This window comes from Miscanthus floridulus, chromosome 19 (genome assembly GCF_019320115.1).
Source record: "Miscanthus floridulus cultivar M001 chromosome 19, ASM1932011v1, whole genome shotgun sequence".
Classification (NCBI taxonomy): Eukaryota; Viridiplantae; Streptophyta; class Magnoliopsida; order Poales; family Poaceae; genus Miscanthus; species Miscanthus floridulus.
The window spans coordinates 4,860,145-4,932,233 of NC_089598.1; the positions used below are offsets into that span (position 1 = coordinate 4,860,145).

Here is a 72,089-nt window from a genome sequence, read left to right on the forward strand (position 1 = left end):
AAGTCTTTGTTCCTGGTCTCTGATCCTCAGAACTCTATCCTTGATCAGTACCTCGCTACCGTGCTCATCCAGCTGGCCAATGCTGATGATGCTTGAGCGCAGCTGCAGGATATAATATACATCCGTTAGCGCGCGGTGCTCCCCGTTCTGGCACCTAAAGATGATGGTGCCGCGCCCTTGGATTGCCACCCTTGAGCCGTCACCAAACTTCACCGTACCGGTAACATCACCGTCGAGCTCGGAGAAGGCTTCCTTGGAGCCCGTAATGTGGTTACTGGCACCAGAGTCTAGATACCACCGCTGCTCCTGGTCGGCGCCCACATGTCCAAGGTGGACTTGGGCGCGTGGTTCGTTGATGTTGACAGCCTTTAGGGCCTTCCCAGACCCTTCCACCGCCATCACCTCCGTGCTCTCCTCAGCCTCGACGTCATGCAGTGCACAGAACGTCGTCATCAGGATAGTGGCCTCATCCTCATCACTGGCTCGCGCCAGATGAGCCTCGGCCTTCTTCTCCTGCTTGCGGTTTAGACACTCCTGTGCCCAATGGCCCATCTTCCTGCAGCGTCAGTAGGCATTGGGGTCGACCTGCTTCTTCTTTTCAGAAGAAGCCCTGTCGTGGCGCTTGCCATCGCCACCACGACTGGAGCAGGCTGCCTTCCCGGAGCTCCTCCGAGCAGCTCACTCCTCCTCCGTCAGTAGGAGTTTCCCGTTGTCCTTCATTGCTGTCGCCTGCTCCAGGTGCTCATCCACCGCCCGTAGATGGCCTGTCATATCCTCAATCATGAGGGTGGACAAGTCTAGCATCGTCTCTATGGAGAGAGCGATCTAGATGTACTTTGCCGGCATGGAGTGGAGGTACTTGGAGACCGCTTCCTCTTCATCGATGGTGATGCCGTGGCTCTTTAGCTTGCTGATGAGCGTCTGCAGGTGGAGGGAGAAGTCCTCCACCGTTTCACCATCCTTGAACTTGAGGTTGGCGTATTCCTGCTTCAGAAGCTGGGCCGTTGCCTTTTTTGCGCGGTCGGAACCGACGCGCATTGCCGCAATGGCCTCCCACACCTCCTTAGCAGAGCTCTTCGCCCCCAATGGCTCCCTGTACTCCGTCGGTACAGCAGCGAGGATAGCCTCCAACGCTGACATATCATCTTCCTCAATGTCGGTGCCCTTGTCAACAGTATTCCAGAGCCGTCGGGCTCTGAGCTTGACCTTCATGGTCACCGACCACTCTCCATAGTTGGTACGAGTCAGCGTCGGCCAACTGGTGCCGCTGACCTCCCGCACCATGCGAACAACGACCTCCGGTCGTGGTTGGGCACCCACTGCAGTGCCACTGCTGTCGCCCATCTCCGAACCGCCCGTCATCACCAGCGGTTAGTCTGGCGACGACTCTTGTACGGCTCCGATACCACTTGTTGGCCCACAGGATCACCGGCCCACGGGAGTTTCTCACTCAACCGATCTTGCCGAGCACCCACTAGTGTTGCCGAGCACCCACTAGCCATGCCGACCATGAACAAGCGTTGTCCGACCACACACACTATAGCTAGAGCTTGAAGAAGAAGGGAGAACAGAGCATACACAGAGACACCAGCGTTGGCCGGAGCCCTGTTCATGAGATGGCAAATCTGAACTCTCTTTACTGAGTTGCCGTGGTAGCCTATTTATACAACTCTATCCTTCTAGTCCCAGTACAGCTGCCCTGCTATAATAGTGACTAGATAACGTACAGGGCTGACTCTGCGCCGGCTACTGCATGTGCCTACAGTGCTGCAGGTGAGCCATGCGGCGCCCGCACCTGCAGCGGCTACAGTATCGCAGCAGGGAGCCATTTTCGGCGCCGCCTTCTCTTGCTGTGTTCACACAAGGTAACAGTGGATTATCTAACAATCAACACACTAAACTTACATTAGTAATATTTTTAGAATCACAACAAAGGGGTATTTAAATTGGCAGCGTATGCTATGGAAACCAAGGAGCTGTGCAAACTATGCAAACTCTAATCTAGACCACTGGACTCTAATCAAGGTGGGTTATTTTAGCACTTAAACCCCCCACTCATCCCATCTAATCCAAGATTTTGCAAATCACCCCAGCCTCAGCCCCAGCGCCTGTACGGTTCCCTTCCATCAACCGCTGGCGTATTGTGAGGAGTTTAAGTGCTAAAATAACCCACCTTTACCTCTAACCATCGGATTAGAGTCCAGTGGTCTAGATTAGAGTTTGCATAGTTTGCACAGCTCCTTGGTTTCCATAGCATACGCTGCTTTGCTTCATATGTAAGTCCTCAAGAGGCATGGCAGAGCTTCTTAGATGGCCTTTTTGCAACATCATTTTTCCTGTCAAACACAAGGAATTCAATACATGTTGATCAGAAGAAAGAAAGCAGAGAGCACTGCGATAAACTGTTAGAAATGTAACAAGATCTTTCTATACACTAAGGAAAACAATGATTTCCTTCCATTTTGTTGAACTACCAGCATAATTGGACGCATATCAACACACTAAACTTAAATTAGTAATATTTTTAGAATCACAACAAAGGGGTATTTAAATTTGCTTCATATGTAAGTCCTCAAGACGAATAGCATGAAGCAACAGAACATAAAAGGTTTTCATAACACACCGAGTGCAGGATTCAGAGCAAGCCCAATCACAATGTAGTGCACAAATTAATCGATCTCCCACTATTCGGTAGATCCCAAAATACCATAACAAACAACTACATAAGCAACCTGCAGTGCCAAAATTAACCCCATATGTCCTATGTGCGATGTATCAGAGGTTTAACATCTGCACTCTATTACTAGACCGAGAGCACAATGGCAGGCTCGACTTTTTTTCTCTGACAGGTTATAATCTTGAGTTTAGTGATGACCATGTCCTAACTAACAGCAGATCACTACTAGTACTCGCGAGACCAGCAAGGATCACTCCAGGTGGTATTTGATCGAGGAGCAGCTACAACTGAAACGCTCTGCACTCCAGGTGGTATTTGAAATACTCTAGAAGGGTGTTCTAGTGCCCTTCTTGCCTTCAGCACCTACATTGTGTTTCTGAACTGAACTGTAAAAGGATACTGAATAATGTTTATTAGAAACTGAACGCCATGATGGATCGAGGATGACCCTTAAAACACCAACTAACAGAGGATCACAGCATCTAACAGGAGGCCATGCATGAGAGTCCATTGCCTCATACACGTGACATGCATGGGTTCTCCATTTGCTCCGATTCGGCTCCATATCCATCCAACCAAAGACAGACAAACAATGCATCGAGGGTTTGGGAAATGGAGGGAGTACGGGCCCGAGATCGGCAGGATCCTGCAGTGCAGGTTCGTCTGTCGATGGGGCCGGCGCTCGACGTGCTCCTCGGCTGCTGTGGCGGTGGCCGGCCATGGGCTCCGTCGCGTGGTCGCGCAAGCCAGTGGCGAGGAGACGAGAGGAGTGGAACACTCGAAGTCTGAATTCTGAAGCGATGCGTCGATCTCGTCGAGGCGAGGGAGGGCCCTTAAAGCCAGTCAATGGTCTCGGCCCAGTTGAAGCGCTAGGCTGGTTGGGTCCATGGGTATGATAGGCCTTAGAACTGGAGCCTATCTGCACGAAATTAAAGTCCCATGTTTTGCTCAAAAAAAATATTAAAGTCCCATGCAGGAAGGTGAATTTGATTTAGGGCCCGTTCGCGAAAATATTCCAAAATGAACAAAATAATATCCAAGTGAGCCAGCCCATCATGAGAGCGAAGAATCTGTACCAAAATCTTTGACGCCCATAAAGAACGAATTCTAGCTATTTATTAAAGCCTTGTTTGGTCCCCTAAAAAAATTAAAGGGGAAAATTCATGAATGGAAAGAGAGTGTAGTAGTAGAACACATGATTGGAAAAACATAGGCCATGTTCGCTTGTCTTATGAGCCGTACTATTTCAGCGAACGAACAGTGTTTTTCTCTCACAACAAATCAACGAACAGTACTTTCAACCATGGCTTTTCAGCAAAACGAACAGGGCCATAGAATAGAAGGAAAGATGTGTTTGGAATGCAGGAATTCATATCACAGGAACCAGAGAAGATATTGCTTTTTAATAGACTGATTAGCATCCATTTTTAACCCCTTTACACATGACGTACTGTTTGTCACTTCCATTATTTAGTATCTTTTTTATTTATATATTTTTTGGTGCATTGTACCCTTATCTCTTCACTATTATCATCAAGTCATCTTCGTCTTCTACCTCTACCTCTCTCAGCATCCTTTATTAGGCTCTTTCTTTCACCTCGGCTAAAGGCTAAATCTATGGAGAGCGACATGATGCTAAGCAAGCTTAAAACTCCAGAGGGCTGCACGTGTGCACTATGAGTTCACGGCAGCCAAATTAGGGTTTCATAGATGAATTGAACCTTCTTTGGCCTTTGGTTACCAGAAGAACGGGATGCATCACCTTATCCCAAGTTGGCTCCATCTAAATTTATTTCAACCTCTACTTCTCTACGCACTACGATCAATTCCTCATGTTTGCCTCTTACTTTTATATTACCTATATTTTATTAATAACTTATAACTAGCAAGCCAACTGTTTTATATGTAAACTGTGTTACCAAATTAATGCTATACTATTTCTCAAACGACAATATTCTAATGACTATTTATATTTGAATCAACTCTGTTTTTCCAACGGCTTCAATAGGAAATGTTGCTATTCACTATATTCCAATAGCTATATTCTAACTGCTCCTGATCTCACCTCTATATATGCTGTTAATACATGTGCCATGATATGCTTCTCCAAATATAATTGATTATACATTTGAAATCATGTTTTTGGCATAATCCTCAGGTTTTTATTATGTATTTCAATATCCTAATCATTTTGTGACAAGGAGCCATAATCATACGTTGTGTCCACAACAATATATTTCTATTATTGAATTGAATATATATGCTTAAATATTCAAAAGCCAAAATATTTGCTTTATACGTACTAATGTTTTGTTATATTTGTTATAATTATATTTCGGCTACATTAACATGTTCATACAATTTAATTTGTATACCATGTATATGCCTAATGTTTTGTTTATTATCATGTGTTAGTCAATTCTGCTCCAAGAGTTTTTTTTTCTTTTGACATGCAGAGCTTTGCCAAAAAATGCCTTTTGGGAATCTAGTGTTTACTGCCCACTGCCATATTGTGTTATGTGAAGGGCACCCTAGACGTCGGGCTTTACCTTTTTGTAGTGGTAGTGTGTCGTCTATCACCGCCTATTCTGACGCTGACTGAGCTGGCTACCCTGACTCTTCGTGTTCCACTTTTGGCTTCAACTTGGCGACAATCTAGTGTCTTTGTCCTCCAAGCGTTAGACTACGATGCCCAGCTCTAGTGCAGAAGTATAATATCGAGCGATTCCATATGAAATTTATGTTTGAAGTTCTCATGGTTTGAACTCTAATTTGATGTGAAATTTACTAATGAAGTGAAATTTCATGTTGAAGCAGATTAGACATCTGACAATATGAGATTGAGAGTTGTCTTGTGCATCAGAACAGTCTAGTCCTATTATTACTAGATCTGGATTAGTTTGGGCCCATATATTATTCAATCATCTATAGAGTTGGGATAAGAAGCGTAGCTATGACTTTTGAAATGTCATAGGTGAACCATATCTCAATTAGATGTCATGCTGGTTTAGGTAGGTTAATTCCATTAGACTTGTTAATCTAGTCCTTAGCCAACATTTGCTTTATTGCTTCCATTAGTATCACCCTAACTACATGAGCATATGAATTTCTTTATGCAGCCCTTACTTCATAGCTCATGAGTTAAAACTTCCAAAATCACACATACCGCGTTGTTGATCCAAGCAACTCTGCTCACCTACTTGTTATATATATTCCAATGCTATAGTTATTATATATATTTCCATACTCATTACACCACTTGTGCCTACTGCATTTGTTCAGATGGTCCGAAGATATGCCATGCTACTTGCCAAATGAGTTGAGAAATTAGAAGATGCTGAACGAATCTATTACCCATAGATGATGCCACGATAATTGAGGTTTTGTGGTGTGCCTCATGGCACAACCACACGCATTGGTGCCGAGGCGCAAGGGTACAATGGTTCGTGATAGCATGAGGCACGATGGGTGATTGCTATGGGTTTCATAGTCTATGGCAGGGTGACATCTTCTTCCTAATTTCTCTTGCTTCTGTTGCCTCCTAGCTTTTATGGTGCCTACGAGAGTGGTTCTATTTGACAAATGCCAACAACATTATGATATCTTGTCCCCACCATGCAACCAACAAGCAACAACATGTGATCAAAGGGCTTGGTTGAGAGATAAGTTAGTAGTAGGGTTGGGGTCTTTCATATGTCATAGGATTGATGTTTCCTGCCAAATATTAAATGTATAACCACCACTAGTTCACCACACAACAGATTCCCTTTACATTCCACTAGTTGACATGCGGCACAAATTTAATGGTAGGTACAATATAATGCTAATAGGTTTGCAATGGTTGAGTCATGTGTTTGTAAGCAAACTTTCCCACATTTAACAAACCAATCCAAAACGATAAAACCAAAAGGGAAAGAAAACAAGGAATTTTAGCATAAGGTTTTCCAAGACTTTCTTCTCGTTGTGCTCAATCAAAACAGAAATCAAACAAGAGGTGCGCTCGACCAAGGAGTCATGGGGCTAGCTCTTTTATCACACATTCTCATATCCTTGATGTGTCTTTGCCTTGGTGGTTGTGGCGTCCTATATCTGGAGGTCTAGTATGTTTGTAGATTTAGTCTTTGACCGGTGCTTTGCTTGTAGATCGCGCAGTTGCCTTTGGTATATTTGTGTCATGAGTTATAGGCCGTTCTTTTGTTGTGAATTGCTGATGTATACCCTTTATTGTTGTTTGATCGCTGCAAAACTCTTCACTCCTTAATGAAAAACTGCTAAGCATGTTCCAACAAAGTTTAGCATGAAACAATGAGAACATACAATGTCATTTAGGGTGATCGTAAAAAATGTTAGCTTCTGTGAAGTTTAGGCTCTCTCTGGCATGTCCATGACTTTTGTTTGTCGTCCACTCTCACTTGGGTCATACATGCAGGGGCGGATATAGCATCTGCGTGTATGGGCTCGAGTTCTTATCGTTGCTTGTAGCATGTATACCCTCCTAAACGAACACATGTAAATTTTTGGTCATGGAAGCTCATAAAAAACAGACTACATTTAGAATACGAGATGAAAAAGCCCTCCTAGCAATGTTGTTCTATATCTGCCCTTTCTATATGTGCGCCTTTGACATTTATGCTTAGATGGTACGGTAGTGCAACATTTAATTCAGTTCTTTCGTGTAATTTTCTCCAATATGTGGGTTATGGGGTCTTCTTTTTCATGTTGAAATTGAAAGCCACCACTATTCCCCATCTTGCTTTGGATGGTGAACGTGGCTGTTGATATGTGGATATAACTACTTATATTTTGTCCTGACTGTAACAGAACCGACCAATTATACGAGATTAAGTAAGAAAATCTTCCACCGAAGCAGACAATTTAGCTAACTTAAGCCCGTATAACCCGGTAGTCCGTGAAACCACGAAGGATTTCAAACCAATTGACATACCAACCAAGATCGTACAAGTTTAGCAAGTACTGTCACACGTTACATAAAGTTCACAACGACAGTGAATACATCAGAGTTTAGAACATAAAGTTATTACAAACCAAGGTTAACTGAAATAGCGGAAGTAAATAGTTTTAAAGCCACACACACTTTTAGTTCAGATACAGTGCCAGTAGGTAGTCGTCTCCAACAAAAGCTTCAGATGAGAAATACGGAGTGACCATTGCCCTTGGTCCTAGTTGTCACCCATCGTCGGGTACAGGCGGTTAATGCAATAGCCGTAGTACATTTGACCATCTGCAACAACAACAATGGGAACAACGCCCTGAGTACGAGAAGGTACTCAGCTAGACTTACCCGTCTTAAACCAAAATAAAGCGACACCAAGGATTATGCAAGGCTTTCTTTAGTGGGCTAGCTGACTCTTTTGCGAAAGCATAAGTTATCATGAATAAACCATTTTAAGTACTTTGCATCATCTTTATTATAACCTATCCATCTAGGTAAGCACATGTACTATAGCAATCACATGATTGACCAATAACATCCAGTTACCAATTTAACTTTAGCATAGCTCACATCATCCAGATAACCATCATTGTTCCATAATAATTACTACGATGCCATAGCTCGAGTCAAGTGCTCACTATCTAGGAGCGATGGTGATTCGAATCGATTCCTAACCAGCTGGTGATTTATTTCTCACACAAACCACACCCACTGATCAAGTGAGCTACAGATCACCAATGACACTTTTCAGGTAGCCGCGGGACAATCTGGGGCCGCAGTACCCAGGGACCGCCCGACTGCCAGGAATCAGGTCACACCTGCCCTTGGGCTCACTCTTCGCGCCCCTATCATACCCCCATCAGCACCAATACGCGCACCCGTGTAGATCCCGGCCCGAATAGTGCCACTAGCTTCGCGGTCGAAAGGTACTTTATTCGGCCAGCTAAATGTGAGGCATGCGTTCAACATGACAAGAGGGACGAGCAACGATCAGTCCTTAATCGACACAGACGGAAACTAACAGCACCCCAGAACCCAGTCTGGTTGCCTCCAACTTTTTCGTCCGGTCTCTAATTTTCCATCACATATGGTTAATTCCAGAATATCATTCTTTCCAGAGCTAATTTCTTCCAGTAACCACCTATAATATAGGTGATCGGGTATCACCGATCGCTACCGGTCTAAGCAAGGCTAAGCAGTTGTTCGATCCTGACCTAACAGGGAAAAGGTAATAAGGTAGGCAAGGATAGTAAGGAATGCATCAACGGTTTCAATCAACTCCTACAACTTAATGCAACAATATATAAACTCCTATATATGTAGAAAGAATTGCTTTTATAAGGTAGGAGACTTATAATGCTCTGGGGCTTGCCTCGTTCGAACGAACTAGGTTGGTGATCCACGCACTCCGGCAAGTCCTCTCCTTGCTCCTCTTCCTCTGGCACCTCCTGTGCCTGGACTTCTTGTGGCTCGGTCCCGGTCTGCTCTTCCTGAACTGCTACTAGCAACTCCTCCTGCGATCCTGTATGATGCAGATGTATAAGTGCTAATGCATAGGTGCATCGAAGAGATGACATGTAATGATCATGATGCATGAAATGTAGATGACCATGTTTAACTTCATTGTACATAGTAGTAGCAAAGCTCTTCTACAAGGTAGTCAACATCATCCAAGAACATGTACTACTATCTACTACGACAACCACTGTACTAACATGCCAAATCACCACAGCAACTAAGATGCTACAAAGATACACCAAAGAGAACATTATTAACTAAACTCGCATTAAAGAAGATCATTTTATTTCATTTTAAGACTAGGGCTACAACAGCAGCATATATTTCTGGTGCTCATAAAAATCTGAGAAAATTACAGTAGCATAGTACTACTCTAAGTAGACTACCATAAAATTTTCATTGTATTTGGATAAGTAAAATAGCCTACACAAAAATGACAAGGCATAAGTGCTTAAAAAGGCATAAATAGAAAACCTTAGTTAAAAGTGTCAAGCAACAGATTTCATATTTTTCCTAACATACTTAAGGTACTGGGATACTCTCCACAAAATTTTATGGTCATAGGATTCCTAGATAATTTACAAAAATTTACACAAGTATCAATCAATGATAAAAGGAAAATCTATAACTCAAAAACCACACATGCAATGACTCTCAAATTTTTACCAGAGCTTCTACTAAGCAAGACTAGCTTACCCACAAAATTTCATAATTTTTGGACCAAAGAAACTCAAGATATAATTCAAACAAGTTTGCATGCATCTAAAAATACATTTCAAGTTCCTATTTAATTCATCCAAAAATTATACTATAAGTGCTGATGTTATATTTTTCTTAAATACTAGACTTCACTCAGATCCTAACAAAATTAGACTCACTCAAATTGGATCTACAAAACTTGAGATACAAATTTCACAAAATAGCATCAAAATCTGAACAAATGCACTAGCTTTTCATTCAATAGACGCTGATAGCTGGGGCCCTCCAGCAAATCGGGCCCGCATGTCATCCACACTAGAACAGAGGAGGCGGCTTTGACGGTGCGAAAGACGGCGTAGCTCGCTGGCGGCGGCTTCACCAGCGACGCGGAGGGTACCTCCGTGCACGCCATGACCTACCATGCCAAAAGACCTACTAATCCTAAGCTCTAGCGGACTCTAGGGACGTCGGCCACGGCCCACGGCGGCTCGGCCATGGCGCACGGTGGTGCTTCGGTGAACCCCGGCGTTTGGTGGCCAGACAAGGCGCGCGTAAGCTTTCAGTGAACAAGACGGACCTTCCTACGCTACGGCTACCGGCTACGGTGAAGCGGTCATGCGGGACCGCGTGAGATCACCGGCGGCGACCATGGCGGCCATGCCGCGGTGGTGCATGGTTCGGCAATGCCGCTCACCTAAAGCTTGGCTGGCTCCGTGAGGGCGCTGACGAGGTCCGTGAGGCGATGGCGGAGCTACGGGTGGGATGGTGGTGGCTATGGCGCCGCGGCGAGCTCGAGCGAGCTCGGCGGAGCTGATGGCGTCGGCGGTGTGCTGCGGCTGTGAATGGGGAAGGCGACGGAGGAGTGAATGAGGGCAGAGCGCGTGCGGAGGGCAGCAGGGCGCGCTCCTCTTCAAGCCAGCCAGCGCGCGGCGTGGTCAGGGCGAGCCGAGCGTGTGGCGGACACGCGGCGGACGCCATCTGACCTCGGTCGGCCATGACCGGTCCGAAGCCGAAACACTGTAGCGCGATTCAGTGAACAAAGAGCTAACTGACAGTGCCAATTGGTGATGCTCTATCTCCTAATCCGTTGATCCTTAGCGAAAACAGTATAAATGAAAGTTATAGCTCTAAGTACCAGCTACAAATCATGTTAAAGGACCAAGACCTAAATCTGACTGGATCACAAGTTATACCAAGCCAAAGTGGAGTACATGAACTGGAATTTGATTTATGACTTAGAAATATTCTAAGTGCTGAGTCAGCACCACAAATCTGACTTGTGGGCCCAAATTGAACATGTTGTGCACATTTTCATGACTTGGTCACAAAATAACTTTTGTTCCTTATATAATTTGCTACAACTTTGTTTTAGGTTGCTCAGACATGCAAACATTCTAAGCTGTACTTTTTGAACAGTCAAACCAAAAAGTCCTAGGGTCAAAACAAGTCAAACCATGACTCAAAAACTTAATTAGGCAAAATGATCAACATGAACATTGTTCCTAATGACCTTCTAAGTATAGCTAAGTTGTTTAACAATATATTTAGCCATACCACACATTGGTCACACAAGAATCAAGCACTGAATGTACTGAAACGATGAAAAACAATTGAAATGATACTTTTGTTTCATAGTCATGTTTCACATGTTTCATGATCTTGTTGCATTACAATAACTAGCTATGTTCCACTAAAGTGAGTTGCACATGTTGCACTTGGGTGTTGCACACTCTTTAATTCACAAAAGCAACACTCATGAAATATACAGTATGTTGCAATGTTTCGATAACATGTTTCATGTGATATAAGCTCATGAATGGATGAATGATGCTCATGTTCATGAAATGCAAGTGCAATTATGCAAGCCTAACACCAGGGGTGTTACAACCTTCCCCCCTTATAAGAATCTCGTCCCGAGATTGAGAGTTACGAACCATTCGTTATAAAAATCTTTATAAGTGTTTTGTAGATACTCTCCTGTTTCCCACGTCGCATCACCATCATCGTGATGACTCCACTATATCTTATATGTTCTTACCACTTTATTCTGAGTGACTCTGTCCTTAGTGTCCAAAACTCGAACCGGTTGCTCATGGTATTCCAAGTCTGATTTGAGCTGAATGCTCTCAGGTTCTATTCTCTCTTTCGGAATACGCAAGCACTTCTTCAACTGTGATACATGGAAGACTGGGAAGATCGAACCCATCGCTTCTGGGAACTGTAACTTATAAGCCACGAGACCCTTTTTCTCTAGGATCTTGTACGGTCCTACAAACCTAGGAGCAAGTTTTCTCTTTACTCCAAACCTTTGCACTTTCTTCATTGGAGTGACCTTCAGATAAACGTAGTCCCCCACTTGAAATTCTAGCGGTCTCCTTCTCTTATCGGCATAGCTCTTCTGGCGTGACTGTGCCGCTTTCATGTTTTGTTGGATAATATGGACCTTTTTCTCAGCCTCGTCAACAAAATCAATTCCGTAAAACCTTCTTTCTCCAGGCTCGACCCAATTCAATGGTGTTCTACATTTCCTGTCATACAATGCTTCAAATGGAGCCATCTTTATACTCTCTTGGTAGCTGTTGTTGTAAGCGAACTCTGCCAAAGGTAACCACGATTCCCATGAACCCTTAGATGACAACACACAAGCTCTAAGCATATCTTCTAGAACAGCATTAACTCGCTCTGTCTGCCCATCTGTCTGTGGGTGGTAAGCTGTACTACGAATCAAGCTAGTACCCAAACCTTTATGAAGATGCTCCCAAAAATGAGCGGTAAATTGTGACCCACGGTCAGACACGATAGTCTTTGGTATACCATGTAAGCGGACTATCTCAGCAATGTACTTCTCAGCATACTGAGGTGGTCAAAATGTTGTTTTGACTGGTAAAAAGTGAGCTGATTTGGTAAGGTGATCTACAATTACCCAAATCGAATCATTCCCCTTTGGTGTGGTGGGAAAACCAGTGATAAAATCCATACTTATATCATCCCATTTCCAAACTGGTATTGACAAGGGTTGCAACATTCCTGCGGGTCTCATGTGAAGAGCTTTCACTCTACAACACATGTTGCAACGAGCAACATAAGCTGCAATCTCCTTCTTCATTTTCGTCCACCAATAACGAGGTCTTAATTCTTGGTACATTTTGTTACTTCTAGGATGGATAGACAATTTAGAGTGATGAGCTTCATCCATCAATTTGTTCTTGAGTTCTCGATCCTTAGGTACAACTAGACGGTCCTTAAACCATAACACTCCGTGTTCATCCACTCTAAAGTGCTTAGTTGGTTCTTTCTTCATTTTCTACTTGATATGGAATATTCCCTTATCTGTTTTCTGACCCTCAATGATCTTGCTCTCCAAGGTACAGCTAACCTAGATATTATGCAACACAGCAGGATGCAACAAATTGAACCCATCCTCAAACAATGGTTGCACAGCAAGAGAATGCGACTTCCTACTTAAGGCATCTGCTACTACATTTGCCTTTCCCGGATGATAGTGCACATTCAGATTATAATCCTTTATCAACTCTAACCATCTTCTTTATCGCATATTCAATTTAGACTGAGTAAATATGTACTTGAGACTCTTATGATCTGTAAAGATATTGCACACATTTCCAAGCAAGTAGTGTCTCCAAATCTTTAGAGCATGTACCACAGCCGCAAGCTCTAAATCGTGCATAGGATAGTTAACCTCATGCTTCCTCAACTGACGTGAGGCATAAGCAATAACTCTCCCATCTTGCATCAGGACACATCCTAAACCATTCTTTGATGCATCGCAAAACACATCAAACGGCTTCTCTATATCCGATTGTGCCAGAATAGGAGCAGTGGTTAGCAATTTCTGCAAGGTGCAGAAAGCTGCCTCACACTCCCCTGTCCAAGCGAACTTATGGTCCTTTTGTAGCAAACTTGTCATCGGCTTGGCAATCTTTGAGAAGTCCGTGATAAAACGGCGATAGTATCCGGCTAATCCGAGAAAACTTCGAACTTCATGAACTGTGCTTGGTGCCTTCCAGTCCATAACTTCTTGTACCTTACTAGGATCCACTGAGATTCCACCCTCCGATAACACATGACCGAGAAAAGGAACTGTCTTCAGCCAGAACTCACATTTACTAAACTTAGCATACAACTGGTGATCTCTGAGTCTAGTCAAGACAATTCTTAAATGCTCTGCATGATCCTGTTCATTCTCTGAGTATACTAGAATGTCATCAATGAACACAATCACGAATTGATCCAACTCCGGCATAAAGACCGAATTCATCAGATACATAAAGTATGCAGGAGCATTTGTCAAACCAAAGGACATGACAAGATACTCGTACAAACCATATCTGGTGGAGAACGCAGTTTTGGGTATATCTTGTGGTCTAATCTTGATCTAATGGTACCCTGATCTCAAATCTATCTTGGAGAACACTTTGGCTTTTGACAATTGATCAAACAAGATATCAATCCGAGGTAGAGGATACTTGTTTTTAATTGTCACCGCATTCAGTGGCCGGTAGTCCACGCACATCCGTAAGGAGTTATCCTTCTTCTTCTTCATGAATAGTGCGGGACATCCCCATTCGGATGAACTTGGCCGAATTAAACCCTTAGTCAACAGATCCTGGAGTTGTTTCTTCAACTCGGCTAATTCATTTGGAGGCATCCGATAAGGCCTTCTTGAGATTGGTGGTGTTCCAGGGATTAACTCAATGGCAAATTCAACATCTCTATCCGGTGGCAGACCAGGTAACTCATCTGGAAACACGTCCGGAAACTCACACACTACCGGAATCTTGGCTAGAAGTGTAGTTTGAACTGCACAAGTTGTACTGGCTAGATCTATTTTTCGAGGTAAGGTTACTCGAAATGTACCTTCTCCAACAGGTTCCTTGAGAGAAATGTTCCTTCCTCCAACATCAATTACTACTCCCATCTTATTCATCCAGTTCATTCCCAGGATTACATCCAGAACTAACCCTGGCATAACTATCAAGTTAAGCTTATACTGCCTATTTGCTATACATAGGGTTACTCCCCGGATTATCTGATTAGTTAACAGATCAGCCCCAGCTGAACTGATCCGATAAGCACATTCCAATTCAACTATCTTTTGCTCATACTTTCTTGCAAATACTTGACTTATGAATGAATGAGATGATCTAGAATCAAACAAAACGACTGCAGGATGATTGTTGATAGAAAACATACTGGCTGTCACGGGCTCTCCTTCCGGGATGTCATCAATGGTGGTGTGGTGCACACGAGCTTGGTACTGATTCTGTGGCTTCTTAGGATATGGGCAAAACTTCGCAAAGTGCCCAGATTGATTGTAGTTGTAACACGGTCCTCTTACTTGAGTAGCAGCTCCAGAAGAACTGCCTTATCCGGTCTTGGCTTGTGGCACCGCCATCTTGAATGGCTTCTGATTCCTCTGAGGTTGCTGGGCATTCTGATTCCTACGTTGGGGTGGCCTGAACCTTGCACTAGGGGCAGGCGAACGATACACAGAACGGTTTGCCATCGGGGCCCTTGGCTGGGACGGACCCAACTCAAAAGCTCTCTTGCGAGTCTTGGAAGTAGCATACACATTGTTGTTCTTCTCTTGCTTTAAGCAGTCACTAACAAAGTCATTGAAACCCGTTCTTGTGTTAGTACCCACATGCTTCATCATCTTGGGATTCAGACCTCTCTTGAAACTAGCAATCTTTTTGGCATCGGTATTCACCATGTCAGAAGCATAGCGACTCAGATTGTTGAATGCATGTAGGTACTGAGTCACAGTCTTGGTACCTTGGGTTAGGGCGAGAAACTCTCCAAACTTCATTTCTGTCAACCCAGGGGGAATGTATGTTCCACGAAAAGCTTCAGTGAATTCCCTCCAAGTAATGTGGGCATTTGGGGGAAAAGTGGTGCGGTGGTGCTTCCACCACATTCCCGTAGGGCCTTGCTGCTGATGAGCTGCATACTCAGTTTTCAATACTTCTGTCATCCTCAGAACACAAAACTTATCTTCCATGGTGTTTATCCATTCTTCTACATCCAATGGCTCTGTAGCTTCCTTGAAAATTGGTGGTCTGGTGTCCATAAAGTCCTTGAAACTGCTATGCTGATTCGCTTCATGTCCACCTAGGTTTAACCCACGGCGGGTGTTGTCGACAATATGGCACAATGCAGCTTCCATATTCTGCTGCATGCCCTCCATGTTGCGTTGACTTCCAAGGAACTGTGCGAAGAACTGTTCCACGGTGTACGGTGGAGGAGGAGGTGGTGGCGGTTCATGGTTCTCATTTCCAGCAGCACTACCACCTGCCTTAGTAGCGTCATACACGGTGCGGCGAGTGTTCGGCATCTGCATATTTCAGCAACAGTAATCATTAGGCGATGTTGTAGAAATTACAGGTGAATGGAAAGAAATTATGCCGTACTGAATTCACTGGAGAGAATAAATTCATACAATAAAACAGGGGCACAATAATTCATTCCCATTAACACAACATCACTAATTAGATTACTTAAGCACACACATCGCGTCCATTACAACCGGGTTGCCAGCATACATACACTGGACTTTTATGCGTTCAGATATCGCAGTACTAGCCAAGTTCCGATCACATGCCAAGTCTCATAAGTTCGAAACAAGATACATTAGGTTACATGTCAACAAAAGAAAGGTCATCGCAACAGGACCTAAACACTAGCGCAAGGCAACTGGCCTACTCCTTGGGGCCCTCGTCGAGGTTGGAGACGTCACCATCGCCCCCAGGTGAAACTACAGGCTCGTCCTCTTCGTCGATGTCCATGCCAGCGGCGTCGGGAGGAGCATATGGGCCAACCCCATTGTAGAGCGCGTGAAACTCCTCATGTAGGTTGACGTTGTACTCCTCTAGCTCATCGACCCTCTATCGCAGAAGGTTCCTTGCATTCCAGGCTTCATTCCTTTCCTGAACCAGCTGTCCAATCATGCGGTCTGCATTGTTGTTGGCCTGAGTCAACGTATGCACCCGCTGCATAGCTCTATTACCTCTCTCTGCTGCCTGGTCCCGCTGTAAGCTCATATCAGCCAACTGCTCCTACAAACTATCTCATAGCACGTGCCTGCTGCTTCTTTTGCTTTCTTGCCTTGAGCTTATCATCGCCACGCAAACCAGTCAAAGTCCAGTAGGTACACTCAAGACCCTGGTACGCTCTGATAGCGGCAAACATAGAACTCATAGCATGGTTGTCGCTAGCCTGTCCCTCAGCTGGACCTCTGACCAAAGCACTTCCCTGAGGCTGAACCCAAATAGCATCACGAGGATCATCCCTAGGAAAGGTGCCAGCTAAAGCTGCTGCAAGCTCACTGGGAAATCTGCTCATGATGTCCCTGATGACATGGAAAGCTGCTCCCTCTGCACCCTCACCAGGAGTGCGACCCTCAAACTCCAAGTGCCAACCATCCCAATCTGGAGCATCACCAAGAGCAGGAATGGTGATCTCTACCACTGCGAGTCCATCCTCTGCTAACTGGCTCTCATTCCAAGAGTACACCGGCTCTTGACCCTCTGGGTACCCCACATCATGGAGCACTCTCCAAAGCAAGGTCGGCATGCCAAACTCGCTCAAGAAGGTGTCCGTGGTGCGGTGCTCCCTCAAGGCCAACGGACGTCGAGGTGCTCTTCCTCCGGTGGACTTACGAGCGGTTTGCTTCGTGTGAGCCATCTATAGCAAATTGTTGTTTTATTACCCACATGAGAACAAGGTTAAGTTGTCATTTTCATCAAAATGAGATAATCAACTTATAAGGGGAGGAACAATGCCATGAATGATAGGTAACAACATGATGCATGCACGTTCCGTACGTTCTCACAAACTTAGGAAAAATAACAATCGCTAGCGGCATAGACGGTGGCATACAACGGTCTCTCATAAACGTAGCTAATACGTATTACACGATAGCGCTGTTATGTACCTACAAAAGATCCACTTCAGCCCAAACCCTGACATTATGAAATTTATGCATGGAAGCAGTAAAGTAATCTACTCGTTTTACACGTATTCCTAGATACGCGTACAACGGTAGCAACTACCCGAAACATCGTCCTATCGACGGCATCGTCCTCAGGACGGAATTTTCCCCACACATTAGATACCTTCATACAAACACGCGTATGGCATGTAAATAATCCGGCATCATATAAGCACTTCCCTAGATCGGCAGTGTGTCCGACCATGCTCTCACAACTCTCACTTACCAAGGCGTAGAGGCAATGGATCCATGCATTACCATTCAAGTGAATGGCACTCATACAATAGCACGCCGTATGAGCGACGAAATAGAAATATGATGCAAAGACCCCCAAGTCAGTACTTAAATAAGCCACCTAGAGTCCTTAACTGGGCATACTGGATATGACCACTGGCACACTCTTAAGTTTTTAAATTAGGGGTTGAAACACCTATAGGCTATAAGTTCGTAATTAGTTTGGTAACACAAAACCCTTTTGTTTTAAATACCCGCATGAACAGTAACCTGCTAAACCTTGCTCTGATACCAGCTGTAACAGAACCGACCAATTATACGAGATTAAGTAAGAAAATCTTCCGCCGAAGCAGACACTTTAGCTAACTTAAGCCCGTATAACCCGGTAGTCCGTGAAACCATGAAGGATTTCAAACCAATTGACATACCAACCAAGATCGTACAAGTTTAGCAAGTACCGTCACACGTTACATAAAGTTCACAACGATAGTGAATACATCAGAGTTTAGAACATAAAGTTATTACAAACCAAGGTCAACTGAAATAGCGGAAGTAAATAGTTTTAAAGCCACACACACACTTTTAGTTCAGATACAGTGCCAGTAGGTAGTCATCTCCAACAAAAGCATCAGATGAGAAATACGGAGTGACCATTGCCTTTGGTCCTAGTTGTCACCCATCGCCGGGTACAGGCAGTTAATGCAATAGCCATAGTACATTTGACCATCTGCAACAACAACAATGGGAACAACGCCCTGAGTACGAGAAGGTACTCAGCTAGACTTACCTGTCTTAAACCAAAATAAAGCGACACCAAGGATTATGCAAGGCTTTCTTTAGTGGGCTAGCTGACTCTTTTGCGAAAGCATAAGTTATCATGAATAAACCATTTTAAGTACTTTGCATCATCTTTATTATAACCTATCCATCTAGGTAAGCACCTGTACTATAGCAATCACATGATTGACCAATAACATCCAGTTACCAATTTAACTTTAGCATAGCTCACATCATCCAGATAACCATCATTGTTCCATAATAATTACTACGATGCCATAGCTCGAGTCAAGTGCTCACTATCTAGGAGCGATGGTGATTCGAATCGATTCCTAACCAGCTGGTGATTTATTTCTCACACAAACCACACCCACTGATCAAGTGAGCTACAGATCACCAATGACACTTTTCAGGTAGCCGCGGGACAATCTGGGGCCGCAGTACCCAGGGACCGCCCGACTGCCAGGAATCAGGTCACACCTGCCCTTGGGCTCACTCTTCGCGCCCCTATCATACCCCCATCAGCACCAATACGCGCACCCGTGTAGATCCCGGCCCGAATAGTGCCACTAGCTTCGCGGTCGAAAGGTACTTTATTCGGCCAGCTAAATGTGAGGCATGCGTTCAACATGACAAGAGGGACGAGCAACGATCAGTCCTTAATCGACACAGACGGAAACTAACAGCACCCCAGAACCCAGTCTGGTTGCCTCCAACTTTTTCGTCCGGTCTCTAATTTTCCATCACATATGGTTAATTCCAGAATATCATTCTTTCCAGAGCTAATTTCTTCCAGTAACCACCTATAATATAGGTGATCGGGTATCACCGATCGCTACCGGTCTAAGCAAGGCTAAGCAGTTGTTCGATCCTGACCTAACAGGGAAAAGGTAATAAGGTAGGCAAGGATAGTAAGGAATGCATCAACGGTTTCAATCAACTCCTACAACTTAATGCAACAATATATAAACTCCTATATATGTAGAAAGAATTGCTTTTATAAGGTAGGAGACTTATAATGCTCTGGGGCTTGCCTCGTTCGAACGAACTAGGTTGGTGATCCACGCACTCCGGCAAGTCCTCTCCTTGCTCCTCTTCCTCTGGCACCTCCTGTGCCTGGACTTCTTGTGGCTCGGTCCCGGTCTGCTCTTCCTGAACTGCTACTAGCAACTCCTCCTGCGATCCTGTATGATGCAGATGTATAAGTGCTAATGCATAGGTGCATCGAAGAGATGACATGTAATGATCATGATGCATGAAATGTAGATGACCATGTTTAACTTCATTGTACATAGTAGTAGCAAAGCTCTTCTACAAGGTAGTCAACATCATCCAAGAACATGTACTACTATCTACTACGACAACCACTGTACTAACATGCCAAATCACCACAGCAACTAAGATGCTACAAAGATACACCAAAGAGAACATTATTAACTAAACTCGCATTAAAGAAGATCATTTTATTTCATTTTAAGACTAGGGCTACAACAGCAGCATATATTTCTGGTGCTCATAAAAATCTGAGAAAATTACAGTAGCATAGTACTACTCTAAGTAGACTACCATAAAATTTTCATTGTATTTGGATAAGTAAAATAGCCTACACAAAAATGACAAGGCATAAGTGCTTAAAAAGGCATAAATAGAAAACCTTAGTTAAAAGTGTCAAGCAACAGATTTCATATTTTTCCTAACATACTTAAGGTACTGGGATACTCTCCACAAAATTTTATGGTCATAGGATTCCTAGATAATTTACAAAAATTTACACAAGTATCAATCAATGATAAAAGGAAAATCTATAACTCAAAAACCACACATGCAATGACTCTCAAATTTTTACCAGAGCTTCTACTAAGCAAGACTAGCTTACCCACAAAATTTCATAATTTTTGGACCACAGAAACTCAAGATATAATTCAAACAAGTTTGCATGCATCTAAAAATACATTTCAAGTTCCTATTTAATTCATCCAAAAATTATACTATAAGTGCTGATGTTATATTTTTCTTAAATACTAGACTTCACTCAGATCCTAACAAAATTAGACTCACTCAAATTGGATCTACAAAACTTGAGATACAAATTTCACAAAATAGCATCAAAATCTGAACAAATGCACTAGCTTTTCATTCAATAGACGCTGACAGCTGGGGCCCTCCAGCAAATCGGGCCCGCATGTCATCCACACTAGAACAGAGGAGGCGGCTTCGACGGCACGAAAGACGGCGTAGCTCGCCGGCGGCGGCTTCACCGGCGATGTGGAGGGTACCTCCGTGCACGCCATGACCTACCACGCCAAAAGACCTACTAATCCTAAGCTCTAGCGGACTCCAGGGACGTCGGCCACGGCCCACGGCGGCTCGGCCATGGTGCACGGTGGTGCTCCGGCGAACCCCGGCGTTTGGTCGCCAGACAAGGCGCGCGTAAGCTTTCAGTGAACAAGACGGACCTTCCTACGCTACGGCTACCGGCTACGGTGAAGCGGTCAGGCGGGACCGCGTGAGATCACCGGCGGTGACCATGGCGGCCATGCCGCGGTGGTGCATGGTTCGGCAATGCCGCTCACCTAAAGCTTGGCTGGCTCCGTGAGGGCGCTGACGAGGTCCGTGAGGCGATGGCGGAGCTACGGGTGGGATGGTGGTGGCTGTGGCGCCGCGGCGAGCTCGAGCGAGCTCGGCGGAGCTGATGGCGTCGGCGGTGTGCTGCGGCTGTGAATGGGGAAGGCGACGGAGGAGTGAATGAGGGCAGAGCGCGTGCGGAGGGCAGCAGGGCGCGCTCCTCTTCAAGCCAGCCAGCGCGCGCGCGTGGTCAGGGCAAGCCGAGCGTGTGGCGGACACGCGGCGGCCGCCATCTGACCTCGGTCGGCCATGACCGGTCCGAAGCCGAAACACTGTAGCGCGATTCAGTGAACAAAGAGCTGACTGACAGTGCCAATTGGTGATGCTCTATCTCCTAATCCGTTGATCCTTAGCGAAAACAGTATAAATGAAAGTTATAGCTCTAAGTACCAGCTACAAATCATGTTAAAGGACCAAGACCTAAATCTGACTGGATCACAAGTTATACCAAGCCAAAGTGGAGTACATGAACTGGAATTTGATTTATGACTTAGAAATATTCTAAGTGCTGAGTCAGCACCACAAATCTGACTTGTGGGCCCAAATTGAACATGTTGTGCACATTTTCATGACTTGGTCACAAAATAACTTTTGTTCCTTATATAATTTGCTACAACTTTGTTTTAGGTTGCTCAGACATGCAAACATTCTAAGCTGTACTTTTTGAACAGTCAAACCAAAAAGTCCTAGGGTCAAAACAAGTCAAACCATGACTCAAAAACTTAATTAGGCAAAATGATCAACATGAACATTGTTCCTAATGACCTTCTAAGTATAGCTAAGTTGTTTAACAATATATTTAGCCATACCACACATTGGTCACACAAGAATCAAGCACTGAATGTACTGAAACGATGAAAAACAATTGAAATGATACTTTTGTTTCATAGTCATGTTTCACATGTTTCATGATCTTGTTGCATTACAATAACTAGCTATGTTCCACTAAAGTGAGTTGCACATGTTGCACTTGGGTGTTGCACACTCTTTAATTCACAAAAGCAACACTCATGAAATATACAGTATGTTGCAATGTTTCGATAACATGTTTCATGTGATATAAGCTCATGAATGGATGAATGATGCTCATGTTCATGAAATGCAAGTGCAATTATGCAAGCCTAACACCAAGGGTGTTACACTGACATTTCAAACTACAGCCAAACTGTCAAATGCAATTGAAGCTGGCCGAAGTCAAATATGAATTCTAATAATATAATAAAAAAGAATCTAAATCCATTTTCAAAGGCCAGATCAAGATTAGGGAAATACGTAATAATAAATTGGGGTCTAAAACTATGGAAACTCCTTCCAAAATGCACCATTCAAAATTGAACCTTTCTGTTGGGCTAGTTGGAAGCCCGACTGGGCAGCCCACTCGAAACAGGGTTGATGGACACCCATAAAGCCAAAACGGGCCCATAGCCACAGAACCAAACGGAGGAAAAGAGAGGAAGGGAAAGGAAGCGAGCTCAGTCGGCGAAGCCAGCTCAAAACCAACCCTGGTGCACACTCTATCAAACATAAAGGAATGTGTACAATTTCAAAGGAAATACATGGAAAATTTAAGGTAGATATTAGCAAACTTTTATTTTACCATGGTGTACGTGCACCAGAGAAAGCCAACGTGGCTTCGCCCCTAACGCCGGCACCAGCCACCGCCCCGGTATCCACGCCTCCGCCAGCGGCGTCGCTTGCAAGGTCAGCACTCTCCCTCTCCCCCCTCCCTCTCTCTCTCACACCCCGCCACCCTGTCACCTAGGCCCTATTTTCCACTCTCTTTTTTTCTGGGTCCCTTTCTTGTGGTTTCTTAACCAATCCGAGAAATCGTGCGGCATATTTGTTCTTGAGGTCCGGGGGGATCTCCCGACTCGAGCTATTGCAGTCTGGTTTCCTTAGGATTTTGGTGTACTTGTGAGGTGTATGGAATGGAAGAACCCTAGAATCAATGCACCTAATTGGTCAGTGACCGAGCAGACGTAAACGGATTTATGCGCCGTAACTGATGTGGCTACAATAAAAGACTCGACTTTGTTGTAAAAAAAAAGACTCGACTTCTATGCTTCACGGTTGTCTCCAACAGAAATTTTGATGTTGTGTGTAACTGTGTATACTTGCCACGGTTCCTCTGCAAACGTGAGCTGGTAGTCCGTCTTGGTTTAATTTGATTGGGGATCTAATACTTTTATTAGATACGAAGAAGTTTTGGTATTTTTTCATGTAAATAAATGTTTTAGCTTCCTGGATGGGTCTTCAACTTTGATTGTTATTCTGTAGTCCACTTTAATAAATGTTGCTCTGCAGTCACAGTGCCATGCCCAACGCTCCACCGTGGAGTACTACCCCAACTTTCACCTATGCATTCAGTGTCCAAATCATCAAGAACATTAGCCTCGCAGGACGTCATGTTCTCTTGAAGAGAACAAAAAGTTTGAAGCAGCCATATGTTCCTGCGTTGTGTATAAAAAAGCTGAAGAGCTTTGGACAAAAGCTGAACACAGTAGCAGGACGTCATGTTCTGCTACTGGTGGTCTAGGTGGAGTATAACTTTATACCAAGACTAACGCTAGGTGCTGCCTGCACTGGTGGTGCCCTGATCTCTTTAGATTCAGAAACAACAACAACAAAAAAAGAAGTCACATAACGTATTCGTTTTGACATATTACACACTGGGCTTTGACTCGCTCGTGCGGCTGATTTCCTGGCCCCTTTGGCTACGAGTGTAATCGACGCGTGTTCCAGGGCGAATCCAAACTGCCGCATCAACTATTGCTGCTCATCTTGGAGGATGCCAACACCTGGATTCAGGCTGCTAGCGCTACTGCTCGCGTCGGCTGTTGTCTAGGCTGCTTAGTGCTTTGTCGCCAATCTTATGCCGTGTAATCACGCGTATGTATGACAGGGGTTTGCAAGGAAAGGAGTGTCTTCGGGATACATCTTGCATTGCTGTGGCACTACTTTGCCTTGGTTGTATGATCTTGCTATCTCCTTTCCTCTTAATGAAAAACTTGCGCTACGGCGCATGTTCACGAAAAATATTACACAATGGGCATTTATGCCATTTGAACAACCTTGCTTGGTATCTTTCACGTGACGATCCGGTAGGATACCAGGAAATTAGGTAGTTCAATTGGGGACTATTAAACAACCTTCTGCGCACACCATCAGAATTCTAATTTGTATCAGTGTATATTGTTGTTGTTTTCAGGATACCTATGGGCATATGGCATAGCTAATATCAAGCAGTGAGTATAGAAACTCTCCCTGGCACCTAATCCCTACATTCTTTTCTTACTCTGTTCATTTTGCACGACTGTAGCACCCGGTTTTAAGAACAAAACCAGATACACACCATATGCGAGGCCAGGAAGTCAAATCTCACATATAGCTATAAATAAGGGTAATATCGAAAGACAATGCTCAATATATAACGTACTTAGTATAAAGGATATAACCTTAGATAGCAAACAGCGGAAAGACAACTCCGATCTTTAGGTGAAGACTCCAATTCCACAGGGACAACTGATTGGTTGATCACAAGCCTAATTCCTTCAAACTCTAGCAATCTGGTACCTATCCGGGATTTTACCAAATAATTAAAAAGTAAAGCAAGCGTAAGTACATGTCGTACTCAACAAATATAACATGGGGTTCATGAGGCTCAAAAGGCTGACATTGGTTTAACTACGAATAGCTTTTAATGAGTCATCTTTTAGCAATTGGGTGGCAACAAGTTTATTCACAAGCTCATATAAACACATGATCAGGTAAACATGAATAATGAATAGCATAAACAGTAATCATTAGTGAGCATCTTCATCATCAGTAGCATTAGTGTTCATCATCTATTCCGTAAATGTTCCAAGGCCGCTCGTGACTGTGAGCACGGTTGATACACCAGTTTTACACTCTGCAGAGGTTGTACACTTTCACTGTGAATCGTGATTTACCGTTTCGACCGAGGTGATCAGCCTCTTGACCCACTACCAAGAAAGGTCGACAGGGTTCACTATGAAGCCTTTTAAAGGGTCGTCTAACAAGTTAGGGCCATTAGATTCACTCGGCAAAAAAGATATAGGAACCCCCTGTCGAATGGCACAATTCCATCACGGCTATACACATAAGAGTAGAGGTTGTCCTATACCCAATTCGGCAAGCCATTCTTACGCCAATAAAGGTAACCTCTAACAAGCTAGAAAAGGTCCTCATACTGTGCTAAAGCCAGAGCCATATAGCCCTCACAGTTGTACTGTAAGTCCCGGATGATCACTTACAGATAAGTCCTTAGAGAGAGGAATCTAGAGCACCATAAAAACAGTCCAATGCTCTAGCCCCCTTGTTCCATATTGCTAAAAAACATCTTTTAGTGTTTATTGCATATGCCATTAGTCAAGTTACAAGATCATGGTTGTAGTTGAGCACTAGCATCATACTCCCCAATGCAATATCCCATAGGTATCAAGGCACAAGGTACAAATTACTAGGAAATCCTTAATGGTAATCAAGGTAGACACATGCAGTATGATAAGTGATTAATGGTGTATAGGACAACAAGGAAAATCTCATGCTATACTTGCCTTAGACTCAGATCCTTCTTCTAGTCCAAACCTTCAAAGGAACTCCTTGATCAACACGTAGAGCTCACCGACTGGACATGATCACAAAGCACCACACAAGCATCCATGCAATCATACACGAAGCAAACAATCGAACTAAATTAGAATAGTACACCAAACATATGAAACAATAAGTAAAAAGATTTTAAAGATGTTCTACATGTCGCTACGAACACACAGACACGAAAAGCACGCTAATCGGAACTACGGTTGTAAAGAAACGACTACAGGGGTTTATATTATAAAAGAAAAGAGAAGACTATAAGCTTGATTTAGGTTAATTAGAAAAAACTATGTGAGTAGCATTAATTTCGATTAAACAAATCATATTTATACTTAAAAACTGAGTTGAAGCTAATCATATTTTATTTATAAATATTTCGATATCATTTATGTCAATTCAACTTTAACTTGCAAATACAAACTGACATGTGAAAACATCTAATCAAATTTGATGTGTGATTAGACTAAACATATTATAATTTAGAAACATATTTATGTTAGCAACTAGTCATGTTAAAACTTATTTGCAAAAGAGCATTGTATATAATTATGGTGCTTTTATTTATAAAAACTAGTTGCATGCATATTAATCAAATTAATATTTAAGCATATATATAAAAGTCACTTGACATGAAAAACGACGACACTAGCATGTAGATCACATCGATATGAATTTAACGCAATTGGAACGACTTGAAACGGACTTAAAACGAATATACGACGATGATATTACGAACAGGTGGTAATTTCGTAATTACCTCGTCTTCATCCTTTGGCCTCCCGTACAGCCACCACACGGCCATGGCAATAGCAGCTGCGCAGGGGTGGGCTCGACTTGATGCACGAAGGAGAGGATGGCCGGGCTGGGCAGCGCGGCGGCGACGGCGACGACGAGAGGAGGAGAAAAATCTAATTTACTATACGAGGGATTTTCCAAACTAGGGGCTCCCCTCACAGTAGTTTTGGTGTGCTTTGCCCAAGAGGTTGATACATATTTATAAGGAGAAAAACTCCCCACATCTACATCAACTAGTAATATGTTACTAATTGATGTTGCACCCTCCACATTTACTAATGGGCCTAAATAATCATTAAAGCCCATTAGTAAATAAATGCATTTGCCTTTAGGATTTATTAGGATTATTGCACATGGGCTTTGAGCGTTGGGAAAAATGAGAGATTTATTATTTTCGGAATTAATTAATTTTGTGGATAAAATAATTCTAGAAAAGTCTAGAATTATTATTTAAGCCGCGAAAAATACTCCGAAAGCTCTGAAAATTCGGAGAAAATTCCCAGAGATATTATAGAACATGAGGAACCCAAATAAAGTAATTAGAGCCCATGATAAGATAATTTGGAGCATCTAAAAAAATAAATTATGCTCATAGACAAGTAGGAACAAGTTCTAGAAAATTTAGAAAAATTCCCGAGAAGTTTGTAGAGATTGATTGACAGACAAGGAACTGAAAGGAGTGATTTGCATTACAAATAAAAGATTTGAGGAAGCTCCCAACGAAAACTTAAGCCGAGAAACAAAGAATTTGATTGTAGAAAAAGATAAAGGCGTGCTGAAGAAGGAAAATCGACCTACTAACGCATTTTAAAGACTTTGCTCACTCTCAACACAAAAAGAAGCAACAAGCAAACATCACATCATCCAAACGCCCGTCAAAATTAGAAAACTTTTGAAAATTCACATTTTTCCTATAACTAAATTTGCGCTAGCTCAAACTAAACTTGGTAAATTTTACCCAAATATTAAAATAATTCATTTTATTTAGTGTTTTCTATGCACAACCCAAAATCGGAAATTTTGGGGTGTGACAACGACCATTCTCTTGTCGACTCAAATCAGGCCAACAAATTGTGTCATGTAGTTGTTTTGTGGGGTTGTCTTTGTCTCTTGGAAGTTATCTGCCTATTTCTCATTTTGTATTCAATTCATGCATCTAATTTATGTATGTATTGAATTTACTTTTGTTGCAGTGAGTCTGCCATCATGCAAAGCCCTATCACAATTCACAATATCTGGCACCTCTGCCTCCACAGAGACATCCCCTGCTACATGTGGGATTCAAGGGTGGGCTGATCTCTCCCTAGAGGCCCGCTCCAGTCTATTGTTGCCCTCCTGGGCTCCTTCAATGACCTCCTTGCCTTCGCAAGCACCTGCCGTTCTTGGCCTGCTGCCTTCTCGTCATACCCATCCAAATCCAGGTTCTATGCCTGGCTCTCACCTCTCCTCGTTAGGCCCCCAATATCCCCGTGCGTGCACCTGACGGTCACGAGCTGCACAGATGGCAGGTCATTGATCAAGCCAATCCAAAAACAGATCTTTGCTGGCAGATTCCTCAAGAAGTATGTAAGGAGGCAATGCATTTCGCCGGCTCCTCTTATGGTCAGCTAATATGCGGCCTTCGCAAAGATTGCCTCATTGTCGATGTGTTCACTGGGGCCGGCCAGAGTTTGGGCACTGCAGCTCAAACTTAAGGATGACACTTTTTTCAACTCTGTCATGCTGACAGCTCCTCTTGCACTACAAAACTCTCACCTCCTTGTCTGTTTAGTATCCAGCCAGCACAGCGTTCCGGCCTCTCCCTTCTTGACTGGTCAGTTGGAAGTGATTCTTGGTCAGAAATGCAGCTCGGTAATTCACTGATCGAGCAGATTGTCGAGTTCAATGGTCAGTTCATCGCGATGGACAGCTACTACAGGCTCTACACTGTCCTTGGCAGGGGCGGAGGCAGCTGTATGGCGAGGTTTCGCGGCCGCCATACCTAAAATGTATACAAAACACTAGTATATATACTGTATATACGTGAAACCGTCCGATCCCCTGTTGATGACACGGCCGTCATCCCCTGCTGATGACCTGATGCACGGATGGATTTTATTTGTGAGCTGGTATCTCATGGGCCTACGTCAAGACTCAAGAGCCCACGGCACTGTAGGTGGTGCCAGGAGTATCCACAATCAAGCAAAGACAGCATATGAAGATTTCAAAAACCAAAGCTCAAGTCTAAAACATAAGGTCACTTCTGCTACAAAAGGAGAATAAAAATATTGTTCAAAGCCATGTCTTTGGTTACAGATGTGAAATCATGCTTGATCAACTTGAGAGCTAACGATTGGGAACCACTATTTGAAGATGTCAAAACCTTTTGCAATGAAAATGATATCCTAGTACCAAATATGGATGAAGCTGTGTCAAGATGGGTCCGATCAAGAAAAAGGGGGAGAAATAACATCACTCAAGATCATTTTTTCAGTGTTGATACATTCTATGCAGCTATAGATGCTATCACCACCGAGCTAGATCATCGCTTTAATGACATGACTTCAGATTTGCTTCTTGGCTTCGCTTGTCTTGACCCAAGAGACTCATTTACCAAATTTGATGTGGACAGAATTGCTAAGCTTACTGATATCTATGATGCAGATTTCTCCTAGGATGATCGTAACTGTATAAAAACTGACCTCCAATTATTCATCAACCACATGAGAAGGCATGACGAATTTAGAGTTTGTTATGATCTTGCAAGCCTAGTTAAAAAGATGTTCGAACTTCAAAGAAATATTATGTTCCCTCGAGTTTATCATATTATTGAGTTGAGGTTGCTACTGCCAGTGGTGACAGCATCGGTTGAGAGGGCCTTCTCAGTTTATGAAGATTATTAAGATCGAGTTATGTAATAAGATGGTTGATGCTTGGCTTAATGACCTGATGGTGTGCTACATTGAGCGAGGCTTATTCAAGGGACTTCATCTTGCTGAAATTAAGAAAGAATTTCAAAAGAAAAAAAAAGAATAATGCCATTGCCAAGGTCTGCACCCAAATAAAGCTTTATTGTGGGTATGTATTTGTTCCAACAACAAGATTTATTTAGTGAGGTATTTTATGTACCAATGCTTTACTTTTGGATTTTTGTTATATTTGCTGATCACATAGTAATATACATATTTAGATAATGTTCTAGTGTGTCCTTGCATAATTGATAGTTATATTATACATGTTCGACCTTTATAAACCCGCCATACCTAGAAAATAATCCTACCTCCGCACCACTGGTCCTTGGCCCCCTAGCTTGGTCGATCTGCAAGAGATGATAACTGTATCTTGGGACAACAATGACATGCATGGATGCCCATTTCGAAGGCCATGGCTGGTGGTATGTAGCGGCATGCTTCTAATTGTTGACTACTACTTGAGCGTAACATCATCTGGAGACCCTGACCTTGAGTTTTGCAGGGGCTGGTACGGCGAGCTTCAGCCATTCTGGGTGTACCCGAGCATGTTCTACTCAGATGGGTAGTGATCCTTGCCTGCCTTATGTTGCTGAAATTTCGCCTTCTGTGTTCTTTGGGTAGCGAAGACTTCTGCATCTGAATAGATGATGCCACTATGTGATATTGTATTTAAAAGAGGTTGTTTAGCACTTTTCTCGTTGATAATTGTGACCCCTGTTTGCTCGAGCCTTCTCCCTAACTGAATGAGGTTTTTAATAACGTGTGTATTTGAGATTTCATTTTTGTCTAATTGCTAAGTAATGTGTGTTTTTGAAGAAAATGTTGATGTAGCTTTTGAAATATATATGAAGAAAAACCACGATGTCTACTCAGAGATCAGCTTTCTGTCTTTTTCCTGTTCTCTTTTGACCGTGCTGTTTAGATTAGGTTTTTCGTTTGGAATTCTGGAATTCAGATTTGTGGAAAGGAACTGGTGTGTGTGAGACCAATGTTTACAAGAATCAATCTATATATACTGTCAAAGAAAAAAAAGAACCAAAATATAATTTGTAACGGTTGCCTCACAGAACAATGTGGAACTGGAATTGACGTGAACAAATTTATATTCTATAGTAAACAATAACTGAAGTCGAATTTCAACATTCAAACGCGAATCACCTTTTTTATTTTGGTATAAGAAAATGTGTATAGTCGCTCAAAATGAATGAGGGCATATATATGCTTCCGAAACTAGAAGAAAAGCTATTAGGCCCTTTGTAAGCTTCATAGTTTTGGCCCAGACTTCCAATACGTGAAATCGCTACGGCCCTGGTCCAATTTTGGCCCATAAAAGAGAGAGTAGAGCAGAGGGAGCGGGACTGGAGAAGCGGCGCTACTGGAACTCTAGAAGTGAGGGAAGAGGAGATTGGGAAAGCGATCTCGCCGCCGTCGCCTTCGCCGGCGAACGTGGAGACACCGACATTATCGACGCCTGCTTCCTAAGCAAGGCCTGTACTCTCACTCTCTCCCTGCCTGATTTCTTTTTATTCTTTTTGCTTGGTTCATCCGCACATCCATGTCTCCTTAGTCCTTTGGTTCATCGGCGCATCCCTGTCTCCTAGTCCTTCAGTTTGTTGAACCAACCAAGCCGATAAATTGCGTCGCGTGTTTGTTGCGGTGAAGTGATCTTGAATCGAGCTATTTAGATTAGGTTTGCATTGGATTATGGTGTGATGGTAAGATGTACGGCAGGGGAAAGCCCTAGCGCCAATAGACATGAATCCACGACCCAGGGACGCCGTCCCAAATCGAGGGTTGGGGTTGAACAGGGTCGATGTCCCTGTTCTTCTTGGGTCGTCGTTCCTCTGTAGTAGGAACATACAATGGATCCATGAGCTATATCAAAAAGCAGTAGAGACGATTGGAAGGGAAAATGATGGATCTTGTTGTTGCTGCGATGTAAGACGCAACTAACGTTGAAGAAGACTACCATAGAATTGGGGTGCAGGAGGCTAGAGCAGGAAACATAAAATTAATCTACCTCCAACAAAACTGAGAACACAAAAGAGAAGAGGAGACAATGGGTGATCGATTTTGCTAGTGTCTGCCTGCCTGGTGTGAGGAGTTGGCTAGAGGTGGTTGATTTCTGGCTGGCACAATAGGTGATCTGAAGGAGAGAGAGAAGGCTAATATCTAACTGCCAGTGGAGACTCTCTCTTGTTGTCGGAAAAAGTCTACGTAACCCTCTCATCTATTGCGACTCGACTACTTCACCCCCTAACCTGTAAAACCCCCTCACCTTTGCAAAACCGTTTTAAATAACCCCTATGGTGGTTTTGCATAGTGGTTTTGCCATGCTAGCGTGCTGAGGTGAAATTTGATGCTGATGTGGAAGAGTGACAAGTGGGCCTGGCTTGTAAGTGGCGCCCCTTCTCTCACTGATAGATGGTACCCACCCGTCATCCCCAACCTCCAGCTCCTTCTACCTTCCATCCGTGGGCGAGGGATCAGCATCCACTCTTCTAGATCTCGCTCGGTTACCCACGGTGATTTCTTGTTGGCTCCTGGCTGGCTTTTTCCATGCTCGTGCAGCTGAGGCGGCGAAGTAGAGAGATGAGCAGCAAGAAGGCGGAGGGTAGCAGCAAGCTAGGGTAGTGGCTGGGCACGCCGGTGCGGGCGCTGTCACGGGCATGCGACTCGTACGTGCACGGGCCGGATACCGATGCCCGCGGGCACGTATGGCGGCCGTGCAGGGTTCGCGCTGGGGACAATGGAGGCCTGGACGTTCAGCTCCAGCTCCCAGCGCTACGGCGGTGACGACGTCAACGAGCATGTCCGCGCCAGGCAGCGGCCGGACGCGGAGGCAATGACGTGGCGGCAGCGAAGTCGAAGGTCCCGGACTCCTAGTGTGCAGCCGGAGCGTTCCGGTGGGGCGGATCGACGAGGACACGCCATGCGAGTTCAGCGCCGACGACGTCATGCGCGTCACCGGCCCTGCTGTGTACAGGGCCCGTAGCATCGTCGTGGGCAGCGCCGGCCTCATCGCCCGCACTGGGTACAAGCTGGGGTGTCGTGCGGGGCTGATCCAGCGTCTGGTCCGTTCGTCGTGTGCATCGTCGGTGCATGCGAGCAACGGCGGCACCAGCATGACGGCAACGTCCTTTCTTACTTGTGCATAGCTAGCTCAATTTCTTTAGAGTTCGTAGCTCTTAGTACTAAAGCCGGTCGGGAACCAACAAGAAATTATAGTGGGTAACCGAGCGATCGAGAAGAGTGGATGGTGATCCCTCGCACGCCATGGATGGAAGGTAGGAGCCAGAGGTAGAGGATGACGGATGGGGACCACCAATAGGTGAGAGAAGGGGCGCCACTAACAAGTGGGGCCTAGTTTTATAAGCTTTTTAATCTATGTTTTTACTGTTTGGTGTACTGTTCTAATAGAAGTCTATTTGTATGCATGTAATGATTGGATTGATGCTTGATTGGTGATTTGGAACACGATTAGAGGGTGAGCAGTTTGAGGTACTGAGGACCAGCAACAGGAAGATCAGCAGTACCAAGATAACTTTGAAGAAGGCAAGTGTACCAAAGGCCCCTTGTACCTCTGAACTATTACCATTCATATTCATGCATGTGTCTAATTTGAAGTACCTTTAAGGACTTTACCTAGATTATTACTTGTACCACATATCCTTGTTACCTAGGGTTTGGGTATGCATTTTGGATAGATGCTGCAGCGCTTAACATAAAATAACTGTTAAACATGACTAAAGGTACTATGCAATGTGATAAAATAGAGCTTTATAGCAACAATTAGGGGGCTAGAGCACGGGGTTGAGTGCTCTAGTGCCTCTCCATAATGACTTAATCCTGAAGCAGCCACCCAGGAGGTTTCGTACAACCCCGAGTGTCATATGGCTCTGACTTTAACCTGTTAACTAGATTGTACTAGCTCGTCTGTAGCTTTCTGTAAGGGCAAGAGGGGGGCACTAGTTGATATGTTTCCTTTCCTGCTAGGATGTGTGTACCGGGCAGCGACCACACGTGCCACTCCTAGAGGAGGGCCACATACGGCTAGATGACTGAAACCTTAGCAGCTATGACTTGTTAGTGCGACTAGCTAAGGGTTACATAGTGAAACCCTGCCACACTTCATAGGTAGAGGTGTAGTGGGCTTTGCAAACCCCGGCATTGGGAATCATGGCTCAGTGGGTAAAGTTGTACAATTTCTGCAGAAATATTTGACCTATTATAACAACCGTGCTCACGGATACGAGCGGTCTGGATCCTTCATGATTAGTGGTTACTGTGGATGGTTGGGAATTGATATAAATTTGATTATATATTATTATCACTTGGGATTTGGGATTGTTCACTAAAGTAGTGATTCAGGATGCTAAAACTTGATCAACTAAAATTGCGAACCGCAGTCAAACCTTGTCAAGCCTTTGAGCCTCATAGATCCCTTTGATATACTTGCTAAGCATGGTGAGGTTACACTTGCTTTACATTAAATGAAAATCCCAGATGGGTAACAGATAATGGGTATGAAGAGTTTCCGGAGGATGTCCTGGACTACTAGGGAGATGTTCACCAGTTGGAGTCCCTGTGGCAGATTGGGTCTAGTTATTTCGCTGTGTGTGTAATAATGTTTCCAATGAGCAAAACTATGTATTAACATTATGATGAGATATGCGATGTAATAAGTACTTTACTTTGATATTATTACAATTTGTGATATATGTGTGTGTTTGGACATCCTGGGCGCACATATATGAGTACTTGGTTTTGCTATGCAAAATTGGGTGCGACAAATTGGTATCAAAGCTATTACTGACTGTAGGACGATCAACCTACTTAGAAATGGACGTTTTTAGGATCACATTATCTTTATTTTACTACCTTTAATTTGCTATAAAGTTTTTGCTTATATTCTGTTCTTTATCTGTTGCAAAAATTATTTTATTCTAATACTCAACCTTTTCATTCTTATAGATGGCCTGCACCAAGCTGACACCCCGCAAGAGGACCATTGTGATACCCACCAAGAGGACAAGGTTCAAATTCGGCAAGCGCGTTCCTTCACATCTGGTGGAGGCTCTGAGGAGCATGGAGGAGGAACCGCCTGTGGAGGTGCCCATGGAGGAACCTCTGGAGGACGTGATGGAAGATGATCCCATGGATGAAGAAACAGAAGAGGGGCCCATGTTTGAGGAGCCCATTGAGATAGAGGAGTCTGAGGAAGAACCCATGTAGGAAAATGGTCAGGGTGGTCAGGAGGGAGCTGGTGATCCGGATGATGGAGATGATTCTGATGGTTCTGATTCTGATGATGGTGGTGATGGAGATGGTGGAGATGGTAATGGAGATGATGGTGGTGACGGTGACGGAGATGGTGGAAACAATGGCGATGATGACCATGATGCATTGCTGGCTAAGGGGTGGACCGCGGAGATCCACTACGATTTGGAGGGCGATGCCTACTACCACCCCAAGCTTCTCGCACTTGTACGTCACTACCACACCAGATGCACTGTTCAGTACAGGACAGAGCATTGGACCCACCCCGACTACACCGGCTTCTGGGAGACAGAAGTGTACATCTGTGAAGGGACTCGGGTGCGCTACATCCACCGCGCCATCACTGCATGGCTCACACGTGCAGCCGCCATCAGAGATGCTGCTCGACAGGCATTGGTGGTCAACCGCGACCGCCACTTCAACGACATCGCCTGGGAGGAGGATCGTTATCTTCCCCGCCGTCGGAGCGGCCAGTCTACTTGCAACATTGCTGCACCACTTGGAGAGGCGAACCTAAGGCTGAGGCCTACCCTGTTGTGCTTGGCTCTAACCAACACTGATTTGTATCAGGCCTTGAATGAGTTAGATGTCATGGGGAAGGCGTACCTGCAGCTTGCCCGTGAGAATGCTACATTGAAGCAACATCAAGGAGGTCCCGGTGTGGAAGCGCCAGGTGTTCCTGCTCAGTCGCCCCCGTGGAATAGAGGAGAATTTGGAGACCCCAACACCAGCACCAACATCGACCCATAGGAGGATGTCTTAAAAAGAAAATGTAATAAACACGCGTAGATGCGCGAGAGAGTGTTAGTTTCTTTCTTTTAATGGTTGAACAAGTGTTACTTGCATGGTTGGATGTTTGTCATAATGAACAATGCTTGATTTGGATCTTTGATATGATTGTGATGACTTGTGGGCATGTCCACAGTCATTTAGTTAAGATTAAGGTTTAAGGATAATATGAATAAATAGTTTGGTTTCTTTTTATCATGTTATCCATTATGTAACATTCCGAGCAGTCCATCTTTATCAGTTCATATCTCATGTTCTAGATGTCCAATGGTCATGAGAATTTTATGGAGATAAGTAGACTTCTATATCTCTCTTTTGGCTCTAGAATCACCTCAATAGCTATTATAAATTGTGAGATACAGCTGTTGTAAGTTGAGGTTTCTGTGCTGTCAGAAATTATGGAGCAGTACTGCTTGTTGTCTGTTTTTGACTAAGTAAACGTCAGAATCTGAGAAGGTGTTCTAAATGAAACTTGTAGAGAATTTCATAAGCTTTCCAGAAAGGTAAAATTCGCAATCAGATGATAAACAGAGAGTGAGATATTCTCGTTTTGCTGCACTGCTTTTTGTCCAACTCGCCGGAAAAGTTCAGAACAATTATCTATTTGTGTACCCTACATATATCTCTTGTCTTAATCTTGTGACACCTACTCTTATTAGACCATTATCTTTTAAATTTTATATGCTTGGACATATGAGACTTATATGATGCATCTATAGATGGTGAACACCAGGAGGAACCACCAGGGAGGCGAGGACCTGCCACCACCACCTCCTGTCACTATGGAGCAGCTGATGATGATGCAGACACAGTTGCTTCAGCAGATGGCCCAGAACATGCAGAACATGGGGCATGGCAATGGGAACTCACCCCCGCAAGTTAGAGATAAGAGGGGAGAGTTTCTGAAAGGACATCCACCTGTCTTCAAGCACTCCACTGACCCACTTCAGGCTGACGACTGGCTACGTGCTATTGAGAGGCAACTAGAGATTGCCTAGTGCGATGACAAAGAGAAGGTTCTGTATGCTTCTGGATAGCTGCAAGGGGCTGCACTGGATTGGTGGGACTCATTCCGCTTTGGTCGTACTAAAGCTAATCCCATCACTTGGCCCAAGTTTCGCAGCGCCTTCCGCTCTCACCACGTGCCTGCTGGATTGATGAAGCTGAAGGAGTTCTTGGCTCTCAAGCAGGGGAGCATGACTATTGCTGAATATCGTGACAAGTTCATACAATTGTCATGGTATGCACCTACTGAGGTGGATGAGGATAAGAAGAGGCAGGAGCTATTCATGGAAGGTTTGAATGATGGTCTCCAGTACCAACTGCTATCTCATACATTTGCTAGTTTCTAGCAGTTGGTGGATAAGGCCTTGGTGATAGAGAACAAGCACCGCCAGATGGAGGACAAGAAGAGGAAGTTCCAAGGACAGCAATCCAGGAGCAACTCTCATTTCCGTACCAATCCTCAACAGACTCAACCACAGCAGTGCTACTAGGGTCAGTCCGGTCTAGTCAACCGCAACCAGCAACCACAGCGTGCACAGCAGCAGCAATAGTATAAGGCACCAGCTCAGCGCCAACAACATGTCAACAATGTTCCTATGAGGAATAACGTCCCCAATGCTCCACAGAAGAATGGCGCACCAAAGGCGCCAAATGCAGTTAATTATAACAGATGCTTCAATTGTGGAGAACCAAGGCATTACTCCAACAGATGCCCCAAGAGGACGGCTAACACACAGCAAAACTATGTCCAGGGAAAAGTCAACCATGTGACTACAGAAACAGCTCAGGAGGCACCGGATGTAGTGATCGGTACATTTCTGGTCAACTCAAACTCAGCTACAGTACTTTTTGATTCTGGTGCTTCGCATTCCTTCATAGCATATACATTCATACAGAAGCATGGTATTCCCATATGTGTTATGAAGAAACCCATGTTAGTAAACTCACCTAGAGGGGAAATGAAAGCAAATTGGATATGCTTAGCTGCTAGACTCATCATAAGGGGGGTAGAATTTCAAGCCAACCTTGTAGTTATAGACTCATCTGGAATTGATGTTATCTTGGGTATGGATTGGTTAAGGTCCCAGAAGGCAGTTATTAATTGTGGAAACAGTTCCATGAATCTTACCACTTCATTCGGAGAGAAAGTTGAGTATGTGGCAACACAGTCAGCCGTGAAAATCTGCTGGGTTAATCAATTGGAGGGCACAACTATAGAGGATATACGGATAGTAAATGAGTATCCAGATATCTTCCCTGAGGAGTTATCAGGTATGCCACCTGAATGAGACATTGAGTTTATAATTGAACTTTTACCTAGAACTACACCCATAGCTAAGAGACCTTATAGAATGGGAGTGAATGAATTAGCGAACTTAAGAAACAATTAAGGAAATTGCTAGATAAGGGTTATATCCAACCTAGTTCTTCACCTTGGGGTGCACCAGTATTGTTTGTAGAGAAGAAAGATGGTACACAAAGAATGTGCATAGATTACGGATCACTTAATGAGGTCACAATTAAGAACAAGTATCCACTGTCTAGAATTGATGACCTGTTTCACCAGTTGAAAGGAGCTTGTGTGTTTTCCAAGATCAACCTCCGATCTGGATACCATCAGTTGAGAAGAAGATGTTCTGACATTCCTAAAACTGCTTTTGTGACCCGATATGGACTATATGAGTTCACAGTCATGTCCTTTGGTCTGACAAATGCACCTGCTTACTTCATATATCTGATGAACAAAGTATTCATGGAGTACCTTGACAAGTTTGTCGTTGTGTTTATTGATGATATATTAGTATACTCTAAGAATGAGGAAGAACATGAGGGACATTTGAGGTTAGTATTGCAGAAGCTTAGAGAACATCAGCTCTATGCTAAGTTTAGCAAATATAAATGTGAGTTCTGGTTAAAAGAAGTATCTTTCCTTGGTCACATAATCTCTAATGGAGGAGTAGCAGTAGATCCCAAGAAGGTTAGGGATGTGTTGAGTTGGAAGCCACCTCAGGATGTTAGTGAGATTCAGAGTTTCCTTGGTATGGCTGGGTACTATAGGAGATTCATCGAGGGATTTTCTAAGTTAGCCAAGCCCATGACTGCTTTGTTAGAGAAGAATGCCAAATTTGTATGGTCTAAGCAATGTCAGGATAGTTTTGAGAAGTTGAAGAAGAGACTGACTTCTGTCCCAGTGCTTATCTTACCTGATCTTACCAAAAGCTTCTCTATCTATTATGATGCCTCACGGCAAGGTCTAGGCTACGTTCTTATGCAAGAGGGTAGACGTGTTGCCTATGCATCCAAACAGTTGAGAAAACATGAGTTAAATTATCCGACTCATGATTTAGAGTTAGCAGCTGTGGTACATGCTCTCAAGATTTGGGGGCATTACCTAATTGGTCATAACTGTGACTTTTATACAGACCATAAGAGTTTGAAGTATATATTCACATAATTAGATCTGAATTTGAGGCAGTGCAGATGGCTAGAGTTAATCAAGGATTATGATTTAGAGATACACTATCACCCGGGAAAGGCTAACGTTGTAGCAGATGCCTTGAGTAGGAGGAGTTATGTGAACATGGCCTATACAACTCAGTTACCTAAAGAGTTGTGTGAGGAGTTTGAATACCTGAATCTGGGTATTGTGGCTAACACCATGGAGTTAGAGGTAGAACCTACTCTAGAACGTGAGATTCATAAGGGACAATTGAATGATGAGAGGATCAAGGATATTGCTGAACGTATAGTGATTGGTAAAGCCCTAGGATTCCACATGGATGATCAAGGAACAGTATGGTTTGGCAAAAGGATTTGTGTGCCAGAAGTAAAGTCTATTAGGGAGTCTATTTTGAGGGAAGCTCATAACTCAGCCTATTCCATACACCCGGGGAGTACTAAAATGTATCTTGATCTCAAAGAGAGATATTGGTGGTATGAACTAAAAAGAGATGTAGCTGAACATGTGGCCATATGTGATACGTGCCAAAGAGTAAAGGCAGAACATCAGAGGCCAGCAGGGTTGCTACAGCCTATGAAGATACCCGAGTGGAAATGGGAAGAAGTTGGAATGGATTTCATAGTCGGATTACCCCATACACAGAGGGGATATGACTCTATCTGGGTAATTGTAGACCATCTGACAAAAGTAACACATTTCATTCCTATCAAGACAGCTTATTCTGGTGTAAAGTTGGTAGAGCTATACATGGAGAGGATTGTATGTTTACATGGAGTACCCAAGAAGATTGTTTCAGATAGGGGTACACAGTTCACATCTCATTTTTAGCAGAAATTGCATGAGTCCATGGACACGAAGTTGAACTTTAGCTCAGCTTATCATCCTCAGACAGACGGACAGATCGAGAGAACAAATCAGATTTTTAGAGGATATGCTAAGTGCTTGTGCTCTACAGTACGGGACAAGTTGGGATAAAAGTTTGCCCTATGCCGAATTCTCTTATAATAATAGCTACCAGAAAAGTCTTAAGATGGCACCATTTGAGGCGTTGTATGGCAGAAAGTGCAGGACACCACTATTTTGGAATCAAATGAGAGAAAGTCAAGTATTTGGACCAGAAGTTTTGCAACTGGCAGAGAAACAGGTACAAACAATAAGGCAAAACTTGACGGTTGCACAGTCTCGATAGAAAAGCTATGCTGACACGAGAAGAAGAGATTTAGTGTTTGAGATTGGTGACTTTATCTCAAAGTTTCACCTATGAGAGGAGTTAAGAGATTTCATACTAAGGGAAAGTTGTCACCCAGGTATGTGGGACCATTCAAGATCATCAATAGGAGAGGAGAAGTTGCTTACCAGCTAGAATTACCGAAACAACTCTCTGGTGTTCATGATGTCTTCCATGTATCGCAACTTAAGAAATGTTTGAGAGTACCTGAGGAACAACTACCTTTAGAAGAACTGGATATCCGAGAGGATCTATCATACAAAGAATATCCAGTGAGAATCTTGGAAACAGCGGAGAGAATCACAAGAAGCAAGATAATAAGAATGTGCAATGTTCAGTGGAACAGACACTCTGTGGATGAGGCAACTTGAGAAAGAGAGGATGATCTGAGATCTGACTATCCCAATCTTTTTGAACCATCCGAATCTCAAGGACGAGATTCATCTTAAGGGGGTAGGTTTGTAACACTCAAAAATTTCAACTGCAAATTAGCAATTAATTTTGAGCATTTATTAAATTTTCTATGTATTTTTAACTTAGGCCAAATAATAAATTTTGGTTAAATAAAATTAACTATAAGGTTTAGAAACATGTTTGTTGCATTCATGCCGAAGCATATTATTTTTGGTTGAGTGTAGGGCTAGATGGCTTGAAGTTAAATTCAAATTTCATTTGAATTTGGCTTAGAATTGAAAACTAGAATTGGAAAAGAATTTGATTTTTGAAAAACCTTCTTTTCTTCCTTTTCAGCCCAGCCCCAGGAACCAGCTCGGCCCTTCTCTTCCTCCTCTTATTGGCTTTGGCCTGCTCGGCGGCCCAGTTTGCGCCTCCCGCTTCTTTCCTTTCCTCCCGCACGGCCTGCTCCGCACTGGCCCACTCGGCGGCCCGCTCCGTGCCTTCCTTTGCTCGCGTGCCTGCTGCATCGCCCACGCGGCCTAGCTCGGCGCCCCAACCCGCTCGGCCTTCACCACAGCGCCACGCCGGTCAGTCACCAGCACGCTCCCGTCCGCTCCCTTCTCCCTCGCTGCGCCGCTAGCCCCATACGTCAGCGCCGTGCTCCCCTTCCCTTTTCTTCCCCGCGCACTCCCTTCCTTCTTCACCGCCCAGCGATGGCGCGGCCAAGCAAGGCAAGTCGCCGCCATCATGCATGCAAGGCAGGCAACCAATCCTGCCCGAGCGCCGCTCCCCTTCCATCTACCGCACCCCACCCGGCCTATAAAGCACTGAGCCGAACCCCTATTTCTCCCCTTTCCTCTGTTCATGCTCGAGCTCGCCACCGCCGCCCCGTAGCCCACTGCTCTAGTGCCCTAACCTTGACGCTGACGACTCCCGAAGCTCCACCATGCTTCCCCATGACTGTAGGTACCCTCAATTCGCCGTTTTGGTCATGGATTTCTTGGATTCACCCTCACTAGCACCTTGTCTTCTCTCTCCAGCCGCCGCCGCCGTTGACTCGAACCTTCGGAAACTTCCCGGAAGCCACGACCACCTTCAATCGACGCGCGGTGAGCTTCTCCATCTTCCTATTTGTTCATCGTATTGTGCACTGGAACGCCGTACTAGCGAACTCTAGACACCGTCGGCCATGGCGCCACTGCGGGACGTCGCTCCGGCGCATTCCCCGCCCTTGGGTTGCATCCCAGTGTGTTCGCGAGGTCCTGCGCTTCACGCCCGTGGGTTCGGGTTGGGTTGGGATGGCTGGAATCACCATCCCGGCGTCCGCCACCGAGTTTGAATTGTCGCCGGCAATGGCAGGCTTGCCGGCGATACTGTGCAGCCGGCGGAGGTACTCCTGTGCACCCTGCACTGTTAGATCTTGCATGAACGGTTGAGATCTAAATGTATCGGTTCGATACATGACCGGTCCACCGCGGCTGTGGACCCGGTCCACCGTGCCGCGTCAGCACGCGTCCACCGTGCATTTGGTGCACCGATCCAGTCCGCACACGCCACGTGGCTGCCCAGTCAGCAGCTGGGGTCAACCCACAGTCAAGCCGCACCCATTTTGCAGAATAGCGCCTTTGTTTTCGGTAAAACAACCCGCAGTCCATTCCAGTTCAAAATAAATACAATTCAGTCCTATTTTTATTTGTTTAGGTCCCTGTAGTTTCCAGAAATAATACGCGCAGTCCAGTAACCGTGTAAATTCATATTTTTATTGTTTTAATTCAAAAATAAGTTCAGTTTATTTATAGAAATACCATTAAACATTATTTCGTGCATAACTTGCATTTTAAGTCTGATTTGAGTGATTCTTTCGCTCACGTGTTCGTAGCAGTACGTAGAATAGTTTTATAAGCTTTTTAATCTATGTTTTTACTGTTTGGTGTATTATTCTAATAGAAGTCTATTTGTATGCATGTAATGATTGGATTGATGCTTGAGTGGTGATTTGGAACACGATTAGAGGGTGAGCAGTTTGAGGTAGCTGAGGACCAGCAATAGGAAGATCAGCAGTACCAGGATAACTTTGAAGAAGGCAAGTGTACCAAACACCCCTTGTACCTATGAACTATTACCATTCATATTCATGCATGTGTCTAATTTGAAATACCTTTAAGGACTTTACCTAAATTATTACTTGTACCACATATCCTTGTTACCTAGGGTTTGGGTATGCATTTTGGATAGATGCTGTAGCGCTTAACATAAAATAACTGTTAAACATGAGTAAAGGTACTATGCAAAGTGATAAAATGGAGCTTTATAGCAACAATTAGGGGGTTAGAGCATGGGGTTGAGTGCTCTAGTGCCTCTCTATAAGGACTTAATCCTAAAGCGGCTACCCAGGAGGTTTCATATAACCCCGAGTGTCCTATGGCTCTGACTTTAACCTATTAACTAGATTATACTAGCTCGTATGTAGCTTTCCGTAAGGGTAAGAGGGGGGCACTAGTTGGTATATTTCCTTTCCTGCTAGGATGTGTGTACCGGACAGCGACCACGTGTGCCACTCCTAGAGGAGGGCCACATACGACTAGACGGCTGAAACCTTAGCAGCTACGACTTGTTAGTGCGACTAGCAAAGGGTTACGTAGTGAAACCCTGCCACACTTCCTAGGTAGAGGTGTAGTAGGCTTTGCAAACCCCGGCATTGGGAATCACGGCTCGGTGGGCAAAGTTATATAATTTCTGTAGAAATATTTGACCTATTATAACAGCCGTCCTTACGGATACGAGCGGTCTAGATCATTCGTGATTAGTGGTTACTGTGGATGGTTGAGAATTGATATAAATTTGATTATATATTATTATCACTTGGGATTTGGGATTGCTCACTAAAGTAGTGATTCAGGATGCTAAAACTTGATCAACTAAAATTGCGAACCGTAGTCAAACCGTGTCAAGCCTTTGAGCCTCATAGATCCCTTTGATATACTTGCTAAACATGGTGAGCTTACACTTGCTTTACATTCAATGAAAATCTCATATGGGTAACAGATAATGGGTATGAAGAGTTTTCGGAGGATGTCTAGGACTACTAGGGAGATGTTCACCAGTTGGAGTCCCTATGGCAGATTGGGTCTAGTTATTCCGTTGTGTGTGTAATAATATTACCAATGAGCAAAACTATGTATTAACATTATGATGAGATATGCAATATAATAAGTACTTTAGTTTGATATTATTGCAATTTGCGATATATGTGTGTGTTTAGACATCCTGGGCGCACATATATGAGTACTTGGTTTTGCTATGCAAAATTGGGTGCGACATCCCTCAACTTTTGTGAAAGTCTGTTTTTCCTTCCTGAACTCTAAAACCAAGCAAAACGCCTCCCGCAACTTTTAAAACCATTCATCTTACCTCCCTGACCCGGTTATAAGCGGTTTTGAAGGCGGTTTTGTCTTTTTCTTATTTATTTATTTTGGCTGAATCTTTGAAAAATCATAGTAAATCATAGAAAAATCATAAAATGGAAAATACAATTTTATTGGACTCCACATGAGTAGATCTACAGAGTGAACATATAATATCGTATGCTTTAGTACAAAGTTTTTGTTGTAGCTTTAGATCTATGATTTTCTATAATTAAATGGAATAATTCTGAAGTTTCTATGATCCAATTATGCTGAAAATTTTATGGTGGACTAATTATTGTATGCTGAAACTATAGTAAAAATTTCATACTCGTTGGATCATGTATAACTTAGTTATAGATTTTATTTAGGTTTATGCTTGTTAAATATAAATAAATCTATAACTAAGCTATACATGATCCAATGAGTATGAAATTTTTACTACAGTTCAATCATACAATAATTAGCCCACCATAAAAATTTCATCACAATTGAACCATAGAAACTACAGCTATGAATTATTCTAAATAATTATAGAAAAACATATATCTAAAGCCACAACAAAAACTTTGTACTAAAGTTTACCATATTATATGTTCACTGTGTAGATCTCTCATGTGGAGTACAACAAAATTGGATTTTCTATTTTATATTTTTTCTATGATTTATTATGATTTTCAAATATTCAGCCGAAATAAATAAAAAAAGAAAAAGACAAAACCTACTTCAAAACTGCTTATAACTGGGTCAGGCTGGTAAGATGAATGATTTTAAAAGTTGAGGGAGGTGTTTTGCCTGGTTTTGGAATTCAAGAAGGAAAAGCGAACTTTCGTGAAAGTTGAGGGACATAATGTGGACTTTTTCCTATCTCTATGGCCCTGGCTCACAAGGCCCAATTTTGGCACATAAAAGAGCGTAGAGCAGAGGCGAGCGGAACTAGGAAGCGGTAGAGTAGGAACTAGGAAGACAAGAAAGGGAAAGCAATCTCGCCGCCACCGGCAAAGGCGCCGGCACTCACTCTGAGAAGTTGCACATTGCCGGCTCTTCTTATGGGCAGCTGATTTGTGGCCGTGGCAGAAATTGCCTTATCGTGGATGTGTTCACTGGTGCTACAGTTTTACCTCCACAGCTCCCATTTGGCGACAACACTTATTTCTACTCTGGCATGCTGACAGCTCCCGTCGCATCACCAAACTCACACCTCCTACTTTGCACATCATTGAAACAGGGCGGTCAGTGCTTCCTGTTTGATTGGCTGATTGGAAGTGATTCTTGGTCAAAACTTGGGCTCGATGATTCACGGATTGAGCAGATTGTGGAGTTCAATGGCCTGTTCATCGCAATGGACTACTATTACAAGCTATACAATCTGTCCTGGGCCCCTCAGCTTGGTCTGCAGGAGATAGCAACTGCGTGGTGGGATGGCGAGGATGCATGCCCATATCTAAGGCCATGGATCGTGGTGTGTGGTGACATGCTCCTGATGGTCGACCATTGCATAACCCTTTAGTTAGCTGGAGCACCTGTCGAGTACAAAGCCTATCGCCTCGACATGTCAACTGTGCCTGCAGCTTGGGTGGAGGTGAAGAAGCTAGAGAATTACTTTTTATTGGGTGCGATGTGAGGAGCCCTGTGTTTTCTTGCACCAGCTTGGATGGAGCGGGAGGAGTAACTGCTTGTCCTACGGGTATTACGATCCATCCTTGGTGTTGCATGGGCTTGGAGATGATGCGGATGCTGTGTGGAATCCAGACAACGACGATTACCTTGAGTTCAAGAGGAACTGGTACACCCAACTGCAGGTCTTCTGGGTGTACCCAAGTATGCTCTATCGCTGATGGCAAGTGATGGATGAACTCCATCAGTTTGTGCTGAAACTTCACCTCAAATTTCCTTAGAGAACATAAGCTCGCATTTACAATGGATAATGTCCATTATGGTAGATGAGAGTTCTTAGACTTGGAGTTTCCATTCAGTTTTTTTTTTTTGATAAGTCTGGGGGGGTGGGGGTGGGGGGGGGGGGGGGGGGGGGGGGCGCGGGGGGGGGGGGGGGGTGTTGGCGAGAGAGAGAGAATCCCCCACCGGATTGATTTGATTAATTAATAGTGGCTCTGAATTATCCTGAGAGTTTACAAATCGGGTTCTCTTTCCATTCAGTTATGAGTTGTGTCCCGTTGCTACTTGTTATCTTTTGCACTAGTTATGACTTATGAACTTGTTAGCTATTCTGGAAATCCTGGAAGGCTGGATACTGTTATTTTAATGAGTAGTAGAGAAACGTTTCTAATATGTCTGAGTTTCCTCTGTCCACGTAAAATGTGAAGATGCAATTGCTTGTGTGTATGCAGCCATGCAGGCATCTGGTTGCTGCCTTGTCCTTTGTTTGCTATATGCTACGCAATCTATTTGTCTAAAGGGAAAATAAAGGTTGTCGTATGCACACTGGTCATGAAGCAGAAATCCAAATGTGTATAAGTATTGTCTTCAGCCACTTTCGTTTCATAGATTTCAGGGCATAGATTTTGACAGTTAGAATCTGAATTACACGAGCTAAACAAATAAACGACAGAAAATGAATTTGGAAAGAAATAGTCCCTATGAAAAACATGTTAGATTAATAGGCAATTTCCATGTCATTTTAATTCCATAATTTAACAGTATGATGATGACATATAAAGAAATATTAATCATTGAAATCATGATATCGATTATATCCATGGTGAAAATACATGCTAGATCATGTATCATGAGAAACATACGAAAAACAGAAACATGTGAACTTGATACATAAATCATAACAGAGAGAGACTGGCATGATAAACATCTCAGATTTGCAACAAGCATAAGGCTACATATGAAGCAACATGACTGTAACAATAAAGCACATACATGGATCATATATTTGACAGAAACAGACCGGTAAGACTGGACATATGGAACAAACTGAGAGAAGATGAAACGATCATACCCTCCCGTCCGTGATTCCGAAGTCGACATGCTGTAGGAGAAGAATCCTCGACGAAGAAGACGCCGGTGATCGTGAAGAAGACGAAGACTCTTGGACAGTCGCGTAGACGCTCCCCAAAAACCTAATTGCCGATCCCCCGTGCAAGGTCTCGAACGACAAGGGCTTCGGAGGCACCTGCCCTCTCGCTCCTCCGTGCGCGTAGAGTTACGAGATGAGGAAAGCTATCGAACAACTGAATTTTGTTTCTGGAATGAGTCTCTCTTTTATCTGGAGTTGGAAGAATCGCAAGGGAAGCCGAGAAGCCTCGGAGGCATGCGCCGGGAAGATCGAGAGTCTCAGGGAGATCAAGCGTCAGGTCGAGTTAGTGGGTGCTAAAAAATTAACACACCACGCCCGCCCGCCTCGCCTCGCCACGCCACGCCCCGGCCCGAGCCCGAGCCCGGCCCGGCCGGCGGCGGCGGCGGCGCGCGTGTGGCACGCCCTTGTCCGTTTCTCAACTTCTCAAATTAGATGGATTAATTCCAATCATTTAAGTTGAGTCAACGTCCTTTTAACTTCCAATCCGGTACAAACAATAATACCCACAATTATAAGCCATAGAGTTATTGATTTATTGAATATATAAATGGGCTTGGCCCATAATAAATCCAACAATCCCCACCAAACTCTAGGGTTTGTAACTGTATAGTTCCAGAATCACAATTCTTTGATATACCAGTGTTTCGATGGAGACTGTTAAGTTGAACATCCACCTAGAACAAGAGTTTCACTCAGTCACAACTGAACAATGGACTATGCCTTGAATTGACAGTTTTGTGTGAGGTGAGATTCACTCAAGTCCTTTGCTGGTACTAGGTTGCAACAAGCATCCCCGCTGTTTGAAGCATATAAGTCACACTTCTATGCCTTTCATGAGTGTTTAGGGATAACCCAGGTCCCATAGACTGTGACCAGTAGTCTGACTCATATAGGTGTACTTCTCAAAAGATGTTCTGTAGGACAACATCTCATCTTTATTAGACTCTCGAAATACATTAAGGTAAACACCATCCTGCCTTACAGAAAGAAAGATATGCATCAGAGATAGGTTCATAGGGAACTTTCCTCTCAATCTACTTATAGCTTGTTTCACCACTCTACTTCACGGGATCTCCGATCACATAGAGCAGGTTACCACTACAGTAGACATTCACGTGGGTCTCATACCCATCTCTCTCGATGCACTTTCTATCACATTTCGTGACAGTCCCTTAGTGAATTGATCTGCCAGATTATTCGACGTGTGAACATAGTCCAACATTATAACTCCGGAGGTTTTCAACTTTCTGACAGTCTTTAATCTTCTTTTAACATGCCTTGTGGACTTCATGTTATTCCTGGAACTGTTGACCTTTGTAATCACAGTCTGGTTGTCACAGTTCATTGAGATAGCCGGTATCGGTTTTTCAACTACCGGTAAGTCCAACAGGAAATCACGAAGCCACTCGGCCTCAGCACCAGCAGTGTCCAATGCAGTGAGTTCTGCTTCCATTGTAGACTTCGTTAAGATAGTCTGCTTGCAAGACTTCCAGGAAACAGCACCACCTCCAAGAAGAAACACATATCCGCTCGTGGCATAAAGCTGATCAGCATCAGAAATCCAGTTGGCATCACAATAGCCTTCCAGCACTTTTGGATGTCCAGTATAATGAATACCATAAGTCATAGTACCTTTTAGATATCGCAACACTCTCTCAAGAGCACGCCAGTGATCATCTCCCTGGTTTGACACAAACCGGCTCAGCTTGCTCACAGCATATGAGATGTCAGGCCTTGTCGCACTCGCAAGGTACATGAGTGAGCCAATGATCTGGGAATATGTCAGTTGATCCCTTGCTATTCTTCGATTTTTCCTCAATAGCACGCTAGGATCATAAGGCGTGGGAGCAGGATCACAGTCACTAAAACCAAAGCGACTTAATACCTTTTCCACATAGTGGGACTGTAACAGAGTTACCCCACCATCACCTTCTCTAATAAGCTTGATGTTTAAAATAACATTAGCTTCTCCCAAATCTTTCATTTCAAAATTGCTCGACAGAAGTTTCTTTACTTCCTTAACCACATTGAGATTTGATCCAAAGATCAGGATGTCATCAACATATAGGCACAGCATAACAGCTTCACCCCCACCATATCGATAATACACACACGTGTCAGCTTCATTCACAGAGAAACCGTTAGATGTTAAAGTATTATCAAACCTTTCATGCCATTGCTTAGGTGCTTGTTTTAAACCATATAATGATTTTAACAACCTGCACACCTTGTTCTCTTGACCATCCGCAATGAACCCTTCTGGCTGATCCATATAGATCTCCTCTTCTAACTCTCCATTCAGGAAAGCTGTCTTAACATCCATCTGATGAATGATAAGACCATAAGAGGCAGCCACGGCAATTAAGGTGCGAATTGTAGTCAATCGAGCAACTGGTGAATAGGTGTCAAAGAAATCTTCACCCTCTTTTTGAGTGTATCCTTTGGCCACAAGCCTTGCCTTGTACCTCTCAATTGTACCATCAGGCCTAAGCTTTTTCTTGAAAATCCATTTGCAACCTATAGGTTGACACCCATAAGGACGGTCAACGACCTCCCAAGTTCCATTAGACATAATAGAATCCATCTCACTCCTTACTGCTTCTTTCCACAAGTCAGCATCAGGAGAAGAATATGCCTCTCTAATGGTGGTTGGTATGTCTTCCACAAGGTACACTAGATAGTCATCACCAAAGGATTTTGCAACCCTCTGTCTCTTGCTCTTTCGAGTGACTATAGTGTCATCCTCCTCAGGGATGTGTACATGAGATTCTTCAGCATGATCTATTGGAATAGACAGTTCGTGTTCATGGGAAATTATAGTCTCATGACTTGTTTCACTAGGTGTATTCTTCATTGGAAATTGATTCTCAAAGAATGTGGCGTCTCTAGATTCCATGATTGTATCAACATACATATCAGGAACTTCAGATTTTATAATTAAGAACCTATAACCAACGCTGTGAAATGCATAACCAAGGAAAATACAATCAACAGTTTTAGGCCCAAGTTTACGCTTTTTGTTGATTGGCACATTTACTTTAGCCAAGCAACCCCAAGTGCGCAAATATGAGAGATTTAATCTTCTCTTTTCCCATTCCTCAAATGGTGTGATCTCTTTATTCTTTGTTGGAACTCTGTTCAGGACATGACATGCTGTCAAAATCGCCTCACCCCACCATTCCTTGGATAATCCCGCTGTACTCAACATGGCATTCACTAATTCTGTTAGAGTGCGGTTTTTCCTTTCAGCAATCCCATTGGATTGTGGTGAGAATGGCGGTGTCCTCTCATGAACAATACCATGTTCCACACAAAACTCATCAAAGACATTAGAGAAATATTCTCCACCTCGATCGGACCTTAACCGCTTTATTTTCCTTTCAAGTTGGTTCTCAACTTCAGCTTTATAGGTCTTAAAATAATTAAACGCTTCATCTTTTGTTTTTAAGAGATACACATAGCAAAACCTGGTGGAGTCATCTATAAACGTGAGGAAGTATCTTTTACTGCCTTTAGTCAAAATTCCATTCATTTCGCACAAATCAGAATGAACAAGTTCTAGAGGTGCTAAATTCCTCGCCTCAGCAGCCTTGTGAGGCTTGCGGGGTTGTTTTGATTCAACACATACATGGCACTTAGACTTTTTGACCAAATTGAATTTAGGAATTAAATTTAGATTTGCTAACCGCATAAGACAGCCAAAACTTGCATGACAGAAATGTGAATGCCATAAATCCGACTCATCAGAAATATTAACACAATTCACCATTTTATTACACACATCATGCAGTGATAAGCGGAACAAGCCTCCGCAATCATATCCTTTACCAACAAAGGAACCATGTTTCGACATAACACATTTATTCGACTCTAGAACAATTTTGTAGCCATCTCGACATAGCATAGACGCACTAACAAGATTCTTCTTGATGGAGGGCACATGCTGCACGCTCTTCAATGGCACCGTCTTTCCCGAAGTAAACTTCAGAATGACCGTACCAACACCAAGAACATGAGCACGCGACCCATTTCCCATCAACAAGGCGCCAGACCTCTCGACCTGGTAGGAAGAAAACAGAGAAACATCAGCACACACATGAATGTTTGCACCACTATCCATCCACCACTCAGGTGAATTACATACTGAAAGAACAAATGGTAAAGAATTACCATACCCAGTTGCTCCTTCTCCAGTATCAGTAGTGACAACATTTGCTGATTTCTTTTCCTGCTTGAACTTGCGCTCAGGACACTCACTTGCCCAGTGCTGTTCACTGCCACAAACAAAGCAGACTCCATCTCTCTTGTTGTTGTTCTTCTTTTTAAACTGTGCTGTTTGAACAGGCTTAGTTGTGTTCTCTTGCTTGTTCTGGTTTTTCTTCTTTTTATACTTGCGGAATCCAGAGTTTCTCTTTTGTACCACATTAGCAGTAGAGGTCTCAACACTCTTTCCATTGTCTTTTGCTCTCGCTCTCTCCTCAACATCAAGAGTACCAATGAGCTCTTCAACATTGAACTCCTGTCTCTTATGTTTGAGTGAGGTAGCAAAGTCCTTCCAAGAAAGTGGTAACTTGGCGATTATACCGCCAGCCACAAACTTGTCAGGTAAGACACATGGAAAGAGCTCAAGTTCCTTAGCTAGTGCCTGAATCTCATGAGCCTATTTCACTACAGATCGGTTCTCAACCATCTTGTAGTCATACAGCTGCTCCATGAGGTACAGCTCGCTACCAGCATCGGTAACTCCAAACTTTCCCACAAGTGCATCCCACAGCTCTTTCCCTGTAGGAAGGATGATATAGCTTTTCTAGAATTTTGGGTCAAGTGCGCTAATTACTGCACCTCGAAAGAGGTTGTCATCAGCCTTGAACTTAGCCTCATCCTCAGGAGGCAAGTTAGCAGGTTTGCCATCAGAGATATGATAACATGACATTGCAGTGAGCCACAATTCCATCTTAGCTTTCTAAACCAAGAAGTTTTTACCATCAAAAGGATCAGGCTTTAACACAGCAGCAAAACCTCTGATAGAAAAATGCTTATAATTAGGTTTTTGGATTGTTAGATTAATAGGCAATTTCCATGTCATTTTAATTCCATAATTTAACAGCATGATGATGACATATAAAGAAATATTAATCATTGAAATCATGATATCGATTATATCCATGGTGAAAATACATGCTAGATCATGTATCATGAGAAACATATGAAAAACAGAAACATGTGAACTTGATACATAAATCATAACAGAGAGAGATTGGCATGATAAACATCTCAGATTTGCAACAAGCATAAGGCTACATATGAAGCAACATGACTGTAACAATAAAGCACATACATGGATCATATATTTGACAGAAACAGACCGGTAAGACTGGACATATGGAACAAACTGAGAGAAGATGAAATGATCATACCCTCCCATCCATGATTCCGAAGTCGACATGCTGTAGGAGAAGAATCCTCGACGAAGAAGACGCTGGTGATCGTGAAGAAGACGAAGACTCTTGGGCAGTCGCGTAGACGCTCCCCAAAAACCTAATTGCCGATCCCCCGTGCAAGGTCCCGAACGACAAGGGCTTCGGAGGCACCTGCCCTCTCGCTCCTCCGTGCGCACAGAGTTACGAGATGAGGAAAGCTATCGAACAACTGAATTTTGTTTCTGGAATGAGTCTCTCTTTTATCTGGAGTTGGAAGAATCGCAAGGGAAGACGAGAAGCCTCGGAGGCATGCGCCGGGAAGATCGAGAGTCTCAGGGAGATCAAGCGTCAGGTCGAGTTAGTGGGTGCTAAAAATTTACCACACCACACCACGGCCGCCCGCCCGCCCGCCTCGCCTCGCCTTGCCTCGCCTCGCCACGCCACGCCACGCCCCGGCCCGAGCCCGAGCTCGGCCCGGCCGGCGGCGCGCGCGCGCGCGTGTGGCACGCCCTTGTCCGTTTCTCAACTTCTCAAATTAGATGGATTAATTCCAATTATTTAAGTTGAGTCAACGTCCTTTTAACTTCCAATCCGGTACAAACAATAATACCCACAATTATAAGCCATAGAGTTATTGATTTATTGAAGATATAAATGGGCCTGGCCCATAATAAATCCAACACAACAAGCACAACACTGATACCCTGTGAACAACCCTACCCCTACGAGCATCGACGAATGATTTAGCTGACGCTTCATAAAAAAATGATTATCTGACGGATTTTGAAATTCACTTAAATCATGAAATAATTCCATGAAAATGCAAAAAATGAATTTAGCGAACAAAACTAAAATCACCATGCCTTTTTTAACAGAGATGGTAGCTCTTAAAAATTATTTTATATTTTTTTTTGTTGAGAGACCTCTAATCTGTTCACATGGCCCAGGATGTCGAAACGCATACGCGGTGGCGTAGAGACGAGTCATCAAGCTCCAAGGCGGTGCTGGACTGCCTGAGGAGGCCCTCGCCGCCGCACCGCCACCTTTCAACTGTCGGCGATCAGCTACATGCTACTCATCCAACTCATCATAACAGAAAATGAGTTATTTGCCAATGTGTAGAACGTACTGTCGGGGAAATTATTTTCGAAAACGCTCAAATCCGAGCGTCCGACGCTCCCAGAAATATCGGACGGACTCCAGGCTCATATCAATCACTCATTCTCTACGTTAATTCATATCCACTCATTTCTCAGCCTCTACCGGCACTGTCTCCTACTCTGCCTCTTCTTTAGACTCCAGTCCGCCTGCCCCACTCTGTCCCGCCGCTCCCCCTTCCCCACCATGCCCTGCCCCTCGCTACACTGTGCACTTCCCCCCACCGCAATGCACCCCATCGCCGGCCGCACCGCACCCCATCCACCTCGCCCCTCGCGGCTGCGGCGTCATCGAGCCACCACCAACCCAACGCCACCAATAGGAGGTCGTCGCCGGCCGGGACATCATCTCCTGCGGCCAGCCAAATACACCACATGTTGGGGTTATGATACCCCGGGTATCTCAAGGCATCGATTAGTTGGTAGGCCGAATACGCCAGTAGTATAAGCCCAAACGACCGAGGCTCAATTATACTGCGAAGGATAGGCCAAGTGACGACACCAAGGCCTGCCATGACCTCTCCCCCTGCCTTGGCCACGCACTGAGGCAACAGCACGCAATCTCTCCACCACGACCTCTAGGAGAGACGAAAAGCGACCAAGTCCCGCCAAGAGTACCAACTCTGACACGAGTAGGCATGCCGCACTAAACTCACATGGATAGAGGGGACAGCGGTCACCTCGGTCCGGTCAGACACCATCTCTGTCACGCCGCAGGGAAAAGACAATACCACTCAAGCGGTAATAGCCGGCATGACAACTCACCGTCCACGTATGGCTCGACGAGATACATGTACGATTCCACCCACTACGGGATGGGAACCACGATGGAGGCCTTGACTTCGAGGCTACCCAAGTGAAAGCCCTAGTTTGGTTTTGGTTAATTGATGAAACCTAGGACTAACCTTTGATCTAAGTGTGTGAATTGGATAAGGTGGTCCAACCCAAGCGGTGAAGCTAGAAGATGGTCATGGTGAAGGTGATGGCCACAAAAGAGATGATCAAGTGCTTCACATTTGGAAAAGAAGAAAGAGAAAAACAAAAATGGGATCAAGGCAAAGGTATAATAATAGGAGCCATTTTTGGTTTGCACTCAAGACACCATAGAGGGTGTGAGTGATTTAGGATCGATAGCCATACTATAAAGAGAGGAAATCTTTGGCTAAACAGTTTATCGAGTGCCACTAGGTGACATGATTCTTGCATATGCATTTAGAAACCTAGTGTGCTAACTTTGACCCTTGTAAAATGCTTTAAAAAATACTAACACACGTGCACACAAGTTCTACACTTTGTGATTAGCATGTTGGAAGCAAGGGCGAAGTGATTGTGGACTTAGAAAAAGAAAAGGAGCTGAAAGTCCACGACCGGACGCTGGCCGTTGGCCGCTGGGTGACCGGACTCACCCTGGTGCGTCCGGTCATTTATAACGAGGTGACACAGCGTTGGCCGAGAGCGCAGGGAACATGATCGGACGTTGGACCTGACGCGGGGTCACGTTCGGTCACGCACAGCAGTGGATGCATAGCGCTCGGTGGTGCGATCGGACGCATGAGCAATGAAGCGACCGGCCACGCAGGAGTAAAGCAAATATGTTGACGTATGCTGACGTCGTGCGCGTAGAGAGGAGGCCAGTGGAGAACGAACGCCGGGGTGCGTCAGGTCACGTTCGACCGGGCGCGTCCGGTCAGCTTTTATCGGCTCTGGAACCTTTCTAGAGTCAATCTAACACTGAGAGGCTTGGAGTCCGATCACTAGAGTGGCGTGTCCGGTCACTCATTGACTATGGCATTGAACATTAAGTGACCATTGGGATCCGATGGCTAAGGTTTGAATGTGGATATGTGGCGGCCATTGGTGCGACTAGACGCTGGCCGACCGGACACTGGGCTGAGTCCGGTCAGTGCGTTCAGTTAGCTCGAGAGTGCCCAACGACTCTTTGAGTCTTGGGCTCTATAAATAGGAAGTTACCAGCTTGGGGCTCACTATCTTGGCACTTTGACATACTTCACATCCTTGTGAGCCTAAGCAAATACCTCTCACTCATCTCCATCATTGATTTATGATCATAGTGAGTTTGGGAGTGATTCCAAGTGCATTTGCTTGAGTGATTACATCTAGTGGCATTTGGGGATCGTTGTGGCTACGGATTTCTTATTTCTCTTGGTGGTTACCACCACCTAGACGGCTTTGACCAGCGGAGGAGCTTTGGCATGTGTTGGTGATTGTTTGTGGCCGGCTCTGGTGATTGTGAGGGGTCTTGCACCTTCTCTGGCAAAGAGCCGCAAGTTAGCTCTAGTAAATTGCTCATGTCATTGCTCTAGTGATGAGGATGAGAAGAAGAATAAAAAGAAGGAGAAGAAGGAAAAGAAAGAGAAGGAGAAAAAGATGACCTTTCAAAAGAAGAGGAAGGGTGGTTGCTATGTGGTAACATGGGATAGTGATATTTCTTCGGAGGATGATGACTCAAGTGATGATGACAAGAAATACAAGAAGAAAGCACTTGCAAGCATAGCCATCAACAACAAGCCTTTCATCTTCGACACTTCATCAATATGCCTCATGGCAAAGACCACGAAGATAAAATATGATGAAAGTGATGATGATGCTTGTGAAAGTGGCTTGTGAAAGTGACGATTGTAGGAGTGATGGCGATGATGATGAGGAGGAGGAGGAGGACTCTAAGGAGACTCTCATAGACATATTGGAAAATGCCCACACATGTCTTGAGATGAAGAGAAAGGAGTGCAAAGAATTGTGGAAATAGTTTAAAGCTCTCAAGCGATCATTTGATGAGCTCAATGCTTCTCGTGAGAGTGTAAGGGAAGACTATGAGGAGCTTAGCAATGCTCACACTAAGCTTGAAAGAGCTCACTCCTCTCTCCTCGAGCAAGTCAAGAAGGAGGAAGCCAAGAAGGAGCAAGTGATTGTGACTTGTGATGTGGGACTAACAAGTGATATTCTTGATGAATCTTTTTATAAGCCCATTGTTGTTGTTCCCACTAACCCTTCTTGTAGCACTACCACTTCTACTTCACCTTTGAGTGATGGTTTCACTTGTGATGCCTCACTAATGGTGGAAAATGAGACCCTCAAGAAAGAGGTGAATGAGCTCACTCATACCTTAGGCAATGCCTATGGTGGAGATGCTCGCTTGATAAAGTGCTTGGGTAGCCAAAAGTTTTTTCTTAACAAAGAGGGATTAGGCTATACCCCTAAGAAAGGCAAGATGGCCTTTGTCACTCCTAAAGCTAGCTTTGTGAAGGGCAATGGTCGATTATGCAATAGATGCAAGCAAGTTGGGCATGTAGAGCAATATTGCAAAACTAACAATAACAAGCAACCTAATGTATCCTCAATTAGATTTGATTCTTATTACATGCTTGTTAAGGGTGCCAATGGTGTGAAGGCTAAGTCCATTGGTACACCAATTGTGGGCCCAAAGAAGAAGGCCATTTGAGTACCAAAGACCTTGGTAACAAACCTTCAAGGACCCAAGCAAGTTTAGTTACCTAAAAAGAATTGATCTTCTTTTGTTGGTCAATTACTATAAGTGCATCTAGCCCTTTAGTGGGTTTTGGTGAATTGAATGACAACACCATTAAAGGTCTAACAAGTTTGCTAAGTGTTGAATAGGAAATTGAGTTTATTGCATACACTTGTGGATTGTGGAATAAGAAGTGTATATAGGTTCAACAAGAAGGCAAACTTGATCATATTCCACATAATGTTCAAATCAAGGCTAAAATTGTGTATTGTTGTGTTGGAAGATCACGAAAACAATATAGTTCAAGAGAAAGACAACAATGCAAATAGAGTTGATGAAATGGCTTCTATGTTGAGGAATATCATAGTATCATGAGAAAGCAAGCATATTTGGCAAATGTTAAAAGAGACATGAGTTGATGATTTTGGATTGGTCTCAATAATGGCTTGCTTTGCATGAACAAGAAGAGTTTGATAGTGGATTAGCTTTGATCAAGGATTGAAGAATGAGTCAAGAATGCATAAGTGAAGAAATACCAGGCAAAGGTTTAAATGACAAAGGACACAACTCATATTGGATATAAGTCGGTCTCTATGTTGGTTTGCTTGTATGGATAAAGATTTGGAAAATCACTTTGCATTGCTTTGATCAAGCTAGAAGTATGAAGATAGATATTGAAGTGAGTGTTAGGAGTGTTAAGCCAAGATGAAGAGGATATAAGGAATCGTGAATTGGCTTGACCATATTGATGTTGATTCATATATGTCTTTATGTGAATCAAACTAAAGCTTGATTGATCTCAACATTCATATCTAGAAGATATTCAAGCAAGGATCATACTATTGAAAAAATGGTTTTTGAATGGATGCTTAATATGATGTGACTTAAGTATAGCTTGATAAGGTGAAGATAGCAAGGAAAGGGCTTTGAGGGACTAAGCGAAGGTGAAGGGCAAGCGATGGCTTGAGGACCGAGGTACCATGGCTAAGGTGAAGAAGAGAGTACTTGCTTTGAGTCGAGGAACTAATCAAGCTATGAGGAGTCATATTGTGTTGAAGATCAAATCATTAGTGAAAGTGACTTGAAGCCATTGAGGCGAACTCATATGTATGGAAATGGTTCAAGCCACATGCTCAAGGTGTGTTTGCTCGAATAGATGAGATAAAGATGATTGCAACCCCTTATGAAGTGATATTGAGAAGAAATGGCATATGAAGACATTGAAGACTCAAGTGGTTAAAATGGTTATATTCTCTTGATCTTCAGTATAGGTATGCCGTACTATCAAGGGGGATGCAATACGAATCATAGACAAGTCTCAAGTGCTCAAACTAACCAAACCCAAGTGCTAACATGAGAGAAACACATTAGCACAACACTTTCACTTATTGATCTTGGGGCTTTTTCTCTGCTAGGTTGGATAGTCCTCGAAACAAGCTTTCTGGAATGTCTAAGATCACTGAAAACGGAGTTTAGAGTAAAAAGTTATGGCATTTTCTGTGAGGTGACCTATGCTGTTTCTGAGAGTTGCGGCGGTGCCATGAATTTTCGAAGCAGTGCCGCACCTGTACAGGTCATAATGGCTAGTTTTTGAACTATAATGGCTAGCTTGTGTGGGGTGGCTATAGTTACCCATCCCACGCCTCCTGGTGTTGCTGCTGATGCTCCAACCATTCCAAACCCTTCCCAAGCCATTTGTGAGCTCTCTCTAACCCCCCTCTTTGTGAGAGTGAGTGATTAGTGATTGATTAAGTGTTAGAGAGAAATTAAGAGCAAGCCAATCCTTGTGCACTTGTCGGGCTTCATCAATCTTTGTTGCATATTTGTTACTCTTGGAGGTGAAGCCTCCTAGACGGCTAGGCGTCGCCCAGCGAGCTCCCATGCTTGTGGTGAGCCGAGGGAAAGTTTGTATTACCCAAAGATCTTAGTGGAAACCTCAAGCTCAACCTTAGTGTTGGACTTGAGAAGAGGATAGGGTTGGAAGAGACCCAAAGCCTTTGTGGCTTCCTCAACAACGTGGACATAGGCAAGCCTTGGTGGCGAGCTGAACCCCGGGATGAATCGTGTGTCCTCTCTCTTGTGTTGATTTGCATTATTTGTGTTCCACTCGATCTACTTGGTTGTGCGTGTTTGTGAGTGCAGGTACTTAGTGGACTTGCCACTGAACATCTCCATGCATATCTCCAAGTTTGGGTTCTAGGCATAGCTGTCGTTGAAGCTCTCTGCGCAGGAGCTGCAGTGCCACATTCTGAGTGAGGCAGTGCTGCGGTGCGGTAGTGCCGCGCGATGGAGCAGCAGTGCCACACACTCTACTAATCTGCTGTAAGTTTTATTTGTTGTCAATTTTCAGTAGCGCCTATTCACCCCCCTCTAGGCGACATCAAGGTTCTTTCAATTACAAAGCCGGAGGAAGGCATTGGGTGCTTGATAGTGGGCATACAACACATGACCAGTGATTCAAGGATGTTCAATTCAATCAATGAAAATGATAACAATGGGATTGATAATATCACATTTGGTGATAATGGCAAAGGGAAGGTCAAGGGGCTTGGTAAGATTGCAATATCTAATGACTTAAGCATTTCTAATGTGCTACTAGTACAAAGCTTGAACTTCAACCTATTGTCGGTAGCTCAATTGTGTGATCTTGGTTTTAAGTGCATATTTAGTGTGGATGATGTAGAGATCATAAGTGTAGATGGCTCTAACTTGATATTCAAAGGATTTAGATATGAGAATCTATACTTGGTCAATTTCAATGCTAGAGAAGCTCAATTATCAACATATTTGCTCACTAAGTCTAGCATGGGTTGGTTATGGCATAGAAGGCTTGGTCATGTTGGAATGAAACAATTGAACAAGTTGATTAAGCATGATCTAGTTAGAGGCTTGAAAGAAGTCACATTTGAGAAGGATAAGCCATGTAGTGCATGTCAAGTCGGAAAGCAAGTTGGTAACACACATCCTAAGAAGAGCATGATGAGCACATCTAAAGCATTTGAGTTGTTGCACATGGACTTGTTTAGACCAACCACATACACTAGCATTAGTGGAACAAGTATGGATTTGTGATTGTGGATTATTTCACTATATATACATGGGTGTTCTTTCTTGTTGACAAGAGTGATGTGTTTGCAATCTTCAAGACATTCATCAAGAGAATTCACAACGAGTTTGAAACAACCATCAAGAAAGTGAGAAGTGACAATGGAAGTGAATTCAAGAATACAAGAGTTGATGATTTGTGCGATGAGTTTGGGATTAGACATCAATTCTCGGCCAAGTATACTCCACAATCAAATGACCTAGTTGAGAGGAAGAATAGAACCTTGATTGACATGGCAAGATCAATGTTGAGTGAATACAATGTTAGTCATTCCTTTTGGGCCGAATCAATCAACACAGCTTGCTACTATAGCAATCGACTCTATTGTCACCCATTGAAGGAGAAAACCCCATATGAGCTCTTGAATGATAGAAAGCCCAACATTGCATACTTTCAGGTTTTTGGTTGCAAATGCTACATATTGAAGAAAGGCACAAGATTAAGCAAGTTTGAGAAGAAATGTGATGAAGGATACTTGCTTGGTTACTCAACTACTAGCAAGGCTTATAGAGTTTGGAATTTAGCTAGTGGAACTATTGAGGAGGTACATGATGTTGAATTTGATGAAACCAAGGGTTCCCAAGAGGAAGATGAGAATCTAGATGATGTGAAGGGCACTCAATTGGTCAATGCAATGAAGAATATGGACATTGGTGATATAAGGCCTAGAGAGGTGATAGATGTTGAAGATGACAAGAATCAAGTGCTCTCTAACTTAAATGTGTAAGCTAGTGGTTCTCATGATCAAGATCAAGCTAGTGCAAGTGACGACAAAGTGCAAGAAATCAAGTGCAACTGCTCCAACCAACCAATGTTGCAAGAGATCATCCTTTGGACTCCATAATTGGTGATATCTCAAGAGGTGTGCAAACAAGATCAAGATTGACATCATTTTGTGGACACTTCTCATTTGTGTCATCCATTGAACCTAAGAAGATAGATGAAGCTTTGTTGGATGTTGATTGGGTGAATGATATGCATACTTCACAAGAAATCAAGTATGTGAGTTAGTTGAGAGGCCTAAGGATCATAATGTGATTGGAACTAAATAGGTCTTTCGGAACAAGCAAGATCAAGATGGGATAGTTGTAAGAAACAAAGCAAGATTAGTGGCTCAAGGTTACACTCAAGTTGAAGGTCTTGACTTTGGAGAAACTTATGCCCCGGTTGCAAGATTTGAAGCAATTAGGATCTTGTTAGCCTATGCTTGTGCCCACAACATCAAGTTATACCAAATGGATGTGAAGAGTACATTTCTAAATGGGTACATCAATGAACTTGTCTATGTTGAGCAACCTCCCGGGTTTAAAGATGAGAAGAAACCCAACCATGTCTACAAGTTGAGAAAGGCTTTGTATGGCTTGAAGCAAGCACCAAGAGCATGGTATAAGAGATTGAGGGATTTCCTACTCTCTAAGTGATTCAAGATGGGCAAGGTTAACACCACTCTCTTCACCAAGAAGCTAGGCAATGACTTGTTTGTGTTGCAAATCTATGTTGATGATATTATCTTTGGATCAACCAATCAAGATTTTTGTGAATAATTTGGAAGAATGATGGCAAGTGAGTTTGAGGTGTCCATGATTGGAGAGCTTAACTACTTCCTTGGTCTTCAAATCAAGCAAATGAAGAATGACACATTTGTGAGTCAAGGCAAGTATATCAAGGACATGCTCAAGAAGTTTGGCATGGATGAGAGCAAAGTTATTAGTACACCTATGGGGACAAATGAAAGCTTGGATAGTGATGTTAGTGGCAACATGGTGGATCAAAAGATGTATCGGTCTATGATTGGAAGCCTACTCTATGTGACCACATCAGGGCCGGATGTGATGTTTAGTGTATGCATGTGTGCTAGATTTCAAGCCTCACCAAGAGACTCACTTGAAGGCAACCAAGAGAATATTGAGATACTTGAAGCATACACAAAATGTTGGATTGTGGTATCCCAAAGGAGCTAGATTTGAGTTGATTGGATATTCAGACTCCGATTATGCGGGATGCAAAGTTGAGAGAAAGAGCACATCGAGCACATGTCAACTATTGGGATGATTATTTGTGTCTTGGTCATCAAAGAAGCAAAATAGTGTAGCACTTTCAACCGCCGAAGTAGAGTATATTTCGGCCGGTAGTTGTTGTGCTCAATTACTTTAGATGAAGGCTACTTTGAGTGACTTTGGAATCAAATTCAAACAAGTGCCATTGCTATGACAATGAGAGTGTCGTGAAGCTCACCAACAACCTGATTCAACATTCAAGAACAAAGCACATAGATGTCCGCCATCATTTCATAAGAGATCAACAAAAAGGGGATATTTGCATTGAGAGTGTGGGCACCGATGATCAACTTGCCGATATTTTCACTAAGCCACTTGATGAGAAGAGGTTTTGCAAGCTGAGGAATGAATTGAACATACTTGAGTTCTCAAATATGTGTTAATGTACCCCCATTATATGACATACCTCTCCTTTGAGTAAAGCAAGGTAAAGTTGATTGACATGTCATTCATCCATTGCTAAGGACTTGTTTAGTGCATTTAGTCATTCCTATCATGTCTTAAACTCATTCATAAAAATCAAATGAATTTGATGCTTGTATGGTACCACTATTGCTTATATGCTTGACATGATCTAGTGATAGCATATGACATGTTTATGGGCTTGTGAACCTAGAGTTTGATCTAGAAAATGAGCTATAAGTATTTAACTCAACAAGGTACAATATAACCCTTATTTGGAGGTGTGAAGAAGCTTGTCCTTGGATCAAACCGAGTTAAATATTATTTACAAGTAATCTAGATTGAACCAAATATGAGAAAATGATCCTCACTTCACATGGTTATCTAAAATTTTGAGCTCACCTTTTGTGGTCAACGATGACAAAGGGGGAGAGAAATTTCCAAAGATATTGCAAAAGGGGGAGAAGTAACATGCACAAAGATAAGATAGGAGAAATGAAGGGGATCAATTAAAACTTGAAGCACACAAGTAGGGGGAGCAAGCTCATAAACTTGTTTGTTGCATTTGTATGTGCATTACATATGTATGCTTGCATGGCACAAGTTTTAAATTTCCATATCCATGCTTACGTGGTGTATGCTAGATTATAGAAAATGATTGATGTAATGAAAACTAGCATGCATAGGATAGCTAGACACTTGAATTGGTTTTACAAGTGGTGCTCGAGCCTTGTTTCTAACATTGATCTCACGAGGTATCTAGTGTCTTTTGTTTTCAAGTGGTATATAGCAAATCATGGTGCTAAGGATGGTGTTTCAAATGGCAACTCCGATTGGTATCACGCTTCAAAGGTCCATTCTTTATACCTTAGCATCATTTGGTAGACATTACATCCCCACACATCCTAATCCATGCATATGTGCAAGCTACCAAATCCAATCTCTTAGCACATATGTAGGGGGAGCTAATGCTACCAAATTGGGTTTATGAAACATGTCCATAACCTTTACACATGGTAATATGCTTGGGCAAGCAACATTAATCCAAGAAAATTTCATTGAATATCTTTGTGAAGGGTTGTCATCAATTACCAAAAAGGGGGAGATTGAAAGCCCTAGTTTGGTTTTGGTTAATTGATGAGACCTAGGATTAACCTTTGATCTAAGTGTGTGAATTATATAAGGTGGTCCAACCCAAGCGGTGAAGCTAGAAGATGGTCATGGTGAAGGTGACATCCACAAAAGAGATGATCAAGTGCTTCACATTTAGAAAAGGAGAAATAGAAAAACAAAAATGGGCTCAAGGGAAAGGTATAATGATAGGAGCCATTTTTGGTTTGCACTCAAGACACCATAGAGGGTGTGAGTGATTTAGGATCGATAGCCATACTATAAAGAGGGGAAATCTTTAGCTAAACGGTTTATCGATTGCCACTAGGTGACATGATTCTTGCATATGCATTTAGGAATCTAGTGTGCTAACTTTGACCCTTGTAAAATGCTTTGAAAAATGCTAACACACATGCACACAAGTTCTACACTTTGTGGTTAGCAAGTTGGAAGTAAGGCTGAAGTGGTTGTGGACTTAGAAAAAGAAAAGGAGCTGAAAGTACACGACCAGACGCTGGCCGCGGGGTGACCGGACTGACCCCGGCACGTCCGGTCATTTATAGCGAGGTGACACAGCATTGGTCGAGACACAGGGAACGTGATTGGACGCTAAACCTGACGCAGGGTCACATCCGGTCATGCACAATAGTGGAGGGGTAGCGCTCGGTGGCACGATCAGACGCAGGAGCAGTGAAGCGACCAGACGCACAGGAGTAAAGCAAATACGCTAACGTACGCTGACATCACGCACGCAGAGAGGATGCCAGTGGAGATCGGATGCCATGGTGCATCAGATCATGTTTGACCGAGCGCGCCCAGTCAGCTTTTATCAGCTTTGGAACATTTCTAGAGTCGATCTGACACTAAGAGGCTAGGAGTCCGGTCACTAGAGCGGCGTGTCCGGTTACTCATTGATTGTGGCATTGAACGTTAAGTGACCATTGGGATCCAATGGCTATGGTTTGAATGAGGACATATGGCAGTCATTGGTGCGACCGGACGCTGGGCTGAGTCCAGTCAGTACTTTCGGTCAGCCCGAGAGTGCCCAACGGCTCTTTGAGTCTTGGGGCTCTATAAATAGGAAGGTACTGGCTTGGGGCTCACTCTCTTGGCACTTTGACATAATTGACATCCTTGTGAGCCTAAACAAATACCTCCCACTCATCTCCATCATTGATTCATCATCATAGTTAGATTGAGAGTGATTCCAAGTGCATTTGCTTGAGTGATTGTATTTAGTGGGACTTGGAGATCGTTGTGGCTGTGGATTTCTTATTTTTCTTGGTGGTTGCCGCCACCTAGATGGCTTAGAGTAGCGGAGGAGCTTCGGCACATGTTGGTGATTGTTCGTGGCCAGCTCCGGTGATTGTGAGGGATCTTGCACCTTCCCCGGCGAAGAGCCGCAAGGTAGCTCTTGTAAATTGCTCGTGTCATTAAGTTACCTCACTTATGGGTAGGTTCTTGTGGTGCCTCTTGTGGTAGGCTAGGTGTGTGATACCTATTAGCTACTGAACCACCAAGTGTTGGTCGACACAACGGGGACTAGCGTGCCGACAAGCACATGAACCTCGAGAGAAAATTGGTGTGTCACTTGTCTCTTGGATTTCTCATGGTGATTGATTGGTATTCATCTTGTGATTGGTTCATCCCTCGACACGGTGGTATAATCACCCTACTCTCTCCTTTACTTTCCCTCAAACTAGTTGTCAAGCTCTTTAGTGTAGCTAGCCTTTGAGAGCTTGTTAGTTTGGTTAGTGTGGCTCCTTAGTTAGCCCATGAGAGCACACTAGTTTAGTGAGTAGTGACTTAACCATTGTGTGTGCTAGTGATCATAGCAACTAGAATTATTGGGATTGGTGGATTGCAACCCTTGTAGAGCTAGAGCAAAATTGCATTGTACCGTTTGTCTTACTAATCAATTTGCCTTAGTGCTTTGTAGAACTTTAAATGGGCTATTCACCTTCCCTCTAGCCATATTAGAACCTTTCACCAAGCTAGCGAAGGCCACAACCCCAACGCAAGGGATCATGGCCATAGTCCCCACAAGCAGCAAGGCGATCAACTGTGTGGGGGCGGTTGCCAACTCCTATACGACGCCCCCAAAAGACCAGAAGACGATGACGAAGACCATGTTGCATAGGACGGCTAGCGAATTACTGCCATGCCAACAGTGTCACCATGATCGGCACTATAGGCTATGCCACACCATGCCACGACATAGGCACAAGACCATGACAACAGCCACGCCCGAACATACGACTCAAGATGAAGTTACTTGCAAGCCAAGTTAGTTAGGACCCCCTCTATATGTGCCCTGGCCCCGAACTCTATATAAGGGCAGCCAGGGCACCCACTACATTATCCATAGCCATACTCCTTATGCTTTCAGGCAGTTCATCCATAGGCTCTAGCTCCATCTCCTACATCTTTACCATTCTTGCACCCCCCATTGTAAGAACTTCAGAGCATTCAAACGAGGAACACGCACTCGATTATCTCTGAGACTGGACGTAGGGCTCTAGCCTGAACCAGTATAACTCCTCGTGTCTTTTGGATGCTAACATTGTCTTCCTAGAGCAGCGCGACATACGTACAAGTTTACTAGCCGGTTAACAAAACACCGACACCACGACAGGACGGGAAGTCCTGCATAGGAGGTGTACGTATGGACCATTGTTCTCGATGTCCTCCTGGCCTGAGCTTGCTGGCTACCGCAGCTCCTCACCAGGTAAAGCCATGGCTGTCGGCGACGTTGTGTTTAAGTATTCCAGGCGTTTTCATACATGTTACAAGCCTATGTTTCAAGTGTTTTAGATGTATGTTTAAAGTGTTTCATACGAAATTATGGATGTTGCAAAAGTAGATCAGGATGTTGCATATGTTGCAATGGTTGCACCTATATGTTGCAAGCATCTATTCCTAATGTTTCATCTACTTTTCAGACTTATGTTGCAAGTGTGTTTATCTAGATGTGGCATATGTTTCAAACATATGTTGCTAGTATTTTATCTGGATGTTGCGTATGTTTGCAATGATTTTCCAGTGTTTTTGAGTGTTTTTGCAAGTGTTTCCGATGCATGTTGCAAGTGTTTCAGCTGTTTTCTGACGTATGTTGCATATGTGTTCATCTAGATGTTGCAAAACTAGATTTGGGATGTTGCACATATTTCAATGGCTATACATGTATGTTTCAAGTGTATGCTCTAAATATTTTAGCTGTTTCAGACGTATGTTGCAAGTGTTTTTATCTGGATATTGCTTATGTTGCAGCGGCCAGCTATACACATATGCCGCAAGCATATGTTCTAAATGGTTCATCTGTTTCGGACGTATCTATGTTGCAGCGGCCAGCTATACACATATGCAGCAAGTTCTAAATGGTTCATCATTTCAAGAATCTTGTAGAGTCAAAGCGTCTCAAGTTTGACCAAAATTATAGAGACAATTATGAAGATTTATGACATTAAATAAGTATACTATGAAAATATAATTAATAAGGAATCTAATGATACTTAGTTCACATCATAAATGTTATTATTTTATCATATAAATTTGGTCAAACTTGAGATGTTTTTATCCTCCAAAATTCTTGAAATGACTTATAATTTAGGAACCTTTGATCTTTTGCACTAGAGTTCTGAACTTGTTAGGTGTGTGCTGGTCTGCTGGATAGCCTGGAAGGCTGAAACCCATTAATGTTATTTGAATAAGTAGTTCCTCTGTCCCTGCAAAATGTGGAGATGCAATTGCTTCTATGCAGGCATCTTCAGCCTGTTCGTTTGGCTGTAGCTTGTCGTAAACGATCGTAAATTTTCAGTCGGAACAATATTTTTCTCTCATACAAACCAGCCAGCAGTACTTCTTCACGAACCAGCAATGATACGAACCAGCGAACCGAACAGTTTGCTTCTTGTACTGTGCAATGCAATCCGTTTTGCCTCGAGGAAAAAAAAGGAGTTTTGTGCTTCTTGTAAAAATTTAATATGAAGCGGAAATCCAATCTCTAGAAGAAACACTAGCAGCTCTCAAATTATGAAGTCGTTTCATACTCAAATCATATGGCCCTAGAGGCGCCTAGCCAAGCCCAAGCCCATCTATATAGGTAGCCCAAACGCACGGAAGCTTCCAGGTCCAGAGTGTGGAATCGGTCATCCGGCTCGAAGGCGGCGCCGGACTGCCGTAGGAGGTTCTCGCCGCCACACCGCCATCGCCATCTACCGCTCACGGTCTGCCAGTCAGGCATGTACGCTCATTGCTCATCCAAACTGTACCCTCTCCCCCCTCGCCTCTGCCTCCATTGTGTTGTGTGGATTCCCCCTTGCAAGAACGTCTGCCTTGGTTGGTTCTTACAAGTATTGAAATCTTGAACGAACTAGAAGTATATTTATTAAATCTTGGTAGGTATTCTTACTTCACTGCTGTATGAAGGGAAGGGCCTCACTGGCCCCCATTAACTGTGCAGAGGAGTACCATTCAGTTTTTTTATAAGGGCATCTTATGGTGATTACAGCGGTTGATATTTTGTGGATCAAACTATCTCTGATCTAGACTGAAAAGCTTATCCATTAAATTCGGGACAAGCATATCATTTTCGTTGGCTGAATGGATCTAAAATGTCTACTGTATCCCCAATAGTGTTAGCTTAGCTTTTATCCATTAAATTGTAGGACATCATTGTTTTAGTTATATTTCTGTAATAATAGACTAGTAGAATAACAATGATGATAAATCATGGTAGGTTATTATCCTTTGTATAGCTCTTTGAAATTACTATAGAAGGTACAGTGCTCGAAAGACTTTATATTGCAAGAAGGTTGGACACATTGGTATGCATTATCTTGGTAAAACCAGAAATATCCATATAATCCAACCATGGGAATAACGTGAATCACTGTTTTGCGGCTAGTATTATTTCGCATGTTCTGTTCAGCTGCATTCTTATGCTTACAATCGACATTATGACAAACCATATGTGCTAGCCATGATCCGTATAAATTTACCAGCTTTGTTTCCTTTATTCTCTATCCAGTTCAATCTGCTAACAATTGCTTTGGGTTTACAATCTGTCACAGAGAAGCTGCTTTCGCCTGTAAAAGTTATGCTTGAGCCACGAGGATGGGCAGGCCTCCCAGATGGCCTGCTGCACTCCATTGTTGAATTGTTGGGGTCCTTCCCTGACCTTCTTGCCTTTGCAGCCACCTGCCACCCCTGGCGCTCTGCCTTGTCTCCTTACCCATCCAAATCTACCTTATACACACTCTTTCCGCCTCTTCTCCTCAACCCTAATGTCTCTTTCAGCCCCCATCGCCCTTTTCCAAATGTTGCCAGAAACACCACTGTACCCAAATGCCCATGTTACGTCATTGATATAGGCAGCCAAGATACATTACTTTGCTCTCAGATTCCTCTGCTTTCTATCGATTGTAGAAATAACCCCCCACCAAGTGCTTTGGATAAGTTTGGTTTTATATGTGCTTCATTTGGCCATATGAGCTTCATTTGGTCACACCCGTGGCTGCCGGTGGATCACCGTCGACGTGAGCACTCGAGCAAGTACGGAACGAGGACGCCGGTAGGGCAAACCCCACTGCCTTAGCGAATTGTATTACCAATTGGAAGAGTCGTTGCCGGACACGGCACAGGATTCGGGCACTTATGTGCCATTATAGTCACTGGACATTTGGCCCCACAATACAGTTCAATAATGAAAACGTAATACAACAAAATACATAAACCTAATGAGGTATACGGCTTCCTCTTCGTGGCACACCCTTCACTGGTGGTCGCTGGGTGTGACACCTCCCCCCCTTGAGGTGCAGCTTGTCCCCAAGCTGCTGCTTTAGGGAACCTGTTCTTGACGACGTTGTAGTCCTCCCATGTAGCTGCATTGTTCGGAAGACCCACCCATGTCAGCTTCACTTGAGGTATTGCAATATTCCCCTTCTTGACCATGCGATGATCAATGATCTCTTTAGGTGTTGTATTAGCAGCTTCCAGATCGGCGAGGACAGGCAAGTTCTCAAAGACCGGTGTATAGTCTTTAGTGAATGGTTTCAACTGTGAAATATGGAAAACTGGGTGAATCATGGAGCCTTCTGGCAACTATAATCGATAGGCGACTGAACCCACTTTCTCCAGTGTAGTGTATGGGCCAAAATACTTGTATGCAATCTTTGGTTATGGTCTGTTAGCGACTGTAGACTGAGTATACGGTTGTAGTTTCAGTAACACCTTATCACCAACAGTAAACTGGTAATCTGTGCGTTTTGTATCAGCCACATGTTTCATTCTGTTTTGGGCTCTTGCCAAGTGCTCTTTCAAGGACTGGAGATGGAGCTCATGGTGTTCAATGATCTCAGCCATAGAGGTAGATGTTGATGATGGAATAGATGGTATTGCTCCAATGTTAGGTTCATACCCATATAGTGCTTGGAATGGGGAACATCCCAAAGTAGAATGCAGTGAAGAGTTATAACATAGCTCAGCTAAGGAAAGCCAGGATTTCTAGGACTTCGGGGAGTCTTGAACAGCACACCTCAGGTACATTTCCAAACATTGGTTTACCCTCTCTAATTGACCATCAGTTTGTGGGTGGTAAGCAGTGCTCAGCTACAAGTTCACTTTATATAGCTTGATTAATTCCCTCCAGAAGTGGCTGACAAAAATGGTGTCCCTGTCTGAAACAATTGAAGCTGGCAATCCATGCAATTTCACCACTTGATCCATGAATAATTGGGCAATGGTAGCAACAGTATAAGGATGTTTGACTGGTAAGAAATGGGCATATTTTGTCAGCCTATCCACAATGACTAATATGACAGTGCACCCTTCAGACTTTGGAAGACCCTCTATAAAGTCCTTTGTCAAATTTTGCCAAACACCTTCTGGTATGGGTAGAGGCTGTAGAAGACCCATAGGATGTTGAAGAGAATGCTTTGCATGCTGACAGATGTTGCACTATTTTACAAAATTATCCACATCTTATTTCATCCCTTTCCAGGCAAAATGCTTCTTGAGCCTGTAGTAACTCGCAGCAATGCTTGAGTGACCCCCAAGGGCACTGGAATGACAGGTAGAGATGAGTTTTGTTTGGAGAGCTGAATTGCTCCCAATCCATACTTTGCCTTGGTACCATATGATGCCCTTATCCAAACTATAGCCCTAAGTGTCTGGACTGGTAATAGCTAACCTTTGCAATAGCTACTGTGCTTGTGAGTCAGTTGTGTAAGAGTTAAGAGCCTCCTGGACCCATGCCGGTTGAACTACTAATACTGCTTGAAGTGCCATCATGTGTCGAACCCGAGAGAGAGCATCTATTGCTATATTGTCTTTGCCCTTTTAGCAGATAATTTTGAACTATAAGCCCATTAGTCTTGTCATTGCTTTTCTCTGCATGTCTGAATGAAGGTTCTGCTCCTTGAGGTAAGCTAGTGACTTATGGTCAGTTTGAATGAAGAATTCTCCTCTCTGCAGATAGTGCCTCCATCTTTCCACCGCCATGATCAGGGCTAGGAACTCCTTTTTCATAGATAGATAATGATCTATGCTTTTCTCCCAAAGCCTTGCTGAGATATGCTATTGGTTGTCCCTTCTGCATGAGGACAGCTCCAATGCCATCTTGGCATGCATCTGTTTCCACAGTAAAGGGTTCTTTGAAATTAGGTAAGGCCAATACTGGAGTTCTTGTCATGGCCACTTTAAGATTATCAAAAGCTGACTATGATGTAGGGTTCCAGGCAAATTGTTTGAGCCTAAGGATGGTTGTCAAGGGTTTTGTCATGAGCCCATAATTTTTGACAATTTTCCTATAATAGCCTATTAATCCAAGGAAAGCCCTCAATTCAGTCATGGAAGTAGGCACATGCCATTGTAGCATATCA

The 72,089-nt window shown here is 43.6% G+C and overlaps 1 protein-coding gene and 1 pseudogene across 1 annotated transcript; one reads left to right on the forward strand and one right to left on the reverse strand.

Moving 5' to 3' along the window:
- Window positions 1-21,511: 21,511 nt before the first annotated feature.
- On the forward strand, window positions 21,512-46,262 carry LOC136525421 (putative F-box protein At3g25750; annotated as a pseudogene).
- A 2,319-nt stretch (window positions 46,263-48,581) lies between these two features.
- LOC136525422 (secreted RxLR effector protein 161-like) lies at window positions 48,582-49,226 on the reverse strand. Its single transcript, XM_066518413.1, has one exon. It carries the CDS (start codon window positions 49,224-49,226, stop codon window positions 48,582-48,584), a length of 645 nt encoding a protein of 214 aa, XP_066374510.1.
- Window positions 49,227-72,089: the final 22,863 nt, after the last annotated feature.

Bases quoted from the DNA above. Each gene is read 5' to 3' on its own strand.
- LOC136525422 (XM_066518413.1), bottom strand. From the start codon at position 49,226: ATGTACCTTGCGAGTGCGACAAGGCCTGACATCTCATATGCTGTGAGC.